This window comes from Brassica napus, chromosome C3 (assembly GCF_020379485.1).
Source record: "Brassica napus cultivar Da-Ae chromosome C3, Da-Ae, whole genome shotgun sequence".
NCBI classification, from domain to species: domain Eukaryota; kingdom Viridiplantae; phylum Streptophyta; class Magnoliopsida; order Brassicales; family Brassicaceae; genus Brassica; species Brassica napus.
In genome coordinates, this window is record NC_063446.1 from 28,073,004 (window position 1) to 28,145,092 (window position 72,089).

General features: G+C 35.8%; 4 protein-coding genes and 1 non-coding gene across 5 annotated transcripts; 4 read left to right on the top strand and 1 right to left on the bottom strand.

The window, feature by feature from the left end:
• The first annotated feature begins 8,357 nt into the window (after positions 1-8,357).
• On the top strand, positions 8,358-12,516 carry LOC106405733 (probable sulfate transporter 3.4). The gene is made up of 13 exons (XM_013846270.3): positions 8,358-8,833; positions 9,418-9,466; positions 9,558-9,765; positions 10,163-10,334; positions 10,429-10,494; positions 10,581-10,694; positions 10,778-10,894; positions 10,980-11,106; positions 11,184-11,470; positions 11,558-11,748; positions 11,836-11,921; positions 12,008-12,084; positions 12,171-12,516. The coding sequence occupies exons 1-13, from the start codon at positions 8,516-8,518 to the stop codon at positions 12,318-12,320; spliced, it is 1,962 nt and encodes a 653-aa protein (XP_013701724.2). The 5' UTR covers positions 8,358-8,515; the 3' UTR covers positions 12,321-12,516.
• LOC106405732 (MAR-binding filament-like protein 1) lies at positions 12,436-15,146 on the bottom strand. The gene is made up of 4 exons (XM_013846268.3): positions 14,837-15,146; positions 14,714-14,760; positions 14,468-14,614; positions 12,436-14,353 (listed from the first exon to the last, which is right to left on the bottom strand). Exons 1-4 carry the CDS (start codon positions 15,072-15,074, stop codon positions 12,644-12,646), a joined length of 2,142 nt encoding a protein of 713 aa, XP_013701722.1. The 5' UTR covers positions 15,075-15,146; the 3' UTR covers positions 12,436-12,643.
• A 2,534-nt stretch (positions 15,147-17,680) lies between these two features.
• Positions 17,681-19,979, top strand: LOC106402659 (pentatricopeptide repeat-containing protein At3g16010). The gene is made up of 2 exons (XM_013843435.3): positions 17,681-17,942; positions 18,048-19,979. Exons 1-2 carry the CDS (start codon positions 17,858-17,860, stop codon positions 19,880-19,882), a joined length of 1,920 nt encoding a protein of 639 aa, XP_013698889.1. The 5' UTR covers positions 17,681-17,857; the 3' UTR covers positions 19,883-19,979.
• A 19,507-nt stretch (positions 19,980-39,486) lies between these two features.
• LOC125584646 lies at positions 39,487-39,593 on the top strand. Its single transcript, XR_007321556.1, has one exon. It is a non-coding gene; the product is annotated as a small nucleolar RNA R71 (small nucleolar RNA).
• A 16,565-nt stretch (positions 39,594-56,158) lies between these two features.
• LOC106355208 lies at positions 56,159-58,442 on the top strand. The gene is made up of 2 exons (XM_013795194.1): positions 56,159-56,778; positions 57,647-58,442. Exons 1-2 carry the CDS (start codon positions 56,159-56,161, stop codon positions 58,440-58,442), a joined length of 1,416 nt encoding a protein of 471 aa, XP_013650648.1.
• The last annotated feature ends 13,647 nt before the right edge of the window (positions 58,443-72,089 follow it).

The following is a 72,089-nucleotide window of genomic DNA, read 5'->3' on the forward strand; positions in this document are numbered from 1 at the left end:
TCTCTCATCCTCCATGACCCCATGTTTCACCCCTGTCCCACATGTGCTTTACGGTTACTTCGAGCATCACTATCTCCAGATCTGAGCATGACGTTCACAAAACTTGACAAATCTCTGGATATGAAACCGCTGAAGCTGATTCTAACTCATCTGGCCCTAGTCTCTTCAATCCATCGTTATGAGCTCATGAGATCTAGAAGCGGGCCTTCCATCGGTTGAAAACCGGATCTACAAAGAACAACTTCCTAGTACTCAAAAATCTCAGATTTAAATGGGAAGTCTCCTCAGCCACCGATATGTCCTTCTCAGAAGATGCCGCTGGAGCCCTTTAAAAAGCTGCAAGTCACAGTTATGCAGGCTCCTCCTCATCACCAAGCTGTTCCGGCGAGGAACACCCAGAATGAACGTTTGCCAAACCCAGCCTTAAGGGCTTTGATTCTCCATGTACAAGATGTGTATGTTGATGCGAGGGTCTTGGTGGAAAAAAGAATCGTCTCCAAGCTTGCCTCTCTCCAATACGCAACAAACTGAAGTCTCGTGGACTGGCTTTTGATTGTTAAAATATTGGTGGTGATTGGCTCTGTGGATGGTATCCATTTCTCACCTTTGTGCTTTCACTGTTCTTATCGACCGGATCTGGTACCATGTGATTGTGCTCTTAGTTTTCGACCAGATTGGGATTCACAAAGCTCGACCATCATCTCCATGCCGTTAACATCTTGCGTTGGTGGCTGTCTCTGCTATTCCGGGGAAGAACCCGCTCTTCCTGTCTCAGTCGTTGGATTTATTCTAAAAATGTCTAGTCAAGTTCATCATCAGAGGTCAACCCCGACAAGAGTAATTATCATGCCAATATCAACATCGTCCATCAATCAACCACCGAAGGCCAACAAAATCACAAGCTCAAGCGCTACATTGTTTCACAATCCGAAAAGACAAAATCTTACTCCTACTAGCCCAGTAACTTTAACCATTATGGTTAAGTTTACTCAAACTTCCTCTCGTCAGGGCTGAGAGAGATCGTCATCCACTTCCTCCTTTCAGGAGATAATCATTTCACCACAGTCCCTCTTTGTAAGAGGTAATTCTCACCAGGTATCCAAAACGTGGACCATCGATGATGCTGGAACATCCACAGCTCACTCAACGACAGCTTCTTTTGTGGCGTCGCTCCTAATTGCGGAAACTTTGATAATGCAAAACGCCATGATCTCTGCTCACAATTGTGGGATAAAATCTCTCAGCTTAGAAACTCTTTTTAAGAAGCTTCCGGTTTTACCTATGATTCAAACCGTTTAACCTATGCTCTTAATGCTTTAGTTTCTTTTAATGTAACAAGTGAGTTTCACTCTCTGGCACTGAACTCTCTAATTGTAATCTTCGATTAAGCTTAATATAATCCTCTACTTCACAAAAAAAAGGTAAAAAGAACAACCCGATCATTATTTTATTTAGAAAGATTTCAGACTATAATTGTTTTTTGTGAAAAACTTCATAAATTTTTGAAACATCAACAATAATTAAGAAGACTATAGTATAACTGAAACGATGATGCAATGAAAGTTATGATTCAAACATCTAATAAAGGCATTTATAATTTTGTAGGATTTTAAAATAGAAAAACGTAGGAAATTCATTAAAAATTCTGTATGTATGTTTATAAAAGAAATCAACAGTTAGAGTGTTACCAAAACACAGGGTGAGAGAGATGGGGGTTGTAAACTATAGCTATGATTTCAATTGCTAATAATATGTTCTACAATCTATTTGCGCCACCTTTTTAACTTTTTGTTACATCTACACACAGATTAGTAAACGAGGAAGCAGTTTTACCAAGACTTTGTCATTAGGGGATAAATTAATTATCGTTATAAATCAATTGGTGGATGTCCATAACCGGTCCGGTCCATAACCGGCCCGGTCCATAACCGGCCCGGTCCATAACCGGCCCGGTCCATAACCGGTTCATACACTTAGAGAGAGAGACGACCCAACCCTAGAGAGACAGAGGCGGCCGCGAAACTTGGAGAGGAGAGAGAAACGGCTACAACTTGCCTATTTCATAATTCGTTTATGTTTATGATTTGTAATCTTTCCTATTATTGTATTTCCATTTATCTCTCTTGTAACCTCTATATAAAGGGAACACTTATTCATTAATAATATACAGAAACTTACAGTTCTAAATCCTTAAGTTTACAACACGTTATCAGCACGATAGCCTCTAACACCCTAAGCCTAAAACCAAATCGCTAAAACACTAAAACCCTAAATGAAAAGGAATCTGCCTTGGAACTTCGAAGAGGCCATTCTCCCAAACCGTGAGGACCCAGAAAACGATCAAGATATCAAATCGAAGCCCTGGCCAAGACGAATCAGTCAGTGCAAACCGCTTGTCGATCTGACCACCGACGCGCTCTCACGCACATATACACTCGCGTCCAAGACAGCTCGTGTCCAGCTCGCGTCCCAGCCAGCTCGCGTCCCGATCGTGTCTAAGCTCAAGGTTCATTCTTGGTGTTCTGGTTTCTACAAACAACTAAACTAAAGGTATTTCGAATTCTAAGAACATAATGAATCAAATTCGGTTGATTGTAAATAATGAAACCCTAAAATATAATCTCTAAGATGAAAGCCATAGGATAATAGATCAATCCCTAAGCGAGTAAATCGAAGCTCTATAAGTTCGATATCCAAACCCTAAAAATTGAGATTGATCCATTGATTAATTAAAATCAGAACCTTAAAGGTTTTGAATCTCAAATCAAATCTCTTTGATCTAAGATCAAATTTTCGAAATCCTTAAACCCTAATTCGAAAAATATTGATTAATTAAACTGATTGATTGATTGATTGAGATTGAATTTGATCATCCTGAAATTGAAATTGCTTGTTAATAAAATCGAAACCCTAAAACCCTAATTCTGAAAATCGATTTTGATTGTTTGAAATTGATTGTTTGAAATTGATCACCTAGAACTATTGTTAGGATTGTTCAAACTCGAATCTGATTGTTTGGCTTGTTTAAACTAAAATCCTAAAGACCTAGTTTAGATTATTTTAAAATCGAAATCTGAAACTACATATTAGGTTAAACTGTTCTAGACTTGATCATACTCGTGGCCGTATGGCCTTGTTGCATTCATACCATAACTTAATCACATTGATTGATTGCAATTACACTTAGAACTTATTCTAGGAATGGTGTTGAATTGAATCAAATAGCCGTGTGGCCTGATCTTTGTTTGGCCGATATGTTTGCTTGTTTTGATTGCATCATGAACTGATAGAAACAAACCATGTTAGGATTGCAATTACACGACACACTAAATGCATAAAAACGAACTAGTTTGCATCCATGGCCGTGCGGCTTGCTCATTGGCCGTGAGGCATAGATCTTGGCTGTGAAGGCTTGTTTGATTGTTTAAACATAAAATCCTAATCGTTTAAATATTAAAAACTATTCCTAAAAGATAAAAAAATATTAATCTATAACTTCAGATGTCGAAAATCAACAACCTTGATTTCACTGCCCTAAATCTATCTGGAGACAATTACCTTCAGTGGGCGCTCGATGCTAAGATCATCCTGAAATCCAAGGGACTCGGTGAGTGTATCACCGAGAACAATAATGCCAATGAAAAGGATCGTTACAGAGCCATCTTGATCATTCGTTATCATCTAGCTGAGAGTCTCAAGGATCAATACCTAACCATTGAGAATCCACTAGATATTTGGAATGAATTGAAATCGAGATATGATCACCAGAGAATGGTGATCTTACCAAAAGCTTGGTTTGATTGGACGAATCTGAGGATCCAAGACTATAAGTCTGTGGACGAATATAACTCTGCACTATTTAAGATTGTTTCTAAAATGAACTGTGTGGTGAAAGTATTACGGAACATGATATGCTTGAGAAAACCTTTTCCACTTTCCATGCAAGCAATATGCTGTTACAACAACAATACCGAGAGAAAGGTTTCAAAACCTATGCTAATCGTATTTCTTGTCTCTTGCTCGCTGAGCAGAACAATGAATTACTAATGAGAAACAGTCAGATGAGACCACTTGGATCAGCTCCACTACCTGATGCACACGCTACAAAGGACAATAAAGAGTCCAACCACGTCCAAGGAAACGGCCAGCATGGCCGTGGTCAAGACAAATCGAACGGACGTGGCCGCGGTCGAAGATCCTCTGGCCGCGGGCGAGGAAATGGTCGAGACCATGGACGGGACCGTGGCTCATTTGGACTAGGCCATGGTCGTGGCCGTGGATCTTCTTTCAAACCCCAACACTAGACTAAATCAGAGAAATACGTGTGCCATAGATGTGGATTGAGCAATCATTGGGCTAAGACTTGTAGGACTCCCAAGCATCTAGTTGACCTCTATCAAGAGAGCTTGAAACAGAAGAATCCTGAAGCCCATATGACTTACCAAGATGATGAAAACGACTTCAATCATGAGAAGGACGATCTTATGGATTATGAAACTTCAGATTGTCTAAATAAAAAAAAAACTGAAGATTGATTTCGACATTTGTAATCTAAATTCTGTGTTCTCTGTTTTGATGTTTTTCATTTCTATGTTTTTCATTTCTATGAACTTGTTTTATTAAAACTTAATGAAAGGAATGAATGATTCTTGAAAACGCCAATATGATTTGCGGGTATGGTACACATTAAGGGCTATGGCCAGATATGTATAAGGGCAAGCATTTAAATGCTTTATATTCACTCAGAAAAACCCATTGAGATTATATAGAGATATAAGAATGAATGGTTTCCATATTGAAACAATGGGCGAAGGAAACAAAGAGTTCTTTCAGATATATGTATAAAATCGCTCAAGGCCATAATGAGTCCTAAAAAACTATACATGCATTCTCTATTGATCTAGACTATGTCAAGATCAGTATGATAGAGGCAATAGTCATCGTAACCAGAATGGTTTACCCACAAAATTATACACTTTATGGTATGACCGGATTGGCCATCCTGGTCCAAAACATGATGCAAAATTGATATTGGAAAGGGCAAAAAGAGTTATCCCATAGAATCTCACGTGTGTAGCATGAACACAAGGGAAACTCATTAGGCCATGATGTCCCAAAGCACTTAAAGATTATAGTATGTCCATGAGGGGGCAGTGAGGACAAATCCGCACATGTCCATACTATATATAGCTTGGCTGAATCCTTTTATAAATCTGTATTAACTCACGAGCTTCGGAAACCGGTGAGATCCAGGTCGTCTAAGTACGATCCAGTGACAATTCAGCTGACCTATTTACCAAGGCACTTCCTACCTTCACGTTCAGGAAGCTCACGCATCAGATTGGGATGCGTAGGTTGAAAGACCTCCACTAAGGTTCACATCAGGGGGAGTAGTACGTGTTGTACTCTTTTTCCTTCATCATGGTTTTGTCCCACTGGCTTTTCCTAATAAGGTTTTAATGAGACAACATTAAGCGTATTACAATCCCTGTATGGTTATGGCATCCAAGGAGGAGTGTTATAAATCAATTGGTGGATGTCCATAACCGGCCCGGTCCATAACCGGCCCATACATTTAGAGAGAGAGACGGCCCAATCCTAGAGAGAGAGAGGCGGTTGCGAGACTTGGAGAGGAGAGAGATGCGGCTACAACTTGCCTATTTCCTAATTCGTTTATGTTTATGATTTGTAATCTTTCCTATTATTGTATTTCCATTTATCTCTCTTGTAACCTCTATATAAAGGGAACACTTATTCATTAATAATATACAGAAACTTACACTTCTAAATCCTTAAGTTTACAACAATTATAAATTAATTTTCTCTTCTTGAGTATTCGCATAGTCGTTGAAGAACCGTAGCCTACTGGTTAAGGTTTAAAGGGTTCTACACCCATGTCTAGGATTCGAATCCCAGACTATGCAATTTCTTGCAGATTATAGGAAATCCATGTTTCAAATCCCAGAGAGAGCGATTTATTAATGAAGACTACAGACGAAAGGCTTACAAGAGATCTTCAACATGGTGCAAGTAAATCTAATTAGGAGTGGATCTTCATAGGACATCTCATATGTTGCAGTTATGCGTAGATCTTCATAAGGCAGATATTATTGTCGGAGTTATTCTTGGGTTCACTAACCAATAGGATTTCATTATATAAAATTCGATATCTTTTAAAAATGGAAACTAAATATTTTCAAGTTATATTATGTTTTTTTTTCTAAAAGTAAAAGAAAAATAGTAGTTACAGAAAAAATAATTTTAAAAAAAATATTTTTAACGTCGTCAGCAAAACACAAAACCCTAAATCTTAATCCCTAAACCCAAAATCCTAAACCCTAAACCCTTGTGTAAACCCTAAACCCTTGGGTAAACCCTAAACCCTTGGATAAATCATAAACTTTAAATAAAAAACACTAAACATTAAAACCCTAAACCCTAAACCCTAAACCCTAAACCCTCGAGTGTTTTAAAGTGTTTAGTGATTTTGATTTAGAGTTTATGATTTATCTTAGAGTTCAAGGTTTATCCAAGGGTTTAGAGTTTAGGGTTTATGATTTATGGTTTAATGTTTTATTGACGACGTTAAAAATATATTTTTTTTGTAATTACTACTATTTTTTATTTTTTTATTTTTACCTTTTGATTTAAAAAACATATATAATATAATTTGACAATACTTTGTTTCCTAATTTAAAATTTATCGAATATGAAATAAGACAATTCTATTGGTTGGTGAACCTTCACCCTAGAGAGTGAACCCTTGAATAAGTTTTATTGTCGGTTAAATCGTTTATGTAATATTTTTCTTGAATGTAGTGTCATAATAAATCAGTGTTATAAAAAAAAAAAAGTATATGCATAGTTTGAGAGGCTTAGGTAGTGAGTGACCAAATTCACATATTGCTAAACACCAAAACATTTGCTATTTTCTGGTCAATAATAGATCCCACAGATATTTGTATGAATCTGTATGTATTTTAAAATTATTGCGACAATTAATCTTCAGATAATTTTGAATCAACGTGGAGCCTTTTTAACCATTTTTTTCTTTGTATAATATTTTATGTTTGATATTATTTAAATTGAAGCCATTAAAAGTGGAAGCCCCACCAGTCTTCCCAAATTCAACTGTCCTCATCATCCCAAAAAAATTCAACGTTCAGGAGTCTAACTTGACACTGAATCCTATAAGACTCGAAATTTTTTCCTTTTCCCAAATCACGAATTCGAAAACAATTGCTTATTTTTTTTTCAAAACAGAGAAATAATAAAATAATAGTAACCTCTAAAATTCTACTCCATCTGTTTCCAAAAAAAACCGAAAGAAAAATATTTTAGAATATTCATACATATTAAAAATATAATAAATATTTATAATTAAATTTATTCTTTATTTTACTATAGAGTTTTTAATATATATCAACCAGTAATATTTAACCAATTCAAATATTTCCAGTTAATGTTTTTTAATGTATACAATTTTTCAATATTAACTACCAAAAATATTAATTCTTTTAAAAAATTTATTATTTTGAAACAAAAAATAAATCTAAAAAATTCTATTTTAGAAGAACGGATGAAGTATTTTCTAGCAAAAAATTTATTAATACAAAATGCCGAAACCAAGAGTGAGCATTTACGAACATAAGTTGACCAAAATACACATGTATTAACTACAATGAATTACTCTGGTTATTTGACATGCATATACACACTTGCCGAAAAAGTTATAAGAAAAATTGACATCACATATATACACATTAACTATCATAAAATGCGTTTTAATTTAACTATCATAAAATGCGTTTTAATTAATTTGACCTATACAATTTGGAGCATTTTCATCTCCACTTCATATTTTATTTTAAAGAATGAAAATTGAATAATGAATAAAAAATAAAAACATCCCTCTTTAAATGGAATAGTATTTTATTTTTTGTTCATCGTTTTATTCTTCATTATATTTTGAAGTAAAATATGAAGTGGGGTATGCTTTGAAAATATTATGACTTTAGATATATATATAATTTGTATATACAAGGAATGCTTTTTAATAGATTAGATATACTACTATATTAAAAAAAAAACTAGTAATTTTCGTTGTGTATTAAGTTTTATATGATTTTCATTGTGTATATGTATCTGATATCCCATTGATTCCTCTGTTCTGCGATCTTATCATATATTTGTTCATATGCCATTGTCTACAGAAAATTTGATTTCCTTAGATTTTATTTCCTTTTCACGAACTTGATTATGGGAGATGACGCATTTGCCCCTATAAACTCAACCATGAAACCGCTTTTCAGTTTCCTTTTTTGTTTTGTAAAACAAAAAAACATGTCATTACCCATAATACCAGCCAAATGTCTATAAATACAAAGCACAATTATACCATCTTTCCTCACAAAATCCTACAAACATAATCTCACATATTCACATCCGAATCACACTATTGAATTCTGCATCTCTATTATTTCAAGAACGGTTCATTTAAAGTCCCTTAAAAACCATGGGTCATGGCACGAACAGAGTAGAAGACATGACATCTCCCAACACTGCAACCGCTAGAGAAACGATCGTGGAGATACACAGCGTTTGTCTACCCCCCAAGAAAACAACGTTTCAGAAACTCAAGAAGCGCTTTGCTGATGTTTTCTTTCCTGATGATCCGTTAGAGAGGTTTAGGAACCAAACATGGAGAAACAAAGTGATTCTTGGTCTTCAAAGCTTGTTTCCGATATTCACATGGGGTTCTCAGTATGATCTCAAGCTTTTTAGGTCTGATGTTATCTCTGGTCTCACCATTGCCAGTCTGGCCATCCCTCAGGTTCACCACTTAACAATCCTTTTTATTAGAAAAGTTGTTTTTTGTTGTTTTCTGGTTTTGTTGTGACTATTTTTATTTCCTTTTCGAAATTGGTTTATCATTCTTAAGCTGTATATTTAAAGAAAAAATTGAAAATTAATGGAAATAATTGATCTGTTTTTTTAAATAAATTATTATCCTATCAAATCGAAATTGTTTTACAGTTTTTCTAATTTGGTTATCATATTCTTTTCAGTTTTGGCCAAAAAAAAGAATTTGTTTTTTTTTTGTTTATATGTTGGTAGGATAATTAAAGTCCTAGTTATGTTGGTAGGATAATAAAAGGCGTAACAAAGAGGTTTTGTCATTTACATTGTTGATTAGCGTTGGGATTACTGGTTGGACTCGGAAGGTTAAAAGCAAACACATAACATGTTTGCCTTTGTTTGGACTATTTAATGTTATTCAATGTATTATTAAATTTGAATAAAAATACTTTAATCTTGTTAATTTCATAGTGGGTTCGCTTAGAATTATCCAAAAACTTATTTAATTAAAGTTCTTTCTTACAAATTTTTGTTTTTGTTTTGAAATTTAAATTGCAGGGAATCAGCTATGCCAAGCTAGCAAACTTACCACCTATAGTTGGTCTTTGTAAGTATCGACCATCATCACATGATTACAGACTAATCAGTGTAATCAGCTATATCAGGTTCTAATTAATCAGTTTTGTGGCTGCATGCAGATTCAAGTTTTGTGCCACCACTTATCTACTCAGTTCTTGGGAGTTCAAAACATCTTGCAGTTGGTCCTGTCTCAATTGCATCACTTGTAATGGGCTCCATGTTAAGTGAGAGTGTTTCTCCAACACAAGACCCAGTTCTATATCTCAAATTGGCCTTCACTTCAACTTTCTTTGCTGGTCTCTTCCAAGCCTCCCTCGGCCTTCTTAGGTATGAATATTACCTAGAAAATTTAGATTTACCAATCAAAAACTCAAACTAATAAGGGGAATCTGCAATCGTCATGTGAAAAGAATATGTAGTAAAGCTTATTATTGCAGTTTAGTAATTCTTTGAGTAGAATATATTCAGAGTTTTGCTTAAGTCTCTTTTGTTGAATTATCACTGAATATGAAAGGGACATTAATCATGATGAATAGAGAGATAACTAACATTTTTCTATGGAAAAAGACTAAGATTCTATATAACTTGATTTGATGGTGACATGTACTAATGTCTACCTCCCAAGATGCTTCCTTCTACTTAGTGGTTTTACACTTTAATTTTCATGGTCAGCAACTTTGGATTAGTATTATACATTTACATAAATTTAATTTAAAATTTTCAGGCTGGGATTTTTGATTGACTTTTTGTCAAAGCCAACTTTGGTTGGTTTCACTGCTGGTGCTGCTGTGATTGTGTCACTTCAACAGCTTAAGGGCCTTCTTGGAATTGTTCATTTCACTGGCAAAATGCAATTTATTCCTGTCATGTTCTCTGTTTTCAACCATAGATCCGAAGTAAGTCGATCATTACTTTCCTCTTTATTTATTTATTTCTTTTGATTAAAAAAATCCTTATCTAATAGTGTTACGTTACTTACTACAATTTCAGTGGTCATGGGAAACTATTGTGATGGGGCTTGGCTTCTTGATCATTCTCTTAACCACAAGACACATTGTAAGTACTTGCAAAAACTTCAGGCATTATACCAAAAGAGACTGTGCTGTGATCGAATATTTAACATTTTTTTGGCGAATTTACAGAGCATGAGGAAGCCAAAACTTTTCTGGATATCAGCTGCATCACCTTTGGCATCAGTTGTTATCTCAACTCTTCTTGTATTCCTCATCAGGAACAAGACTCATGCCATCTCTTTTGTAAGAACATTTTTAACCAGACTTGACTTATGTTACTTTGAAAACTGAAATGAGAAATTCTAACAGTTCAATTTTTAATGCAGATTGGACATCTACCAAAGGGTTTGAATCCACCTTCATCAAACATGTTGTACTTCAGTGGTACTCATCTTGCTCTTGCCATCAAGACCGGTATCATCACAGGGGTTCTCTCTCTTACAGTAAGCTTTCCAAAATCTTTACCTGCTTTGTAAATTGTAGAGTTAAGTGCCAAAGTGCAACACTTTGACTTGATTGTTTTTTCAGGAAGGGATTGCTGTTGGGAGAACCTTTGCATCTCTAAAGAACTATCAAGTTAATGGGAACAAAGAAATGATGGCTATAGGTTTCATGAACATGGTTGGCTCTTGCACCTCTTGCTATGTTACAACAGGTTAGAAACCAATCTCATTCACCTTGTGGCCCAAGGAACAATTTTTTTGACGACTTACATTTTATTGTTTCCTTCAGGTTCTTTCTCTAGATCTGCTGTAAACTACAACGCTGGAGCCAAAACAGCTGCTTCCAACATTGTGTTGGCCTCTACAGTTCTTGTGACCCTCTTGTTCTTGATGCCACTCTTCTACTACACTCCTAATTTGATCCTAGCCGCCATCATCTTAACCGCTGTGATAGGCCTCATTGATTATCAAGCTGCTTACAAGCTCTATAAAGTTGACAAATTCGATTTCTTCACTTGCATGTGTGCCTTCTTCGGTGTCCTCTTAGTCTCTGTACCTCTTGGCCTAGCAATAGCAGTGAGTATACAGATATTCTTTATGGTTTATGGTTTTTACTAATCCTCAGATTGTTTGTTATCTAAGTTTGATACCTTCTTGTTGCAGGTGGTTGTTTCGGTTATCAAGATCTTGTTGCATGTAACACGGCCAAACACTTTAGAGTTTGGAAACATCCAAGGGACTCAGATATACCAGAGTCTTAAGAGATACAGAGAAGCTTCAAGAATCCATGGTTTCTTGATTCTTGCCGTTGAATCTCCAATATACTTTGCCAATAGCACTTACCTGCAAGAACGGTCAGTCAAAAACAACTGTCTTCATAGTAAATAACTTTCTTCTTGATATGGTTTTGTGTTTGTTCTTATGGAAATGAGTTTATGTAGGATCTTGAGATGGACCAGGGAAGAGGAAACTCGGATAAAGGAAAACAATGGCAGTACCTTAAAATGCATAGTTCTTGATATGACAGGTAACTTCTGTTCTTATCTGAGGTATGCTCATAAGCTTTTGGCTCATCTTGTTTACTTATGCCTTCTCTTTTTTGAACTGTTTTAGCTGTATCTTCCATTGACACAAGTGGGATTGAGGCGGTATTTGAACTTAGAAGGAGGCTAGAGAAGCAATCACTTCAGGTTAGACCTCTATCTCTAAACAAAGATCTTACTTATGTAAGTAGTAAAACGCAAGCTAACTTTATGTTTTCACTTGTTTTAAAAAGCTTGTGCTGGTGAACCCTGTGGGGAGTGTGATGGAAAAGCTACACAAGTCCAAGATCATTGAGTCACTGGGGCTGAGTGGACTTTATCTAACGGTTGCTGAAGCTGTAGCTGATCTCTCATCAACATGGAAAGCTCATGGCCAGCCATGAATTTGAGAGACTTTGAACTTCTAGTAGAGAACTTGTAAAGGATGGTTGTTTCTGAAGACTAAACCAGCCTCTTGAGAAACAATTTTTGGTGCTTACCCTTAAATCCTTGAGGGTGTTTTGGTTTTAATTGTATTATAATAATAAATGTAATTTCAATCTTTAACATATAGTTTATATGAAATCATAATTTTAGACATGAATAGCCTGATACAATCTTCTCACTCTATACTTCCTATCATCATTGATGAAATGGTCAAAATTTACACAGATTAGAGTTAAATGATAAGAAGCAAGTTTTGGTCATTATACAACCTTTGTCTCTTTCAAGAACTGGTGCTGCTCTTTCTCCTCCTGACAACTTTCTTCACAGCAACCTTATCATCATCGCTCTTCTCTTCATCACCCGTACTATTCACAGCCTTTACAGAAGAATCCTGTTGCTGGCTCCTCATGCGCAGTATCTCTCCCTTTGCAGACCCCAAGTCTTCCTCCAGCTTCTTCACTTTCTTCTCCAGCACTTCCCTCTCTTTTCCTAGACTCATCACGACGATATGCGCGTCTTCCACGTTCTCCTTAGCTTCCTTTGACGCGTTCCTCGCCTCTTCTAGAGATCTTTGAAGCACTTCTTTCTCGTCTTCCAAGCTCGAGATATGAGTGTTCACCTTCTCGAGCTCTCGCGAAAGCGTCGCTGTGTTCTTGTTCATCTCATCTAAAGACTTAACTGCTTCTTCCAGGTCTGTCTCAAGGGCCTTCATTGCTTCCCTGTCCATCAACATCTGCTTCTCCATTGCTTTAACCTCTTTCTCCAACGCCGAAACAGTCTCTTTCTCCTCTTTCAATTCTTTGTTAGTGGCTTCACCTTTCTTGTAAACCTCCACTAGCTCCTTTTGCAGGCTCTGGTTCTTGACAGAAGCTTCTTCGACCTCACGCCTCAGCTCCTCAATCTCGTCTCTAGCTTTCTTCACATGATCCTTCTCCACTGCAATCTCCCTAGCCAAAACCTCACCGTTTCGTCTCTCATCAGCGAGATTCTCTTCGTATCTTTTCTTGGCTTTATCAAACTCTTCGCTAACTTTTGAGACCTCTGATTCAAACTTCGAGCACAAAGCTCTCGACTCATCAAGCATCTTCTCCAGGTCAGAGACACGTTCTCTCGACGCCTGGAGTGTTCTCTTTGTTCCTTCGAGCTCGTGTCTCAAGTTTTGTACACTAGCGAGTTCTATCTCCAGCATCCTCTTTGCGTCTTCGTACTTCTCAGTAAGGTCAGCGACTTTGTCTTTACTCTCGTTAGCATCCTTCACCGCATGATCCAGCTTTTCATTAATCTTCTGAATCTCCTCCTCTCTACTTCTTATGACGTCAGCATCAGCAGCTTCCCGCGCCTCAGAAGTTAGTTTCAAGGCACTGTAGTCTTTTGTAACATCGTCAAGCTTCTTGATGTAACCTTCTTTCTCAGCGACTAAAGTGGTGATTCTGGTGTTTAGTTCCTCAATGGTAGAGTTTTTGGAGTCTATTTCAGACTGAAGTCTCGCGACTTCATCCTTAAGCTGTTTGATTTCTACCTTCGCTTCAGCGAGATATCTGCTAGTTTGAGTGTAAGCAGAGTTGAGTTTCTTCAGTTCCGCTTCTTTCTCAGCTAGCGATGCGCTAATACTTTGAACTTCTTCTTTTTTATCTTTCAGCTCCAAACTAAGCAAGTTGATCCGGTCTTGTATCCCTTCAATCAGATCAAGCTTTTCTCTGAGCTCAGACTCGAGTGCCTTTTTGTCTTCACCAGCCTTTGACAGATTACTTTGCAGGTTTTCAACCTGAGCTCTAAGCTCCTCAGATAGCTTCTTCTCGCTGCTTAGCTCCTTGCCTAACCCCGTCGCCACTTCCTTTGCAGAATTCAATTGGTTGATCAATGAGAATCTTTCCTCTTCTGCCTTTTTTCTTTCCTTATTCCACTCTTCCTGTGTGAGCAGGATTCTTGCTTCAAAGTCTTTCTCCATCAAAACCAATGCTCTTTCTCTCTCTTTCAACTGGTTCTTTAGCTGTATGTAAGTACGTAAGGATCAAATCCAGCAGCGAGATATTCACAACCTTATAGAAGTGCTATGAGTAATCAAGCAAAAAAAGTTTAACAAGTTGTAGAAGAGGAAGCTTACAGATTCGATGGTTTCTTCAGCAGCTTTGGTGTCTTTACGAGCAAGTGCATAGAGAGCGCCAAGAACACCAGAACTAAAAATCCCAAGACCATTTAGGAGAGAGAGAAATGTGTTTGGTGATGATGTTGTTCCTTCACTAACTGCAACCTAAATCCACAACATAAAAAAAAAGAAGCAAACAAACAAAGTCTCTCAATCACTTGTAAAACACTATTGAAACCCAAATGGTGGAGTTTATATAAAAACCTCAGAATCTTGATTAAGCTTTGATGTCTTAATCTCATTGTCGTCTCCTGTTATAATAACAAACTTATTAAAACAATGAAAGATAACATTTTTTTTACATCAATGCAGAAGAAAGGAACTCACTTTCATCGGCCAAAGCAGGGGACTGAAGCTGGAAGAAGGGAAGAACGGAGATACCAACGAGAACGAAAGCTCTTCTTTTGACGTCTTGGCGGCGTAGAGAAGCCGATGGTGGTCGGCGACGCTTGGAATTGGTGGAGGAGAGAAGCAGGAACTGAGAAGGAGGAGGAGATGGGAGGAGTCTAGAATGGAGAGGAGGAGAAGGGGCGGAGCAAGTGCCTCCAATGAGGAAACCACCCATCTTCTCTGGGAAGAAAGAAGTAAAAGTTTATTTGGAGATTGGGAATGTGTGGCAAACACTGGGAACCCAAACCAAAAAAAAAAATGAAGAAGAGCTTCCTATGGCTGGGCATTCGACTGGAACCGAAGCAAACCGAACCGAAACGTTCATTTTTCGGTTTTACATTTAGCTGAAGCTACGAAGACAAGTTTTAAAAATTCAATCGGTTTTTGGTTTGGTTTGGTTCAGCAGAAACCAAACAATTTGATATTCCCTCCTTTTTGAATAATCGACGATTTATAAAAAATAATATTTTCACATCTTTTTTTTTAAATAATAATGATAAATTGTAACTTTGGAAAATAATAACTGTTTTTATCAAATTTTGAAAATAATAACTGTGTTTATTAATACTAGGTCCTTGTCCGCGCTACGCGCGGATAGTATTTTGATTTTTTTTCATATTTTTGTACTATTATATCAATTGTTTAGTTTTATAAAATGTTATGTTTTTACTGTAAATTTGGAATTAAATATCTAATTTTTCCTTACTGTAAAGTAAGTTAATTTTTTTGAATCTTACCACAACACATTATACACGAAGAGAATATAGTTGGTCTTTATATTCTTATTTGGTGTAATATTGAAAATTTTGATGGTTTGTTTAAATATTTTTTTTAAATTATATATTTTAGGATTGATTTTCGTGACTATATTCTATAATTGTCTAAAAAAATTGTTTGTCCCATATAGACATCCACATAAATATGGACTTCTGATAAATTTGTTCATTGGGATATTTAGTTTCACTTTCAACTTTATTCTCTTTTTTGGCACCCTCACGCTAGCTTGTGGGGCTAGCCAACTTGGTGCAAAAGGGTTTACAAAAGATGATCGAGATGCGCGTGATCGGACACCTTTTGCTAGGCTATTCGTACGGAATTTTAAAGATCTAGGAATATAGGCAATAGAAAGTTCAGAAAATTCTTTGGATACAGCCTGTATTTCGTCGAGCTCTGAGTCCAATGCAGGCTAATCTTCCTCCTTTTGAATGAGTATAACCAGTTGTTCACAGTCGATTGAAAGACCATCTCTTTGTGTCCAAACTTCAGTATCACTTGCATTGCTCATAGTAAACCTTCAGCTTTTGCAGTGGTGATTTGGTGCGTGTATATTGGCCCTTGCTCCAAACAGCATTGGAAAGTCACCATCCATTAACACAAAGCCAAGTCAAGATATGTCTCTTTCATTTATCCAGGATGTCTAGCAGGAGCGTTTCTTTACGGAGGAACAGTTGTGTCCGTTACCTCAACTCCCATATCAATCTCCATAATCTCGTCTATACGTTGAGCTATCCTCCAACACTCTGCTTCAATTTTATTCGCTAATGGGAAAGATATAATTCCTACGACACTATTAATGATTTTTTTTTGTAACACCGATACACAAACTTATGTTTTATTTAACAAAACTCTTATTTTAATTTTGTATTAAAGAATCAATCATATTTTATATTATCCATAATTTTAGTAAATTTGCTTATTTGTCATGTTTTTATTAGGCTTTAGCTAAATTATTGATTTATTATTTATTTTTAGCTAAGTCACTAATTTATTAATTTAAAAATACCCTTAATTAATATATATATATATATTAAAAATGAATTTTATTTTAATACTATTAAATTTCTATTTTATATTAAAATTTAGTTAGTTTTTCTTATTTGTCATATTTTATTAGGTTTTAGACTTTTAGATAGGTTATTGATTTATTATTAATTTCTAACTGATTCGCTAATGTGTTAATTAAAACAATACCCTTAATGAATTTTATATATAATTAAAAATGAATTTTATTTTAATCATATAAAATTTATATGTTATATTAATTTTAAATATTTGATTCTAAAATAATATATTAAAATTATTAAAAAAATTTAAAAATAAGATAATTCTTATATATATTTTGTTGCTATCTGAAAATAATATTTTTATTATAAAATTTAAAAAAGATACAAAAAATTATAATTAAATATTATTCAAGAAAAAATATTTATATAAATATATTTTCTAAACTATTTCTAAGATATGAGTATTTTAAAAAATTTAACACGGGATGTTTAGAATACGGGATTATGCTTATAAGAGAGTGGCTCGGGAGTGGGCTAGGAGATGGGTCTAATGGGGTGCGAGTTGTTGAATTTTTTTTTTAATTGCAAGCCCACTTCGTGATGACCTGGCATATTGATTGGTCCTGAATATTTGTGCACATGTGGATAGGCTTAGGAAGCAATGATTTAGCTTCTTTTATATAGTAGGATTAAAACTTATGAAAAATAATCAGAGAAAATAATATATTTATAATTAAAATTATATATATTTTTTAATATTTGTGAAAACTATAAAACATACATTTTTTGGAAATGGAAGGAATATGTAACAACTAAATAAATCGAGCATAACAAATTTTGTTTTTTACTAAGCTAACCGAATAAAACGGTATATAAACAGATTTTGGTTCAATTCAGAATAGATAACAGCACCCAGAACCGAAATAGTTTGGTTCAAAAGAAACCAAAAAAAATCCGAAAACCGAAAAACCGTATAAAATCCGTGAGGCTCACGTGCGTCTTCTTCAGCTGTCTGATCCTTAACCTCTCTTAATTATTTTTCCGCCGCTCTGATTGCTAAAACCACCGACGACGACGGCGACTCCAAACATACCGATCTGTAACGCCGGAATCTTTCGCCACCGGAATAGTACAACTCTTCGAAACTCCTTACACTTAAAACCCCTTTATAAAAATGGCGTACATATCGTCTCGATCAATTCTCGTGAAGCGAAGCGTCTCAACACTAGCTCACCTCTCTCAGAGATTTAAACAAACAGGTTATCTGCACTCTACCTCCTCTTACACATCGAAAGTTTAGATTTTATAGTAGAAAAGGTTTCACCTTTAATGGTTTTTGACTCTCAGAACAATTTGTTTCGCAGAAAGCCAGATTGTTCAGATGTTCAGTCTTCCAAACTCAGAGTACTCAGAGAACCCACAAGAGAAGTGGAAACTCTCTAGAAAAGACCCATCAGTACGGATGCTAGACGAGAGATTCATAAGAATCCTCAAAATCTTCAAATGGGGACCCGACGCCGAGAAAGCCTTAGAGGTCCTCAAACTCAAAGTGGACCACCGTCTAGTCCGTTCAGTCCTCGAGATAGACGTCGAGATCAACGTCAAGACCCAGTTCTTCAAATGGGCTGGTAAAAGAAGAAACTTTCAGCACGATTCCTCCACTTACATGGCATTGATACGCTGCCTCGAAGAAGCTAGGCTTTACGGTGAGATGTACAGAACGATACAAGAAGTGGTTCGTAACGTGTACGTTAGCGTCAGCCCTGGGATTCTCTCGGAGCTTGTGAAGGCCTTAGGGAGAGCTAAGATGGTTAGCAAGGCTTTGTCAGTGTTTTATCAGGCGAAAGGACGCAAGTGCAAACCTAATTCGAGCACTTACAACTCGGTGATTACGATGCTGGTCCAAGAAGGACAGCACGAGAGAGTTCATGAGGTTTATAGTGAGATGTGTAACGAAGGTGATTGTTATCCAGATACGGTTACTTACTCTGCGGTTATATCTTCCTATGATAAGTTAGGTCGTAATGATTCTGCTATAAGGTTGTTTGATGAGATGAGGGAGAACGGTTTGGAGCCAACGGAGAAGATATACACTACTCTGCTGGGGGTGTACTTTAAGGTTGGTGAAGTTGAGAAAGCTTTGGATCTTTTCGAGGAGATGAAACGAGCAGGTTGCTTGCCTAGTGTTTATACATACACGGAGCTTGTAAAGGGGCTTGGTAAAGCAGGGAGAGTGGAAGAAGCATATGGTTTGTATAAGAACATGGTTAGAGACGGATTGAGTCCTGATGTTGTGTTTTTAAACAATCTGATGAACATTTTAGGCAAAGTGGGTAGAGTTGAGGAGTTGACGAATGTCTTCAATGAGATGGGGAGGTGGAGATGTACTCCCACTGTTGTTTCGTACAACACTGTTATTAAGTCTCTGTTTGAGTCTAAAGCTCCGGTTGCAGAAGTGAGTTCTTGGTTTGATAAGATGAAGGCGGAAGGTGTTTCCCCTAGCGAGTTCACTTACTCCATCCTTATAGATGGTTATTGCAAGACCAATAGAGTGGAGAAAGCTCTGTTGCTGCTTGAGGAGATGGACGAGAGAGGCTTTCCGCCTTGCCCTGCGGCGTACTGCAGCCTTATTAACGCTCTTGGGAAGGCGAAAAGATACGAAGCTGCCAACGAGCTGTTTAAGGAGCTAAAGGAGAATTATGGGAATGTGAGTTCTAGAGTGTATGCAGTGATGATCAAACATTTTGGGAAATGCGGGAAGCTAAGTGAAGCGGTGGATCTGTTCAATGAGATGAAGAACCAAGGGAGTGGTCCTGATGTGTATGCTTACAACGCGCTTATGTCGGGAATGGTTAAGGCTGGTATGATAAATGAAGCTCATTCGTTGCTTAGGAAGATGGAAGAGAACGGTTGCAGCGCCGATGTGAATTCGCATAACATTATACTCAATGGATTTGCTAGAACGGGTGTGCCGAAACGAGCTATAGAAATGTTTGAAGCTATGAAGCGTTCTGGTGTTGTGAAGCCTGATGGTGTTACTTATAATACACTTCTGGGATGTTTTGCACATGCCGGAATGTTTGAGGAGGCTGCAAGAATGATGGGTGAGATGAAAGATAAAGGCTTTGTGTATGATGCAATCACTTACTCATCAATACTTGACGCTGTGGGCAATGTGGATCATGTACAAGATGTTTAGTCTTCGTAAGAAGTGAATGTGTTACTATTTTGTACTCCCACAGTATTTTGACTATTTTCCTTTCAGTCAAATAGAAAAAGAAAAGCTTTTGGAACTTTTTCTCAGATGATGGAAGGTATGGAAAATGCACCAAATCTACTTACATTTAATATCAGCATACGTTACAATATGGAAAACACAACAATAACTTCTTTTTGAAGTTTAAGTTGTTCGAAAAACCAGCTTACAAACACATAAGACAAATCGAAATCGGTCAAGTGTGTTTATCAACACGTTCTTTTTTTATTTGTTGGACGACACATAAAGGTAAAAAGGATACAAACATAATGACTACAATGAACATAAGAGTAGATCAGACTGATAAAGACTTGGAACATAGTTTCACCCGGTCGCTTACGTAAGCAAAGGCGGACGACCGTAAAACACACAATGGAACCAGACGCACGTCATTGTCTCTTGCTCCGCTTTGATGCTTAGTGTAACGTTATATAACATCTAAAGTATTTCAATAAGAAAAAATAGCGGTCTTGTTAGGACATTAGAAAACCCAACAAAATGGAGATCTGAAATGCAACGATTATATTGTAAAGAAAAACTTACCTGTTTAGTACTTTCATATTGAATGCGTTAGGTAAAGAGCAAATTCAAAGGGGCCAGGTCCAATAGGGCACGCCACTAGATCACAGATGGTGTAGTTTTTAATTAAGGCAGGTGGTAACTTTTGCCTAGGAGGTGAAGGTATCCAAAAGCGCAGTTCTACAGTTGATCCATCAGGGATGTCTATGTCTGTTCATACCAATACTTCTTTTATCAAGAAAACAATAGTTTTTTTTTTTTTTCAAGAAAACAATAGTTAACTTGAAAACAATATAAAAAAAAAACAAAAAGGAATTATTTACTTGTAGATCCGGTATCGTAAAGTTTGAATTAGCGCTACGCTTAACTGGGTGTGGGCCGATCATCACAGTCGAAACAACAACGCGAGAGTTCAGAGTTTCTACCAAAAGGAGAAAAAAAATGCTAACATTTGCCTTTCTTATCAAAAACGAAAAAAAAATTAACATTAACCAAAATGATAACATCTTACTACTTCTATTGCAGGGTCTGAGATGACGGGGTTGGCCCAAAGCAGCAGGCAAGAAAAGGAGTGATACAAGGAGAGGAAGAAGCAAAGGCTGGGCGTGTGATATCGCCATATTTGAATTAGCTTTCGATCCTCACTAGATAGACTTTATATTTTTGTGTTTGTGTCTATGACTACATGCCTGCCTCTATCTTATAGTCGATGGATTATTTGATTTTTCGACTCAAAATGACATCCCTACATTACAATAATCTCCTACGTTATACGCAAGGACCTTAAATTATTTTTGTTAAACTATAGTATATATATTTGACCAAAAAATATATTTTTTTTTATATATATATATATATATATATATATATATTTCCTTCAATGTTTCCTCGTGGTTACATGCATGCAACAATTGGTGGATTATAAAATTGTATTTTGTGTAGTTGTTAGAAAACCATTAGATTAAATTAACATTCAATAAATAATTAAAGCATTTTAATTATTAAAAATAATAAATATAAATAATAAATATAAAAAGAGATAATACATTAAAAATTTAACTAATGAAAAAATAATATATATACTATTATTTGCAAAATAATTTTTCTCATTCGAGTTCTTACGTTAAAAAGTTAAAGCGATTAATATCTTTTATACCCTTAATGAATAATAATAATTAAATTTTATTAGATATTTTTTTATGAATTTATATATATAATTGAAAAAACCTAATATATATATATATATATATATATATATTTAAATGATAATTCCTACATATATTCAATTATTATCCAAATTTTTAAAAGTACAATTAAGAAATAAAAAGATGTGTAAACAATAATTAGGTTAAAAATGAAATTTTTTATAATTTAATAATAAAGTTAATAATAATATTTGTAACATGATTATGCTCGCATGAGTGGGTAAAACATCCGGTTAAAAAAGTTAATGAAAGATTTGTAAAAGAAAAAACTGAAAAGATTACGTGATTAAACTAGACTATTGTAAAACCAATTGAGTGAAGAAAGCTCTTCTTGAGGAGATGGATGAGAAAGGTTTTCCACCTTGTACTGCAGCGTATTATAAACGCTCTTGAAAAGGTGAGAAGATACGAAGCAGTGAACGAGTTGTTTAAGGAACTAAAAAGAGAATTTCGGTAATGTAAGTTCTCGAGTGTATGCTGTGATGATCAAACATTTTGGGAAATGCGAGAAGCTAAGCGAAGCTGCAAATCTCTTCAATGAGATGAAGAATCAAGGAAGTGGTCCTCATGTTTATACTTACAACGCGCTTAGGTCAGGAATGGTGAACGCTGGTATAATAAATGAAGCTCATTCGTTGTTTACTTAGAAGAAGAGAACGGTTGCAGCCCGGATGTATATTCGCATAACATCATCCTTAATGGATTTGCTAGAACAGGTGCGCCAAAAAGAGCTATAGAAATGTTTGAAGCCGTGACGGGTTCTGGTGTTTAGCCTGATGGTTTCACTTATAGTACTCTACTTGGATGTTTTGCACATGCTGGAATGTTTGAGGAGGCTGCAAGAATGATGGGAGAGATGCAAGATAAAGGCTTTGTGTATATTCATCAATACTTGACGCTGTAGGCAATGTGGATCATGTAAAAGATGTTTCGTCTCTGTTATAACATGAAAAAGGCTACTATTTTATTTCATTTCTTTCACAAATTGCATAGACTTAAACAGTCTATTTTTATAATTTAAGGTGCTTGAAAACAAGATCACGTACATAGACAAATTGAAATAGGTTAAGTGTGTTTATTAACACGCTTATTTTTATTTGTTGGACTACACATAAAGGTAAAAAGGATACAAAACATTAGGATAACCATGCATACATGAGGGGACCGTTTCACTCAGTAACTTCCCTAAGCAGGGAACGTTTCAGCTGTAACAAAACAATCGAATTCGATGCACATAATTGGGTCTTTCTGGTGCTCCGCCGTTATCTTTAGTGTAGCCAAATAATTATAATATCTCTTCTGGAAGTATTTAAAAAAAAAGGGGCCTCGTTAGGTCACTAGAAAACCCAATAAAATGGAGATCTGAAATGCAGCGATTATAGAATTAGTCTCAGACTAGTTGTTGATGTAAAGAAAAACTTACTACTCTGTTTAGTTCTTCCTCAGTGAATACGTTAGGTAAAGTAAACCCAATGGGGCCAGGTGCAACAGGGCACGCCACTAGATCACATAAGGAGTCTATCTGCTGAGATATAGCCCCAAATGCTGAATGTTACAGTTGCTCCATCAGAGATGTTTGTGTCTGTTCACACCAAGAAAAAAAAAATACTGGAAGAGTTAACTTGAAAATCATCAAGAAAAAAAAAATATAATTATGAAAACCAGAAATTGAATTATTTACATGTCTGAGCGGATAGCGTAATGTTTGCATTAGTGCTACTCTTAATCCAGTCATCGTCTGGGGAGAAAAGTACACCGCTTGCAGCAATGGGATAGCTACGACGGGTTAGAAAAGGAACAAAAAATGATACCAACATCTTACTACAATTACAATAAAAAACGCTCTACAATTTTTTTTTTTTTGAAGTTCACGAAACAAGATAACTTTATTTATCTTCTTCTATCAAAAATTACAAAATGAATTATAACATCAACTGCTACTTACGATCACATTTTGAGAATCTGGCTGCGTTCAAAGCAGCAGGTAAGAAAAAGAGGGATACAAGGAGAGGAAGAAGCAAAGGCCAGACATGGGATATCGCCATTTATATTAACTCTCTCTCGATATCCACAGTAGACAGAGTTTATATTTTTGTGTTTTCAGTAAGTATTATGTCTAAATTATGCATGACTGCCTTCATATATAGTCGGCAGATTATCAGATTTTCCTACTCAAAAGTATCCTATATATATTACAATAATCTTCCACGTTATACGCGAGAACCTTAAAACGTGGTTGTTCAAAAATAATACTATATATTTCCTTTTCTGTTTGGTTTGACAAGATGTTTGTAATAGTGTACCATGTGTTTTTTATATATATCAAAAAACATTTGGCATCTTTTTCGAGTTTCAATTTTAGATCATGCAGAAGTATTTTAAAATATGATAGGAAGCTCCATTCCCTTTGTCACAGATCCCGTAATATATGGACATTACAATCAAAATCTTAAAGATATGATAAATGATAACATATATCTTTAGTATCCTAGAAATGTTATAAATTATTTACTGGTTTGTTTTGGAATGGGGAAGCAGTATCATTTGAAAATAGCAAATTTCAAATAGCAATGTTAAAAAATCGTTAGGTGGTAATTAAACGGCTCGTAGATGACTCATGTGTAGAATAGATGAACGAGTAGGCGTCATCCAGGTTAATTTTTTTTTCAAACATTTTTTTTTTAAAACGTTTCACTGATTTACCGTCTAAACTGATTATTTTAAAAGCTGGAAATTAGAGTTGTTGGTCAGGTTCATTGTATAATAGATGCAAGAGAATCAACTTTTAACGTAATTCACTAATTATATATCGACTATGTTATGGATACATTGATATATTAATAAAAGTATAGGAATATATATTAATCTATGAATATTTCATAGATTAGAGATAACAAAATCAATATTTATAGAGAAAACCTGCATTAACCATTTCAATTAAAAAAAAAAACCTTCATTAACATTGATCCATTTATGCTTACTCGTTTAGGTTCAAACAGAGTTTAAACTTGAAAGTTCAAAAAATTGGGATGTTACTTATAATTTTTTGATAAAACAAAATGATCATTCTTAAAAAATAGTAATTATGTGATTCGCATGTGTCATTCTCACAAATCGCATAAAGTCTATTAAAGATATATCAATAACTTCAGTCATGTTTCCAACTAGTATATATGGATGTAAAAATCGTTTCCTAACATGTTTAGGTTATATGAATGTTGAACCCTAGTGGTATTGTGCTTACGGAATAATTCCGTTATAAAGGAGGAAAATGTAAAACAAAAAAAATGAATGTGGTAATTTATAATTTGAATTTGTTTTAAAATATTTTGAATCACACATAATTTCTTTTTAATCATTCAGAGAATATCAGGTGGATTTATAAATGAAAAGTTCGATTCCGCCTGTGTAATTGATGACGAGATCCATGGATATTACAATCGGGATCGCATCCAGGAGTGATATATATTTGGATCAAAGAATATTTTAATCTTATTCTAAAAAACAAGTTTCATTTAGTTACCAATCTAGTGGTGATGGATGAGAAAGGTTTCCACCTAGTCTTGCAGAGTATTGCAGCCTTATAAACGCTCTTGCAAAGGCAAAAAGATACGAAGCAGGGAATGAGTTGTTTAAGAAACTAAAAGAAAATTTTGGGAATGTACGTTATAGAGTATGGCCCTGTTTGTTTCTTCATTTAGATGAATCCATTCAGCTGATCCATTTATGTGCTCCATCTAAATGATCCATTCAAATTTTTGATCATGTTTGTTTCTCCATTTGGATGAGTCATTTGAATGAACCATTTGAATGAATTTTATTTTTGTTTCTCCATTTAGATGAATCATTCAAATGAGTTTAATAACCAAATTACATATATACCCATGTTTTGATTTAATCATATATTTGATATCAATTTTGGCGAGAAAACATGTTTTTGCGGTTTTGGAGGGAACCACGTTTTTGCGATTTTGGCGGGAAAACGCATTTTTTGCGATTTTGTAGGGAAAACACGTTTTTGGCGGGAAAACGCATTTGGAGGAAAACACATTTTTGCGATTTTGGCGGGAAAACATGCTTTTGCGGTTTTGGCGGGAAAACGTGTTTTTGCAGTTTTGGCAGGAAAACGCGTTTTTGGTTTTGGCGGGAAAACGCGTTTTTGCGGGAAAACGCGTTTTTGCGGGAAAACGTGTTTTTACGGTTTTGGCGGGAAAACGCGTTTTTGCGGTTTTGGCGAGAAAACGCGTTTTTGCAGTTTTGGCGAGAAAACGCGTTTTTACGGTTTTGGCGGGAAAACGCGTTTTTGCGGTTTTGACGGGAAAACGCGTTTTGCGGTTTTGGCGGGAAAACACATTTTTGGCGGGAACACATTTTTACGGTTTTCGCGGGAAAACGAGATTTTTCGGTTTTGGCGGGAAAATACAAATTTTCGGTTTTGGCGAGAAAACACGTTTTTTGGTTTTGGCGGGAAAACACGTTTTTGCAATTTTGGCGGAAAAACACGGTTTGCGGCTTTGGCGGGAAAACGTGTTTTTTTATGTTTTGACAGAAAAATGTATTTTAGGGTGTTGGCGTGAAAACATTTTTTTTTGTGATTTTGGCATGAAAACATGTTTTCGGTTTTTGCGGAAAAACACGTTTTTGCAATTTTGACTGGAAAACATTTTTTTGCAATTTTAGCGAGAAAATGCGTTTTGGGGTTTTGAAGTGAAAAAGTAGTTTTTAGCAAGGGAAAAAGTGTTTTTGTAGTTTTGTCAGTTTTCGTTTGTGACAAAAATGATATTATGTTTAGGTTTGTAATTTGTGAATTACATTAGGGGTATAATAGACATTATACCATTTTGAATGAACCATCTCCATTCAAATGATCCAAATTGGTTCAGCTGAATGGACTTTAAAATTAAGCCTAAATTTCCAAAAGTCATCCGGATGATCCATCTGAATGAGTTGCACTTTTAGTGCCTAAACAAACAAAACTCTCATCTTCATCTAGATGGCCCATCCAGATGGAGAAACAAACATGCCCTATATATACGCGCTGATGATCAAACATTTTGGGAAATTTGGGAAGCTAAGTGAAGTTGTAGATCTCTTCAATGAGATGAAGAACCAAGGAAGCGGTCCTGATGTCCTATGCTTACGACGCGCTTATGTCAGGGATGGCGAAGGCTGGGATGATAAATGAAGCTGATTCGTTGCTTAGAACGATAGATTATGTTTATGTTTCTTTTAGTTGCAACAAACAAAAAGAGGTGAATCTTCTACTTGCTTTGTATCAATTGATATATTAGGCTGATTTTTGTTTTTTGTATCTCAATTATATATTAGTTAATCTTAATTTAGTTAATTCTTCGACATAAGTGTTGGGATGATAACTAAAACAAACATATTGTATATAAATAATTTAAAAGATAAAACTATATAAAATATATTTGTTTATGCTCTTTCGTTTTTCCATAATTTTTATCGTTTCGTTTTTAAATAAACAATTTATAATATAATACATATTATGTACAGAAAATTCTATGATTTTTTTTTTTAAGTCTCGTTATAAAATGACATTCATACCATGGAAATCACATATCATATGTCTAATGTTAGAAAGTGGAGATTGATATGGATTTTTCAAGGTCCAAGACTCAAATCAAAGTAGTATTTTAAATGTCAATCCATTTTTAAGTGTTTCAATTCAAAGAGAATTAAGGTTCATACTTAAGCTAAATGCAATCAATGTAATGAGGTGATTTGATTAAGCTAACAAAGTTCTAACACAATTAACTAGCAACTTTCAAGCAAATGGATAAGACATGAGTCATGGGTGTAGGAATTTGATTTCAGATGACTAAGATTTAATCTAAAATGGCAAAGATTCAATCAACACAATTCCCTAAGTCTAGATAACAATTCTAAGCAAGTTCTTTGTCAAGACAAAAGCTCATTTACTCTCATTAATCAAATATCAAATTCCTTTGGTTTGTGTCAATCAAACAATCATTAAGAACATATCATTCAACTTTCTAAACTCCCCTAACATCAAATGCCTTTGGTAGGGTAAGCTAAGAGCATGTTGAGTTGGCTCAGACATTTCATCGAACACCTTCCGGGCAATGAAATGTCTAGATTTCTAATCTAAAATGGCCAACTCTAGATTAGCATTAAGATCACTCAATCAAGCAAGGAAACATATTAATCTACTCTAAACATTCTAGATCATCACTTAATAATCCTAATCATCCTAACCCATGAATCCAAAAAGAGTCTACTCACTAATATTCATGATTAACCTAAAACCCATAATAGATTCAAGAGAAATCATGTTAAGAAGATGAGATAGACTCAAATTACTCAAGAAAGAAAGATTATATTACTAAAGATTCAAACTTTCTCCAAAATATCAATGTATTTTTAAGAGAAAACAAGATATGATCTAAAATTAGGTCTAAAATGTATTTATAATAGCTTAAAACTCGAACCGGGTCGACCCGACAAACCCGGGTTTGACCCGAAAGGCAAATGGGTAAGCTGGTCTTGGCATCGACCGCAGACGGCTCCAACCCGCAGCCGTGGTCCGCGGTCTGTCCCATCAAAACTCGACCTCTCGGGCGAGAATCCGCGGACTTCCTTCGTCCGCAGTACACGCCCGCGGCCGACCACACCAACCTCGAGCTCTCTGGTCCGATTCCGCGTACTGGTGTTGTCCGCGGATTCCATCCGCGGGATGGTCTGTCTCGGCTGATCTCTCGGGAGCGACTCCGCGGCCTGGTCCAGTCCGACCTGGTTGTCCGCGGCTTGGTCCATCTTCTTGCCTTTGCCCCTTTTCTTCATGCTTACCCATCAAACTCTCCAAACTTCAACTCGAGCTCTTCCAAACCTAACATACTACACATGCATATGCTATGTACCTAATTAGACTCTAAATGCATCTTAAATGATCTAAATGAGTATGAAAATCATGCTTAAAACTATGTAAAATCTCAAGACATCAACTCCCCCAAACTTGTCATTTGCTTGTCCACAAGTAAAATTTCAAGAGCTAAAGGGAGAGATGTTTCAAAATGGGAACTCATAACCAAAAAAACACTTTCTAGCCTTCAACCTAACATCCCAAGGAAAATATAGAAAATAGCATGAGCAGCCCTCTTAGTACACTCTACCTTCTCAAGGCCTATCATGACTCTTTTATCTTTACACAAGTTGCATTGTCATTCAACCAACAAGTTCCTTAGCCAACCCTCACATTTATTCACACACACACACAAGGTGAATTCTTGCAAATGGATATTTGATCTCAATCATTTGGTTTGGTGAGAGAAGATGGTCTAATGTGAAGAAAAATGAGTTTCAAATGCATTATTTGTAGTGACTCACACTCAAGAATAGGAGCAAGATCATTATGCAAAATTTATCTAAGAAAATGAGCAATTCATGCATACAATGCTTTGTTCTCATCATTCTACCATTTTTCTAAGTAGTTTCAAGTTCTACCCATCTTTTTCTTCATTCTCAAATCCAAAATACACTCACTTTCATCTCTCACCAAGTGAGCACTCTTTTCTCTCCTTTGATTTAAACCAACTAGGGACTCTCTTTTTTTATTTAATTTTAGACTTTAGATCTTTTTGGCTCAACTCTTTCCTTTTCTTTTTTTTTTCCCCACTCACTTATTGTTTCTTTGATTCTCTCTTTCTTTTTTTTTTATTTTTATTTGGAAGGGAGTTCTATTTATACTCTTGAGCTTCGCTTTTCTAACTTTCTTTGTCCCTAGGGGTTTCTTTACTTTAAGCACTCTTTTTGGTTCATTTTTCTCACTCAATCTCTCTAGTTCCCAAGATCAAATGAATTTTAAGCTCACAAACCCAACAACCATCCTAGAGGCTAGCTCAAATGAGGTCCTAAAGCTAGCCTAAGAACAACTCATTATCGCTCCTAATACTCTCAAGATTTTGCACATGGCATGCTATCAATAAAAGGCCTCACTCAAGCAAATTAATGTTGGCTTCAAAGAATGGTGAGGGTTAAAGGGTATGAGAGTGCCATTTGGTTAACAAAGATTGGTACAAAGAGAGAAAGATAACCCAAATGTGTATAATATTCATGATCAAGTATGCAAATGCCTTATGCAAGAGAGATTAAGTTCATTAAGCCTTAGTTCATTTGGAGTTGGTTTCAAGAACAATGTCAATCATCAAGCAAGCAACATGTTTCAATAAGAGTTTTCAAGGCTCGAAGCTTACAAGATTTCTTAAGAGATGCTTAAGCTATTTGATATGCTTACCTAGGATGTCAAATTGAGATACAAAACTCTCATCTTCATCTAGATGATCCATCTGAATGAGTTGCACTTTTAGTGCCTAAACAAACAAAACTCTCATCTTCATCTAGATGGCCCATCCAGATGGAGAAACAAACATGCCCTATATATACGCGCTGATGATCAAACATTTTGGGAAATTTGGGAAGCTAAGTGAAGTTGTAGATCTCTTCAATGAGATGAAGAACCAAGGAAGCGGTCCTGATGTCCTATGCTTACGACGCGCTTATGTCAGGGATGGCGAAGGCTGGGATGATAAATGAAGCTGATTCGTTGCTTAGAACGATAGATTATGTTTATGTTTCTTTTAGTTGCAACAAACAAAAAGAGGTGAATCTTCTACTTGCTTTGTATCAATTGATATATTAGGCTGATTTTTGTTTTTTGTATCTCAATTATATATTAGTTAATCTTAATTTAGTTAATTCTTCGACATAAGTGTTGGGATGATAACTAAAACAAACATATTGTATATAAATAATTTAAAAGATAAAACTATATAAAATATATTTGTTTATGCTCTTTCGTTTTTCCATAATTTTTATCGTTTCGTTTTTAAATAAACAATTTATAATATAATACATATTATGTACAGAAAATTCTATGATTTTTTTTTTTAAGTCTCGTTATAAAATGACATTCATACCATGGAAATCACATATCATATGTCTAATGTTAGAAAGTGGAGATTGATATGGATTTTTCAAGGTCCAAGACTCAAATCAAAGTAGTATTTTAAATGTCAATCCATTTTTAAGTGTTTCAATTCAAAGAGAATTAAGGTTCATACTTAAGCTAAATGCAATCAATGTAATGAGGTGATTTGATTAAGCTAACAAAGTTCTAACACAATTAACTAGCAACTTTCAAGCAAATGGATAAGACATGAGTCATGGGTGTAGGAATTTGATTTCAGATGACTAAGATTTAATCTAAAATGGCAAAGATTCAATCAACACAATTCCCTAAGTCTAGATAACAATTCTAAGCAAGTTCTTTGTCAAGACAAAAGCTCATTTACTCTCATTAATCAAATATCAAATTCCTTTGGTTTGTGTCAATCAAACAATCATTAAGAACATATCATTCAACTTTCTAAACTCCCCTAACATCAAATGCCTTTGGTAGGGTAAGCTAAGAGCATGTTGAGTTGGCTCAGACATTTCATCGAACACCTTCCGGGCAATGAAATGTCTAGATTTCTAATCTAAAATGGCCAACTCTAGATTAGCATTAAGATCACTCAATCAAGCAAGGAAACATATTAATCTACTCTAAACATTCTAGATCATCACTTAATAATCCTAATCATCCTAACCCATGAATCCAAAAAGAGTCTACTCACTAATATTCATGATTAACCTAAAACCCATAATAGATTCAAGAGAAATCATGTTAAGAAGATGAGATAGACTCAAATTACTCAAGAAAGAAAGATTATATTACTAAAGATTCAAACTTTCTCCAAAATATCAATGTATTTTTAAGAGAAAACAAGATATGATCTAAAATTAGGTCTAAAATGTATTTATAATAGCTTAAAACTCGAACCGGGTCGACCCGACAAACCCGGGTTTGACCCGAAAGGCAAATGGGTAAGCTGGTCTTGGCATCGACCGCAGACGGCTCCAACCCGCAGCCGTGGTCCGCGGTCTGTCCCATCAAAACTCGACCTCTCGGGCGAGAATCCGCGGACTTCCTTCGTCCGCAGTACACGCCCGCGGCCGACCACACCAACCTCGAGCTCTCTGGTCCGATTCCGCGTACTGGTGTTGTCCGCGGATTCCATCCGCGGGATGGTCTGTCTCGGCTGATCTCTCGGGAGCGACTCCGCGGCCTGGTCCAGTCCGACCTGGTTGTCCGCGGCTTGGTCCATCTTCTTGCCTTTGCCCCTTTTCTTCATGCTTACCCATCAAACTCTCCAAACTTCAACTCGAGCTCTTCCAAACCTAACATACTACACATGCATATGCTATGTACCTAATTAGACTCTAAATGCATCTTAAATGATCTAAATGAGTATGAAAATCATGCTTAAAACTATGTAAAATCTCAAGACATCAACTCCCCCAAACTTGTCATTTGCTTGTCCACAAGTAAAATTTCAAGAGCTAAAGGGAGAGATGTTTCAAAATGGGAACTCATAACCAAAAAAACACTTTCTAGCCTTCAACCTAACATCCCAAGGAAAATATAGAAAATAGCATGAGCAGCCCTCTTAGTACACTCTACCTTCTCAAGGCCTATCATGACTCTTTTATCTTTACACAAGTTGCATTGTCATTCAACCAACAAGTTCCTTAGCCAACCCTCACATTTATTCACACACACACACAAGGTGAATTCTTGCAAATGGATATTTGATCTCAATCATTTGGTTTGGTGAGAGAAAATGGTCTAATGTGAAGAAAAATGAGTTTCAAATGCATTATTTGTAGTGACTCACACTCAAGAATAGGAGCAAGATCATTATGCAAAATTTATCTAAGAAAATGAGCAATTCATGCATACAATGCTTTGTTCTCATCATTCTACCATTTTTCTAAGTAGTTTCAAGTTCTACCCATCTTTTTCTTCATTCTCAAATCCAAAATACACTCACTTTCATCTCTCACCAAGTGAGCACTCTTTTCTCTCCTTTGATTTAAACCAACTAGGGACTCTCTTTTTTTATTTAATTTTAGACTTTAGATCTTTTTGGCTCAACTCTTTCCTTTTCTTTTTTTTTTCCCCACTCACTTATTGTTTCTTTGATTCTCTCTTTCTTTTTTTTTTATTTTTATTTGGAAGGGAGTTCTATTTATACTCTTGAGCTTCGCTTTTCTAACTTTCTTTGTCCCTAGGGGTTTCTTTACTTTAAGCACTCTTTTTGGTTCATTTTTCTCACTCAATCTCTCTAGTTCCCAAGATCAAATGAATTTTAAGCTCACAAACCCAACAACCATCCTAGAGGCTAGCTCAAATGAGGTCCTAAAGCTAGCCTAAGAACAACTCATTATCGCTCCTAATACTCTCAAGATTTTGCACATGGCATGCTATCAATAAAAGGCCTCACTCAAGCAAATTAATGTTGGCTTCAAAGAATGGTGAGGGTTAAAGGGTATGAGAGTGCCATTTGGTTAACAAAGATTGGTACAAAGAGAGAAAGATAACCCAAATGTGTATAATATTCATGATCAAGTATGCAAATGCCTTATGCAAGAGAGATTAAGTTCATTAAGCCTTAGTTCATTTGGAGTTGGTTTCAAGAACAATGTCAATCATCAAGCAAGCAACATGTTTCAATAAGAGTTTTCAAGGCTCGAAGCTTACAAGATTTCTTAAGAGATGCTTAAGCTATTTGATATGCTTACCTAGGATGTCAAATTGAGATACAAAACTCTCATCTTCATCTAGATGATCCATCTGAATGAGTTGCACTTTTAGTGCCTAAACAAACAAAACTCTCATCTTCATCTAGATGGCCCATCCAGATGGAGAAACAAACATGCCCTATATATACGCGCTGATGATCAAACATTTTGGGAAATTTGGGAAGCTAAGTGAAGTTGTAGATCTCTTCAATGAGATGAAGAACCAAGGAAGCGGTCCTGATGTCCTATGCTTACGACGAGCTTATGTCAGGGATGGCGAAGGCTGGGATGATAAATGAAGCTGATTCGTTGCTTAGAACGATAGATTATGTTTATGTTTCTTTTAGTTGCAACAAACAAAAAGAGGTGAGTCTTCTACTTGCTTTGTATCAATTGATATATTAGGCTGATTTTTGTTTTTTGTATCTCAATTATATATTAGTTAATCTTAATTTAGTTAATTCTTCGACATAAGTGTTGGGATGATAACTAAAACAAACATATTGTATATAAATAATTTAAAAGATAAAACTATATAAAATATATTTGTTTATGCTCTTTCGTTTTTCCATAATTTTTATCGTTTCTTTTTTAAATAAACAATTTATAATATAATACATATTATGTACAGAAAATTCTATGATTTTTTTTTTAAGTCTCGTTATAAAATGACATTCATACCATGGAAATCACATATCATATGTCTAATGTTAGAAAGTGGAGATTGATATGGATTTTTCAAGGTCCAAGACTCAAATCAAAGTAGTATTTTAAATGTCAATCCATTTTTAAGTGTTTCAATTCAAAGAGAATTAAGGTTCATACTTAAGCTAAATGCAATCAATGTAATGAGGTGATTTGATTAAGCTAACAAAGTTCTAACACAATTAACTAGCAACTTTCAAGCAAATGGATAAGACATGAGTCATGGGTGTAGGAATTTGATTTCAGATGACTAAGATTTAATCTAAAATGGCAAAGATTCAATCAACACAATTCCCTAAGTCTAGATAACAATTCTAAGCAAGTTCTTTGTCAAGACAAAAGCTCATTTACTCTCATTAATCAAATATCAAATTCCTTTGGTTTGTGTCAATCAAACAATCATTAAGAACATATCATTCAACTTTCTAAACTCCCCTAACATCAAATGCCTTTGGTAGGGTAAGCTAAGAGCATGTTGAGTTGGCTCAGACATTTCATCGAACACCTTCCGGGCAATGAAATGTCTAGATTTCTAATCTAAAATGGCCAACTCTAGATTAGCATTAAGATCACTCAATCAAGCAAGGAAACATATTAATCTACTCTAAACATTCTAGATCATCACTTAATAATCCTAATCATCCTAACCCATGAATCCAAAAAGAGTCTACTCACTAATATTCATGATTAACCTAAAACCCATAATAGATTCAAGAGAAATCATGTTAAGAAGATGAGATAGACTCAAATTACTCAAGAAAGAAAGATTATATTACTAAAGATTCAAACTTTCTCCAAAATATCAATGTATTTTTAAGAGAAAACAAGATATGATCTAAAATTAGGTCTAAAATGTATTTATAATAGCTTAAAACTCGAACCGGGTCGACCCGACAAACCCGGGTTTGACCCGAAAGGCAAATGGGTAAGCTGGTCTTGGCATCGACCGCAGACGGCTCCAACCCGCAGCCGTGGTCCGCGGTCTGTCCCATCAAAACTCGACCTCTCGGGCGAGAATCCGCGGACTTCCTTCGTCCGCAGTACACGCCCGCGGCCGACCACACCAACCTCGAGCTCTCTGGTCCGATTCCGCGTACTGGTGTTGTCCGCGGATTCCATCCGCGGGATGGTCTGTCTCGGCTGATCTCTCGGGAGCGACTCCGCGGCCTGGTCCAGTCCGACCTGGTTGTCCGCGGCTTGGTCCATCTTCTTGCCTTTGCCCCTTTTCTTCATGCTTACCCATCAAACTCTCCAAACTTCAACTCGAGCTCTTCCAAACCTAACATACTACACATGCATATGCTATGTACCTAATTAGACTCTAAATGCATCTTAAATGATCTAAATGAGTATGAAAATCATGCTTAAAACTATGTAAAATCTCAAGACATCAACTCCCCCAAACTTGTCATTTGCTTGTCCACAAGTAAAATTTCAAGAGCTAAAGGGAGAGATGTTTCACAATGGGAACTCATTACCAAAAAAACACTTTCTAGCCTTCAACCTAACATCCCAAGGAAAATATAGCAAATAGCATGAGCAGCCCTCTTTGTACACTCTACCTTCTCAAGGCCTATCATGACTCTTTTATCTTTACACAAGTTGCATTGTCATTCAACCAACAAGTTCCTTAGCCAACCCTCACATTTATTCACACACACACACAAGGTGAATTCTTGCAAATGGATATTTGATCTCAATCATTTGGTTTGGTGAGAGAAGATGGTCTAATGTGAAGAAAAATGAGTTTCAAATGCATTATTTGTAGTGACTCACACTCAAGAATAGGAGCAAGATCATTATGCAAAATTTATCTAAGAAAATGAGCAATTCATGCATACAATGCTTTGTTCTCATCATTCTACCATTTTTCTAAGTAGTTTCAAGTTCTACCCATCTTTTTCTTCATTCTCAAATCCAAAATACACTCACTTTCATCTCTCACCCAGTGAGCACTCTTTTCTCTCCTTTGATTTAAACCAACTAGGGACTCTCTTTTTTTATTTTATTTTAGACTTTAGATCTTTTTGGCTCAACTCTTTCCTTTTCTTTTCTTTTTCCCACTCACTTATTGTTTCTTTGATTCTCTCTTTCTTTTTTTTTATTTTTATTTGGAAGGGAGTTCTATTTATACTCTTGAGCTTCGCTTTTCTAACTTTCTTTGTCCCTAGGGGTTTCTTTACTTTAAGCACTCTTTTTGGTTCATTTTTCTCACTCAATCTCTCTAGTTCCCAAGATCAAATGAATTTTAAGCTCACAAACCCAACAACCATCCTAGAGGCTAGCTCAAATGAGGTCCTAAAGCTAGCCTAAGAACAACTCATTATCGCTCCTAATACTCTCAAGATTTTGCACATGGCATGCTATCAATAAAAGGCCTCACTCAAGCAAATTAATGTTGGCTTCAAAGAATGGTGAGGGTTAAAGGGTATGAGAGTGCCATTTGGTTAACAAAGATTGGTACAAAGAGAGAAAGATAACCCAAATGTGTATAATATTCATGATCAAGTATGCAAATGCCTTATGCAAGAGAGATTAAGTTCATTAAGCCTTAGTTCATTTGGAGTTGGTTTCAAGAACAATGTCAATCATCAAGCAAGCAACATGTTTCAATAAGAGTTTTCAAGGCTCGAAGCTTACAAGATTTCTTAAGAGATGCTTAAGCTATTTGATATGCTTACCTAGGATGTCAAATTGAGTTCTAGACATGTGTTCTTTACAAGGTTTCTCCCTATGCATGAATGCAATCTAAATGCTTCTAGACTCAATCTTAAAGATGCAAATGATGCAACTAAATGCTTATTTTTGTGATTTTTGAAATTTTTCAATTTTTGTGGATTTTACATGCAAACAATTATTCACAATGCAATGCATGAGACTTAATGAAAAGTAGACAAAACAAAACACAATGTGAGATAGTAGACTCTCCCCCAAACTTAGTTCTCACAGTCCTTTGTGTGAGAATAAGCTCAAAGGAGAGATCTAAGGGAAATACATAAACATGATAACTAAGTATTTACAAAGGTAGAATGCAATTACTTGAAGTTGGCTGTCATGAGAGAAGGGAAATGAGGAGGGATGGCTTGTTGTCACCTTGGAATTTTTGACATGATCTTTGGGAATTTTTGAGAATTCTTCCAAACTTGTCCGTAAGCTTATTCAAACACACTAAATCAAGAAAAAGATGTATACAAATATATACAAAGAATACCATGAGACTTCCTCTCAAGTGAGCTTGTTTTAAGTCTCTAGCTTGACTTTCCTTCCAATTGGCTAGTGAAGAGGAGGATCTTTCCCACTTTCAAAAGTGATGGTGAGGACTTGAGAGAGAAGCTCTTGAAGCTTAATTGGATCATCTTGGAGCTGTGGAGTGATGATGGCCTTTGCACTTGAGAATGGTGTAGACTTTCCCTTGCATTTGATCTTGTACTCAATAGCTCCATCTTTGAACTTTATTGGGTGAAGAGTGAGAGTGTGTGGCATCATATCAAGAGGTGGAGGGTGAGGTTCTTTCATCATCTTCTTCTTGTCATGAGCAGCCTTTGTGGCTCTACTCACCTCCTTCTTTGTAGCACTTTCCAAGTGCTCATCACACATCTCTTTAGAGGACTCTCCATCAAGATCTTCTTTTCCACTAACAACCATTTCATCCTTGATCTTTTCAATGGAAGGTTCTCCACAAGTGATGGTTCCACAATACTCAACATTCATCATTGAAGACTTGATTGGGTAGGAGACAACTTTGTTCACATTGAGGAGTGTGACCTTCTTGTTGGCAAAGTCAATGCAAGCTCCTACTGTTGTGAGAAATGGTGTGCCAAGGATCAATGAGACTCTCTTCTCAGTTGCCATCTTCAAAACAGTGAGGTTAATAGGAATGGTGCAAGCTCCAATCTTCAAAGGAAAGTCCTTGATGAGACCAATTGGAGTTGTAGAAGAGGAGTCCCCAAACATTAGTAAGGATGTGTTTGGCTCCATGTTTTCAATCCCAAGACTCTTCACCATCTCCATTGAGATCACATTCACACTTGCACCAGAATCAACAAGAGCATCATCAAGTGTGAACTTACCAAGGGAGCAAGACAAGGTGAACTTCCCTTGGGTTTTTAGTTTGGGAAGGGACTTTGGTGTGATTGGTGGATCAAGCTGCATAGTAGAGATGTCTAGGAGCTCTTCTACTTCTTCTTTGTGAGCTAGAATGTCCTTGATGAGCATCGTTTGGACATGAGCATCATGCATATTTGAGATCTCTGGAAGCTTGACTCCTACAGCACTCATGTCTTTTCTGAACTTGGAGATCATCTTCTTTTGAGCTTTGGTGAGGACTCTTTGTGGAAATGGGAGCTTATCATAAGGTGACTGCTCAACCTTAGTGGTTCCTTACAACCTAACTTCTTTTAGCCTCTGCACAGCCTCTCGTTCAACTTATTTCTCATACTTGTGCTCATCTCTTTTCAGAATCTCTGTTGCAACATTCAGTTCAGCTTGTGCCTTAACCCTCTCCATAGCCTTGTGTTTAGTCTTATCCACAAGCTGTGCTGCAGCCTGGGAAACAGATTCTGTTACATACAAGAAGCTTTCAGTCTGATCCACCTATTTCTCATGATCACTCAACTCAATCTCAGAAGAAGTAGTAGAGAGGATAACGTTGCAATACTCTTTGGGATTCTGCTCTGATTTCTCTGGTAGAGATCCCATTGGGCACTTGGAGGTTGAAGGCATAGAGGCAAACTAATTCTCCAAAGCCTTGAAGTGAGAGGCAAGGTTTAAGAATTTGTTGTTAAGATCATTGTAGCTTCCATCAACTTTGATGTGAAGGTTCTTCAACTCATATCCAATGTGCTTCTCACTTCTAGTTTGAGACTCCAAGATCTGTTTCAATATTGCATCAGTGCTACTTTCTTGTGGACCAGAAATAGAAGATCCGGCTTGGCCTTGTGTAGACTGATTTCCTTTGGAGGAGAAACCTTGAGAGTAGTTTTGGCTAGCTTGGTAACTTCCTTGCTGGTTGTTGTAGAAGGGCTTTTGCTGGTAGTTGTTTTGGTATTGAAAGTGAGGCTCCTTTTTGTACCATGTCCCATTAGCATTAACGAAACATAGCTCTTCTTGACCTTCTAGACCATCAACTTCATTAACCACAACTATCTCCTCTTGCTTATGTTACCAACAAAGTTTACTTTCTCTTGTTTGGCTCTATCTGAAAGAAGTAAATCCATCTTATCTTGTAGAGCCTTCAACTCTCTCCTTGTGTTCTGATCATCTCCTCCACGGTCTTTATTGCTCATGTCATGGTCATCACTGTAGACTGACTCACTCTGAACCATATTCTCTACAAGCTCCTCAACATCTACTTCATTCCTCCCTAAGAAGAAACGATTGCTAGCAGTATCCAGCTGGCTTCTGAACTTAGGTAAAACTCCTCTATAGAAGGTACCGAGCATACTCTCCTTGGTGAAACCATGATGTGGGCATTGAGACCAGTAGATTCTGAACCTTTCCCATGCTTCACTAAAACCTTCAAGATTCCTCTGTTGAAATCCAGAGATCTCATTCCTAAGCTTGGCAGTCCTTGAGGTTGAGAAGAACTTGTTGAGGAAGGCTTTCTTGCATTCATTCTAAGTGGTGATATAGTCAATTGGAAGGTTCTTCTCCCATGTGTGAGCCTTGTCTCCCAAAAGAGAATGAAAATAATCTCAGCTTGAAGGCATCTTCAGAGACACCATTTGTTTTTGACAAGCCACAGTACTTATCAAATTGATCCAGGTGATCAAGTGGATCCTCCAAAACAAGACCATGATACTTGTTGTTCTCTATCATGTTGATCAAGATGGATTTGATCTCAAAGTTGTTGTTCTCCACATCTGGTGCCCTGATACCCAGCCTACTCCCATGGATATTGGGCTGATCATAGGTGCCAATAGCTCTAGCTTGGCGCTGATTCCCGTCTATCTCAAGCTAAACTCTATCCAAATGAGCTTTCCTTTCTTATTCTCTTCTCTTCTTTGCAATCTCCCTTTCAAAAGCTCTAATATCTTCAACTTCTCAAGTTCATGCACCTAACATTCAAAAGACCTAGGAGAGAGAATCAATAACTAGATACAAGAAAATAAGACTTAGTCTCAAGCAATCACCAAATCTCAATGTCAAAATCAACTTAGAATTGGTAACAGCGCCAAATTTGAAATGGACTTTTCAAGGGTCCAAGATTCAAATCAAAGTAGTATTTTAGATGTCAATCCATTTCTAAGTGTTTCAATTCAAAGAGAATTCATGTTCATACTTAAGCTAAATGCAATCAATGTAATGAGGTGATTTGATTAAGCTAACAAAGTTCTAACACAATTAACTAGCAACTTTCAAGCAAATGGATAAGGGAGGACTCATAGGTGTAGGAATTTGATTTCAGATGATTAAGATTTAATCTAAAATGGCAAAGATTCAATCAACACAATTCCCTAAGTCTGGATAACAATTCTAAGCAAGTTCTTTGTCAAGACAAAAGCTCATTTACTCTCATTGATCAAACATCAAATTCCTTGGTTTGTGTCAATCAAGCAATCATTAAGAACAGATCATTCAACTTTCTAAACTCCCCTAACATCAAATGCCTCTGGTAGGGTAAGCTAAGAGCATGTTGTGTTGGCTCAGACATTTCATCGAACACCTCCCGGGCAATGAAATGTCTAGATTTCTAATCTAAAATGGCCAACTCTAGATTAGCATTAAGATCACTCAATCAAGCAAGGAAACATATTAATCTACTCTAAACATTCTAGATCATCACTTAATAATCCTAATCATCCTAACCCATGAATCCAAAAAGAGTCTACTCACTAATTTTCATGATTAACCTTAAACCCATAATAGATTCAAGAGAAATCATGTTAAGAAAGAAGAGATAGACTCAAACTACTAAAGAAAGAAATATTATATTACTAAAGATTCAAACTTTCTCCAAAATATCAATGTATTTTTAAGAGAAAACATGATATGATCTAAAATTAGGTCTAAAATGTATTTATCTAATCTATTAAAAGAGAAGTACAAAATAAAAATAACCTTTAATTTTCAAAGTTATTGTATTTCAAAGTTATTTACGATTCCATGTCATTGAAGTATTAAAGTAACTTTTATGTTTCCTTTCTGTTTTACTGATTAATAAATATATTGTCCTAAATCAAGTTTAAACTGAAAAAAAACGTCCACGCATTCAAAGTCGACGTCTCCATTATAGATGTTCCCTTTTTATATATAGTTTTTCTATTGCTTTATCCATCCTTTTTTTCTAATGGAACCTATATACAGAGCAAAGGTGGTGTAAATATTTAGTTATTTTTGCATACAAATCGAATTTTATGAAATCTATAAACACACATATCTCCGTATACACCAAATGTACAATGTTCTTCATATATATTAGTTTTTCTATTAAGTTCATACTAGCAATACATTTAGCTATTTTCACTTTAAACATCTATATTATTTAATGTTTATTATAATTTATACACAATGATATTTCCTTAACAACTATCAAGAATTGCAGATTAATCAAGCTTAAATTTCATAATTTAATTTATAAATTATTTGAAAATAACATGATCCTACTTGCAAGCGATATTAGATCCAAAAATATTATATATTATTTATTTAACATACATTACACATAAATCGATTTTTCCATAATCATTCCTTAACTTGCGGGTCAATCAAGCTTAGATTTCAAACTATAACTATAAAATCTTTCAAAATCGACAACTACTACTTAATTGCGATATGTGATCCTTAAATCTTTCTACGTCAAATATGTTTAATATAACCATGACCAAAAGATCAGGAAAGCAAATATATATGCAAACCAAAACACACCAAAGCAATAATTATATTACCTACTATACGTTTAGTATAAACATGTGCTTTTGAAATTATGAGCCTTGCCTAAATCAAAATGAGACAAATAATTATACTTTTTAACAAAAACTGAAGCCCATATTAATTTGTAAATATTATAAATATTATTCATACTTTTATCTTTTTATAAAAATTTTAGTCATGATTTTTTATATGTTATATTTCCATAGAAGCTGAATAAATAATATTTCTTAAAAGAGTTATAACTTATCTACCTATTTTGTATATCATACTAACTCATAGTTCTCTATTTCGTCATATTCAAAATTCTCAAAATTGTTTTCTATATATCTTATGTAAATATATACGCATCTTTATATATAATTTTTCGCTTTGTTTATTTGATACCAAATATCGGTGATACAATAAATTATTAATATGAACATAATACTCAATGTAATACAACTAATTATTACAAATGCACTATTTAGTATTAACAAAAGACTAAAAAATAAAAATCATATTCGCGCGGTCGCGCGGATAAATGTCTAGTAGTAGCTTAAAACTCGAACCGGTCGACCCAACAAACCCGGGTTTGACCCGAAAAGCAAATGGGTGAGCTGGTCTTTGCATCGACCGCAGACGGCTCCAACCCGCGGCCGTGGTCCTCGGTCTGTCCCATCAAAACTCGACCTCTTGGGCGAGAATCCGCGGACTGCCTTCGTCCGCAGTACACGCCCGCGGCCGACCACACCAACCTCGAGCTCTCTGGTCCGATTCCGCGGACTAGTGTTGTCCGCAGATTCCGTCCGCGGGATTGTCCGTCTTGGCTGATCTCTCGGGAGCGATCCGCGGCCTGGTCCAGTCCGACCCTGGTTGTCCGCGGCTTGGTCCATCTTCTTGCCTTTGCCTCTTTTCTTCATGCTTACCCATCAAACTCTCCAAACTTCAACTCGAACTCTTCCAAACCTAACATACTACACATGAATATGCTATGTACCTAATTAGACTCTAAATGCATTGTAAATGATCTAAATGAGTATGGAAATCATGCTTAAAACTATGTAAAATCTCAAGACATCAGAGATCCACGGGTTGGCCTGCAAAACCACTTAGTCATGCGAAGCGGGTTTGGACATATATATACAAACTACATCTCACAACAAACCAGCCCACACAATTCATACAAAAATGAATCTATTACATACAGATTTGACTATTTAGATGCAGGTTGGGCATCGTACATCTGTAACTTCAACCATATGATAAGATTTCAATATCCTCAAACTCAAATTTTTAATCTTGTTGTATCTTGAGGGTCAAAAGCATGCTTGTATCAAGGACAAAGCTGTATGGATTTGCTAACAGTAACAATATACAACCAAAATACTGTTTTCTTTTATTTAGTAATCTTTCAGTTTATATATAAGTTGTTTTAGAAGATTTTTATAGCTTCACTTATTTTAAAATCCAATACAAAAGTTAATTAGTTAAATAAAATTTAATTAAAAGGTTAAAAGAAAATCTAAAATAGAATTTTCATTGCTCATTCTCTTATCCCCTAGACTATATCTGCGAAGTGATTTTGCCACATGTCCTCTTTACAATCAATTTCACAAAACAAATATGACATGGTTACTGAAATTGATGACATGGCTTTCGGAAAAATATGACATGGATAATTTCATTTAATGTTGATTTATATTTTTGGCAAACTCATTAGAATAAGGTAATAATTCATATATTACATTTAATATTGATATTTCTTTTTGGTAAACTTTTCTTAAATATGGTAATAGCTCATACATCATCTATAAAATAAATATATTCATATATAACGTTTCAAATTTGGAAATATTATTATTTTTGTATAATTATACAATTTGTATTACTAAAGCTTTCAAAAATTTATACAATTTTGTAAAAATTTAAATATCTAATCGTAAGATCATTAGTTTTTTATATACCTACAAATTTTATAAATATTGTTTAGACTAAAATTTTGATAATTATACAATTTTATATCATTTTTATTAGTTTTATACAAATTGATTTAATATATATCAAATATATATTAAATATTAGTAAGAAAATAGTAAAATATATAATATTTAATAAAATTTATTTTTAAATATAAGTTAGATTTAAAAAATTTATTACTGCACATGGTGCAGGAAAACACCTAGTTTTAGTTAAATGTTAAGGAAAAGTGAAGTTAGCTTAAAAATTGTGATTTCAGGTAAAAGTGTTTATAAATTGAAACCGAGGGACTACTAAAATAATGTAATTGGAGTTATGTTTATTCCGCAAGAAATCTAGTTAAATTCCTTCTATTATGGTTCTTTTATGTTTTGAATTTCTTGTAGGGGGTGTATTCAATATAACATTTGAGGTGATTTGATTTTAATGGAGTTTTAGATGATTTTAATAATTTGCAGAGATTTAGGTGATCTTTGTTAAACCACTCTAGAATATAACCTAAAACCATGAGATTTGGGTTTAATTTTTTTAACTAAGAAACTGCACCCAAACACCCTAAAGTCACTTGAAAGCTTTAAAACTCCACAACTTAAAATATATTCAATAACAGTGGATTTTAGAGTACTCTACGAAATGTTAAGTTCAATAACAGTGGATTTTAAATGAGTTTTTAAAATTCATGTTTGAATAACAGTTGATTTGTCATTTTAATACAAATCACCTAAAACTCTCGGTTGAATAATTTAAATTAAATTAAATATGCTAAATAAGGAAAAAAAAACGTTTAACCAACCAATTTAAGTTTATTTACAGGTCCAACCACCTAATCTAATCTCTACCCACGTGGGTGCAAACCATCCCACCTGAAACCCAACCTAACTTTTAAGACATTTCCAATAGTGCATAAAAATGAGGAAAAATATTTGAAAATGAAGAAAATGTCTCTCCAAAAATAAATCATTTTGGAGGAAAAAAGAGAAAGTTACTATTACTTTAAAACTTTTATTTAATATGCATATATTGATTCAACTTTTAAAATTTAATTTTTAATAAAAAATAAGTGCATAGTTAAATATAAAACTTATAATGAAATATTTTTAATAAATTAACATTAAATAATATTAAATATACATAACTAATGAAAAATTAAAAAAGCCAAATACAAACTTAACACTGCATAAACATATTCTAATTGATTATTTGTGGGGGAAGTCATAGTAATAGTAACATTTAAGTAAAATTCTACTATTGTTTTATATATGGACAAGCAATTTTATTAATGTAATAATTTTTTTATTTTAACAAAGTCAAATTTTAGTTAATATTTAAAAATAAGTGAATATAGTTTTAAATTTTATCAAATAAAAGTGTTATTAGCAATAAATAAGAACTTGAGAAAATGAATTAAGAATTAAGGGGAAATTAAAAAAAAATCCATTGAAGCAAATAACAAACTCATTTTAAGTTAATTTCATTTTGAGAAAACAAAAACAATGGAAACCATTGGAGATGGTTTTAACCCTAAAGACCCAAATCACCTTCTTCCTCGATCAACAAATGGTTTCTGGAAACCAAAGTCATCGACTGAAAACCAATCACGATGCATCGTCCTTCATCTTCAATCATCCGTCTACTTAGTTGGGGGAATTTTAACATTAAAAAAAACTTAGTAAAAGGTTTTAACGATAAAACAAAACGTAGCGGATTTAGGAAATGGATGAGGAAGAATAAACTAGTTTTTGGAAGTACACTGGAGACGCATATAAATAATGGGAAGGCTGCGTCAATCATTAGTAGAGTCTTCCCTGGATGGTCGTTTGAATGTAATTATGAATTCTCGGATCTAGGCAAGGTATGGGTTATATGGCATCCGTCCGTCAGTGTTACTGTTTTACACAAATCGCTTCAGTCAATTTCTTGCCGGGTTCAGATGCCTTTCTCTCCTACCGTGTTCGTAGCCACTTTTGTCTACGGTTCAAATTTCAGAAAAATTAGGCGTGAGCTATGGTCAGACTTACGCTTCCTATCTACTTCACCTTATGTCCTAAACACTCCTTGGACAGTTCTAGGTGATTTTAATCAAACGTTAGCAGCAAGTGAACACTCCTCATCTGATGCTTTCTCTTCTACTCGTGGTATGAGAGACTTTATCAACTGTACTCATGATACAAATCTGGCCGATCTAAAGTACTATGGGAACTCTTTCACTTGGTCTAATAACCAGGGAGCCTCTGTTATTTCAAAGAAACTTGATAGGATCTTGGTAAATCACGACTGGCTCCACAAAATTTCCTAACTCTCTTGGAGTCTTTGGGGATTCGGGGATCTCGGACCACAGTCCGTGCTGTGTTTTTCTTGATGTGGAAAAGCCTAAGACTAAACAACCCTTCAAGTTTTTCTCGATGCTAAATGATCATCCTGATTTTGAAGTGGTGGTTAAGGAATGTTGGAATTCTCTGCCATTTGATGGCACTAAAATGCTGAAGGTTTCAAGGAAATTAAAGGCTCTCAAGAGCATCATCAGATCTTTCGGTAGAGAAAATTACTCAGGTATTGAGAAGAGGGTTTCTGAAGCGTTTGACGACCTCACTCGCTGCCAGCGAATTGTCCTCTCCTCTCCGTCTCCTCAGGCTGGTATAAATGAAAGATCTGCGTACGACAAATGGATTACTTTGGCCAAAGCTGAGGAGTCTTTCTTCTACCAACGCTTTCGAGTTAACTGGTTAGATAAGGGAGATAGCAACACTGGATTCTATCACAGGCAGATGAGGACTCGTAACTACTTGAATCAGATTCTTTATCTGAAGGATGAGGCAGGCAACTTGATTGATAACAAAGAGGAAATTATGGCCCATGCTGTCTCTTTTTATCAGGACCTTCTTGGAGGAGAACCTGTTTCTTCAACCTCATCTCTTGTGGATATTGAACAGCTTCTCTCTTATAGGTGCTCTCCATCAGTCTCGGATTCTCTCTCTGCTGCCTACACTAGCCAAGATGTCAAGAATGCTTTCTTTGCTTTACCAAAGAATAAAGCACCAGGACCAGACGGTTATCCTTCAGAATTCTTCACGGCGCATTGGAACACAGTGGGTCAAGAGGTTACTGATGCTATCCAGGAATTCTTTACCACATGCCGCCTCCTTCAACAATGGAACGCTACGATCTTAACGCTGATACCCAAGAAGAAGAATGCTGATAAGATCTCTGATTTTAGACCAATCTCTTGTTGTAATACAGTCTACAAGGTGATTACGAAACTTCTCGCGAACAGGCTGAAGCAAGTCCTTCCTTCTGTTATTTCCATCACTCAGTCGGCTTTCATTCCAGGGAGACTCTTAGTTGAAAATGTGCTCATGGCGACGGAGTTGGTCCAGGGATATAATTGGAAGAATATCACAAAGCGATCCATCTTGAAGGTTGATTTGAAAAAGGCCTTCGATTCTATTAATTGGAGCTTCATTTTTCTGATTTTGAGAGCACTTTGCTTCCCGGATTCCTACATAAATCTTATATCTCAGTGTATCACTACCACCCGCTTCTCTGTTGCTGTGAACGGTGAGCTTGGTGGCTACTTCAAGGGAGCAAGGGGACTTCGCCAAGGAGACCCGTTATCGCCATATCTCTTTGTTCTGGCTATGGAAGTCTTGGGTCAAATGCTTAACAAAAACTACAGCACCGGCTCAATTGGATCCGCTAGCGTCTGATCCAGTTGTCACACACTTGGCTTTTGCGGATGACATTATGATCTCCTTTGACGGGGCTCAAGGATCTCTTCAGCAAATTGTGTGCACTCTAGACAGATTTTCTTCTTGGTCTGGTCTTCACATGAACAGATCCAAAACTGAGCTCTTTGTTGCGGGAATGAGCCAAATGGAAGCCACTGATTTATGCAATCTTGGCTTATCTCTCGGCTCGCTTCCGGTCAGGTACCTTGGGCTGCTTCTTATGCATAGAAAGCTGCGAATCTGTGACTATAGGCCCCTCATTGACCAACTCAAGAGTCGCTTCACATCCTGGTCTTCTCGTGCTCTAACCTTTGCGGGTCGTAAGCAGCTGCTCTCCTCCGTCATCTTCGGCACAATTAATTTCTGGTTTTCAACCTTCATTCTACCTAAGGGTTGTATCAGGACTATTGAATCTCTATGTTCGTGGTTTTTATGGAATGGAAACATCACCAACAGAGACGCTGCAAAGATATCATGGTCGCAGGTTTGTTTACCAAAATCTGAAGGAGGGCTTGGCTTGCGTGAGCTCGCTTCTTGGAACAAGACCCTCTGTTTGAAGCTCTTGTGGCTTCTACACACGGAATCTGAGTCCCTCTGGGCTTCATGGACTAAAAAACACCGTATTAAACATCTTCCCCTTTGGAGCATAGACAATCAAAGCAATCCTCATGGATTTGGAAATCGATTCTAAAGCTGAGAGCCTTGGCTGAACGCTTCATAAAATGTGAGGTGGGAAACAGCCACTTAGCTAGCTTCTGGCATGAATCGTGGAACCATCTAGGACCCTTGATCAAAATATTTGGAGTTGATGGTCCAAGGCATATTGGTATAGCCATAAACGCAAAGATCTGTCAGGCTTGTACCGATACAGGTTGGATCCTACGACCTGCTAGGTCTCCACTGGCAGAGGAGCTCCATATCTTACTCTGCTCCATCCCAGTTCCCAGTCTCTCGGACAGAACAGACATCTACTACTGGGAAGTCGATGGTAAATCTCTTACTACTTTTTCTGCTGCTAAAACTTGGAACTCTATAAGAAATCATGGAGATACAAAGGAGTGGGAGGAAGCAATCTGGTTTAGTGGCCACATACCCAGGCAAGCCTTTCACATGTGGGTGGCCCAATGGGACAGACTTCCTACCCGGAACCGCCTCGCCAGGTGGTCACCGGTATTAGACAAGTCTTGCCTTCTGTGTGGAACCCATGATGAAGACAGAGACCACTTATTCCTAAGATGCTCTTTCAGTGAACAGATTTGGAAACAAGTAACAAGGTGCCTTGGCTACAGACCATTCCTCTTTCACACTTGGACTTCTCTCGTGGACTGGCTCCACCTTAAAGACAGGACCTCCTCTCTTACTCTTCGCCGGCTTTCTGTACACACCACTGTTTCAAAGCTGTGGTTTGAGCGTAATAACAGACTCCATAACAGCAGGTCCTCAACTCCGCTCATCATCTTCAAAGACATTGACAGGACTATTCGCAACTCAATCCACGCTCGGAAGAGGAGACGGAAATTTAGGAATCTAATGAGCCATTGGCTTAGATTCTCTTAGCTTGTTGGAATAACTTTTATCCCAGCACTTAAGCTCTTTGTTGTCTTTTACCTTTTTTTGGCAACAAATTGCTTCCTCTATTTCCTTTTTGTACATGTACAAACTTGCCTCATTTTTAATGATAATTCACATACTTATCAAAAAAAAAACTTAGTGTAACATTACAAACCTTATTTATTAGGGAATTTTAATCATCCATCCTCCATCTTCAATCATCCATCTCCAAATGGAAGGTATGGAAAATACACCAAACCTTACTTATATTTATCAGTATAAAAGGTACAGCAGATCAATCTTACATTTAATATAGCATCATAGGCTATAATATGGAAAATACAATTTCTTTTGAAATGTAAAGTGCTTGAAAACCAGATTAAATACATAGGCAAATCGAAATCGGTTAAGCATGTTTAATAACACGCTTATTTTATTTGCTGGACGACACAAACACAAAGGAAAAAACGATACAAACAATAGGATTACCATGCGTACAAGAGTAGAACAGATTCATAAAAGGCTTGAAACATAGTTTTAATCGGTAGCTTACGTAAGCTGAGGCCTACGACCGAGAACATAAAGAGAGAACACGACGCACATAATTGGCTCTTGCTCCACCTTGATGCTTAGTGTAACGGTATTTTTCACCTAAAGTATTTCAATAAAAAAAAAGCAGTCTCGTTAATTAGGTCATTATAAAACCCAACAAAAAGGAGATCTGAAATCAAAGGATTATAGAATGTGTTGTTAATGTGTAGAAAAACTTACTGAATTTAGTTATTTCGGAATGAATGCGTTACGTACATTCATAGAAAATTTTAAGCCGCGATAGTCAAAGGAGCCAGGTCTAACAGGGCACGCCATTGTATCACAGATGGGGAAGGTTTTAATAGATACATATGGACGTATCGATCTAGGTGCCGAGACGTTGATTACTACAGTTGCTTCATCAGGGATTACGCCTGTTCATGCCAATATATATTTTTTAATATCTGGAAGAGTTAACTTGACAAGAAAACAATAATCAAGAAAATCTATTTACCTGTATAACCGGTTACCCAAATTTCTCCATTACCGCTACGTTTAATCGGGTGTGGGTAGATTTCCACAGTTTCGACATAAACGGGATAGTTTTGAGTTTCTATAACAAAAAATATAGAAAAAATGATACTAGCATCTTACTACGACTATTTTCTTCTTTTAACTTTCACGAATCAAAGTAACTTTATTTACTTTTATTATCAAAGGAAAAAAAGAATACAAAAATTAACATTAACCGCTACTTATGATTGCAAGGCGTGAATAAACGGGAGCCCAAAGCAGCAGGGAAGAAAAAGAGTGATACAAGGAGAAGAAGAAACAAAGGTTGGGAGTGGGGCATCTCCATGTATATTAATTAGCTCTCGATCTAAAGTATACAGACTTTATACTTTTGTGTTTGTGTCTTTGGCTACATGCCTGCCTTCTATTTTGTAGTCAGTAGATTGTTTGAGTTTGCTTCTCAAAATAACATCCCTACATTATAATAATCTCCTATACGTTATACGCGAGGACATTTTAGTATGATTGCCCAAACTAGTATATAGTTGACCTATATATAAATCTATACCATGTGATTCTCCCATGCTCATGCACGAATATAAATATTTATAATAATTAATTAATATTTTATTTATAATTTAAATGATTTTATAATTATTATGTATAATTTATATTAATTATATTATGTTCTTTTAATTAGATATATGGTTTTGTATAAGTAACATCTAGTCGATTTAGTCATCGTATATTACTTTGCATTTACTTATTTAAATTCAAACATGATAATTTTTTGTTCTAAATAGATTAAAATTTTGATTAAAATTGATAAAATTTATTAAGATTATGTAAAACATATTTTCTTAGAAACAAATAGATAAAATAAACTAAAGTGTTAATCAATTAAAATTACATAAAAATAACATTTTGAAATCTCATGCATATGTAAAGAAACAAATCGTAAAAATTATTTAATTTTTTTATTTTTATTTAGTAATATGTTTTGAGATATCCCGTAATTTATATGTATAAAATAAATAAATATTTTTGTAAAAGAATATGTTTTATTTTAGTAAGAACTTTGATTTTGGATATAAAAAATGGATTAGTCCATTACTTATTTCGTGAGAATATTCAGTATATTTTCATATAAAAAAATTAATATTAAGATTATTTTTTTAACAAAATATTTAATTAAATATTTGATTTTGGATAAAAGAAATTGGATTACATCATGTACTATGTATATTAAATCTTTGATTTTATGAACCAAACCAAATTGATTTTAATTATTGTATTAGCTCAGCTTTTCATCTTAGATGTATAAGTATATTTTAATTATATATTTTTAATATTGATTATTTTTGTTAGTTTTCCTTTTTATAAATCTCATTATATATATATATATATATATATATATTTTAAATCGTTTTAACCATATTAATATTTCCTTTTTATTATATATGTTAATTGATTTTTTAAAGGAAACTAAATTAAAATCTAATTAATAGAAACAAATAAATAAAAGGGAATATTTTAATAAAGGTAATTAGATTAGATTGTAATATTTTTAAATCATTAAGGGTACCTCCGTAATCAACCATCGTAAGAATTGATGTGAGCACGACACGTAGTAAACTGACTTCTCAAATAATATGATAGAAATTATTTCAGTTACTAATTTTGAGCTACATATATTCCATCAAATTAAGTACAATTATTTTTGATTTTATGAACCAAACCAAATTGATTTTATCTCAGCTTTTCATCTTAGATGTATAAGTATATTTTAATAATATATTTTTAATATTAAGATTATTTTTTGTTACTTTCCCTTTTTATAAATCTCATTATACATATATATATAACCATATTAATATTTCCTTTTTATTATAAAAGTTAACTGCTTTTTTTAAAGGAAACTAAATTAAAATCAAATTAACAGAAACAAATAAAATAAAAAAATTTGATAAAGGTAATTAGATTAGATGTAATATTTTTAATTCATTAAAGGTACCTCCGTAATCAACCATCGTAAGAATTAATGTGAGCGCGACACGTAGAAAACTGACTTCTCAAATAATATTATAGGGATTTACTTTGATGTTTCATTGTGCTTACGCATGCATGCAATAATTGGTGGATTGTAAAATTTTGCTGTTAGAAAAATGTTTTCAATTATTATGCATTCAATTACTTAGTTTCAACCAAAAAAAATGTTTTTGATTTAACATGCATTCAATACTTTCGACCAAAAAATGTTTTCAATTATTATAATATATTTATTTGAACTCAGAAGTTTTAAAAACAATTAAAGTAAATATAAAAAATGCAATTCAAATCTAATTGAAAATATCATAAATGTATACACAACAATGATTTTTTATAGTTAGAAAACCATCAAATAAAGATAACACAATCCGTTAATTATGTTTGCTCGTTTAGGTTCAAACATAGGTTCTGAATGGTAACATGCAGAACAACTATGAAACAACCGCAATGAGGTTCTAATAAAAATATATAGATACATAGTTATATGAAAAGATTTTTGTTATTATTAATAGCAGTGCGGACGGTGCAGTCCGTCACCATTTGAAGTTGAAACTTAGGTTCAAAAGCTGGCCAGTACCGGCTCAATACTAAGGGTGAACAGTGCAATTGTCTTAGGCCCACCGAGAATCTAGAAAACTTTGATATTATTAGGGCCTTAAATTTTTAATACCATGAAAATATTGATTAAACTGTAAACTATATTATAAAATAATTATATTAGTTATTTTTATGTACAAATCAAATAAAATAAATAAATTGAGTTATTTTGCTTTTAGAAATTAATTTTAATTTTAATAATATATTTAATTAATTATAAGATTTAGAAGAAATGTTTTTGTCATAGGGCCCCTATTGATAGTTAGCCGACCCTGAGGCTGGCAGTGAGGTATCAACATTGATATTAATTAGTTTTCTATCTAGAGTTTGTGGGTGAATTGTTGAATTGTTGTTGTAGAAATTTAGTTTTAAAATTTGTGTTGTATATGTTTTGGTTGCACTTATAAATTTATTGATGTAGATATTTTTTCCAGAGATTTTAATATTGTTATGGCATTGTAGCCGTAAATTATTGGCTGTAGTTGTAGCTATTTCAAAATAAAACATGACTGACAATATATAAGATGAGTTGTTGTAAATTTTTGGCCATAGTTATTTTAATATAATATATAAAAAACATTTATGTGTTGTAAAAAAGTAAATAAATTAATTTATAAGTTCAAATAAAAGGAAAACAAATCATTTTAAGAAATCTACTTTAATTTAAAACCAATATCTAATATTGCTAATCATTCGTTATTTTATTAATTTAAAACCAATATCTAATGTTTAAATATCAATGTTTGATGTCGTACGTTTATGTCTGTTTAGATGATTGTTACGACCAGCAGGAAGAGGGGTGATTGGCATTTGGGGTTGGATATGGATGATCATCACTTGTTCATTCACCATGTTAGGTAATGATCCATCTACATCTTCATTTTGAGAAGTTATCCCGGCATTGAATCCTATCTCAGTATGACAGTATCATATACATTCTGGAGACGATATAAATTCAGACCATTCCAGCTGACAATTCATCTTTAACTTCTATATGAGATCCATTAAACATTTTTTTCCAGTAATTCTCGGTTAGTTAAATGTTTCTACGAAATCTTCTAGCTACCGCATTTTTCTAAAAAATCAATAAAATAATTAATGATATGTCAAATATAAACATTTCTTTTTTACTTAATTAGTACTTTTTTAAGCTTTTGTAGATTGTAGTTTTTTACTGGGATGGGGTTCTTTTTTTGGTCAAATCCAGATGTTGTAGATTGTATCTTTTTTACTTAACATCTAATGAATCACATGATGGAAGTTTAATCTATGATTTGTAATTTATAAACACGTGAATCCAAAATTGATTACAACAAAGAAACTCAAGTATAACTAACGCTGAGAAAATCAGGAGGACCTGCGAGGCCAGAGGGCTCCTTTGTAGACCTAAGATCCTTCTTCTCCGAAGGAGATTTGTTTGAACTGAGACACTCCGGTGATCCCCTCTCTTGGCAAGGACAGCTTGGTGACCATCTGGTTAGATGTCGCCTTGATAGAGCTGTAGCAAATAGCTTGTGGGCCGAGAACTACCCGACAGCTCGGTGCCAGTATTTAGATTATGAGGGATCGGACCACAAACCACTCTTATCCTTCTTTGAACCAGCAGCCAAGAGAAGAAAGGGTCTCTTCAGATATGATCGTAGATTGAACGACAATGGAGAGGTCAAGGATATCTTTCTGGATGCGTGGCAAAATTCAGGGACGATCCCCATCAAGGATAAGATTGCCAACGCTCGGGTAGCGATCACAGAGTGGAACAAGACCCAACACCGAAATAGCAGGCATCTTATCGAAGAGAAAAAAACAGAACTTGAAGCAGCCCTTTGTTCCCCAGTGAACAATATAACTCTCATCCATGATATCAACTCACAGCTGAACAATGCTTATCTCGCAGAAGAAGCCTACTGGAAAAAGCGGAGTCGCTTACTTTGGCTAAAGCTTGGGGATCGTAATACGGGCTTCTTCCATGCAACCACTAAAGGACGTAAAAGGGCAAACAGCTTCTCGGTATTGGAAGATGCAGAAGGGACAGTATGCTATAAGGAGGAGGAAATCTCCAAAATTATTGTGTAATACTTTAAAGACATGTTTACCTCCATGGGAGCTTCGAGCAATAAGGCAGAAACAGTGCGCAGAGCGCTACAACCAATGGTCTCGGATGAGGAGAACAACTCGCTGATAGCTCTCCCGACAGCCCAGGAAATCCAAGACGCGCTCTTTTCAATTCATGCAGATAAGGCCCCAGGCCCGGACGGTTTCTCGGCGGGATTCTATCAAACTCATTGGCAAGATATTGGGCCAGACATCGTCGCTGAAGTGCAGAGCTTTTTTGCCGAGGATAGGCTGCCAGAAAAAATCAATGACACCCACATAAGGCTCATCCCTAAGATAAAAAGCCCGCAGAGAGTTGCTGATTACCGGCCCATAGCGCTCTTCAATGTGTACTACAAAATCTACTCAAAGATCCTCACTAGATGTCTCCAGCCGATCCTCTCGTCTATCATCTCCGAGAACCAGTCAGCATTCGTTCCCGACCGAGCCATTTCTGATAATGTGCTGATCACACATGAGGTACTTCACTACCTAAAGACAACCAAGGCGGAGAAGCGATGCTCGATGGCGGTTAAAAGCGATATGAGTAAAGCATATGATAGATTTGAATGGGACTTCATCGCTCTTGTGCTGCAACAGCTCGGCTTTCATCCTCGCTGGATTGAAATGACGATGCAATGCATCTCGACTGTTACATACTCCTTCCTCATTAACGGTTCACCTAGAGGAAATGTTTCACCGAGCCGGGGTATCCGTCAAGGAGACCCCCTCTCACCGTACATTTTCATTTTGTGCAGTGAAGTACTCTCGGGCCTTTGTAATAGAGCACAAGAAGAGGGAAACCTCAAAGGAATCAAAGTGGCGAGGGGGTGTCCCCGAGTTAACCACATTTTGTTCGCGGACGACACAATGTTTTTTATCCAAGTGTCTAAGGAATCGGCGATATCACTCAACGCCATTATTCACAGCCATTATTCACAGATATGGGGACGCTTCGGGGCAAGCAATCAACGTCGACAAATCTAGCATAACTTTCTCCAAAAGAACCCCGCCTGAGCTTAAAACTAAGATCAAAGAAGTGTTGAGCATACAAAAGGAAGGAGGTGTCAGAAAATACTTAGGACTCCCGGAACATTTTGGTAGAAGTAAGCGAGACCTCTTCTCCTCCATAGTGGACCGGATTCGACAGAAAGCTAGCTCCTGGTCCACGAGATATCTGTCTACGGCAGGGAAGGTAGTCCTCATTCAGAGGCGTCTTGTCAGCTGCACCTTCTCACGCGATGACATGCTTCGAACTTCCTGTTTCCTTGTGTAAGCGCATCCAATCTGCAATCACCCGGTTCTGGTGGGATGATAGTTCCGCGAAAAAGAATATGGCTTGGATTGCGTGGTCGGACTTGACCAAACCGAAGGCTTTCGGGGGATTAGGATTTTGTGACTTCCAGCGTTTCAATGAAGCTTCACTAGAAAAACTCAGTTGGAGAATGATGGAGAAACCTGAAACACTGCTGGGCCGAATTCTAAAAGGAAAATACCTCCCCAATGGAGATATTTTCACTTGTGAGATGACCTCAGCAGGGTCTCATGGCTGGAGAAGCGTCCCTGTTGGCCGGGATTTATTGAGGAAAAATCTGGGATGGCTCATAGGCAACGGAAAGGAAATCAATATCTGGAATGATCCTTGGCTTGATCTCTCAAAAAAAAAACGACCCTATGGACCCGCCCCGGAAGCTTTCATCAACCTCACTGTCGCGGACCTGAGAACAAGGCAAGGAGGAGAGTGGGATTTAGAAAAGATCAGACTTGTTCTTCCCCAGTATGAGGAAGATATATTATCCCTCAAACCAAGCTTATCTAACGCCGAGGATAAACTAGTGTGGCTGGGCAATCGATCAGGAAGGTATCCCACCAAGTCGGTTATTACTTTGCGACAGCCATGGAAGAAGAGAGTTTTGACACAGGCCCTACTGCACAAAATCGATGGTACAAAAATGTTTGGAACCTAAAAGTGACACCAAAAGTTAAAACCTTTGCTTGGAAAGTGCTAAAGAGAGCCTTACCTGTAGGAGCTCGATTAGTCGAGCGTCACATTGATTAGGGCTGGGCAAAAAACCCGGATCCGAAAAACCGAACCGAACCCGATCCGAAAAAGTAGTATCGAACCCGAACCGAAATTGATTAAATATCCGAATGGGTTCAAAATTTTGGTATTTAGAGAACCGAAACCGAACCCGATCCGTACAGAAGTATTTCGATTATATCCGAAATTGATTTATATATCTATATATATTAATTATTTTTAGATTTAATATATATTAAGAACATCAAAATATATAAGATACTTTTAACTTATCCAAAATACTTATAAATATATACAAATAGTCAAAAGTAACATGTCTAAAATAGCTAAAATATACTCAAAACACCAACAATACTTATTGATTCTCAATCCAAATATTCAAACCAAACCAATTTATATGTTAATTTTAGGTACTTTGACATATGCTATTCAAATTTATATGTAATATATTGTTTTGTTTATAGATTTTGAGAAATTTAAAGTATATAATGAATTTTAAAATAATTTAAATGGGTTATCCGAACCCGAACCGAACCCGCAAAGATCCGAACCGAACCCGAACCAAAATTTAGAAATACCTGAATGAGACTGAAATCTTTGAACCCGAAAACCCGAAATCCGAATAGATCCGAACCGAATCCGAATGGGTATCTGAACGCCCCCCCCCTAACATTGATGTTGATCCCAGATGTAAGCGCTGTGGAGAATCTGAATCTATTACTCATCTGCTCTTTCATTGCCCTTATGCTCAACAAGTCTGGCGTGATGCCCCTCTGAGTATAAGCTTTGATCCTAGAGGAATAGTAGAATTAGAAGTAGGGGACAGGTGGACGGAGCTTTGTTCTAAACCGAGCCTCCCACCAACAGGCATTGTTTCAAGCTCTTTGGTCCCTTGGATTCTCTGGACGTTGTGGAAGGAACGCAACAAATTTGTTTTTGATGGAACCTCTGTGTCCCCGGCCGAAGCGCTCACGATAGCAATCAAAGCAGCTAAGGAATGGGACCAGACGCAAGATATAAAGAAGGACCAAGCTCCTCCCTCTGCCCTGGATTCGGAGCTTCTCGAACCAGCCTTGGTGGTGATCCGATCGAATGCGGCTTGGCGTAAGGAGGATAAAAAGGCGGGTATCGGATGGACAGTACAGACTCGAGCTGTACTCCAACGGAGGAAAAAGACCCTGATGTTTGTTTCCTCTCCTCTAATGGCGGAAGACCTGGCCGTAAGAGAAGCTCTAATGCACTGCAAATCTCAAGGACTGGATTCTATCAGATTGGAGTCAGATTCAGCCGAACTGATCAAGGCTATAAAGAGGAAAGAACCGATCTCGGAGCTTCATGGCATTCTATCGGACATCGCAAGTCTCTGCTCTTCTCCTCCGATATCAATCTCCTTTTCTTGGATTCCAAGATTGCAAAATGTTGTGGCTGACTCTGTAGCCAAAGAAGCTCTTTGTATGGTTGATGCCATTATGGCTCCCACCTAACTCTTGGTTATGAAGTTTAATGAAAGTTGTGTTCAAAAAAACTAACGCTGGAAACTTTGGAAGAAACACAAAAAACGAGCAGAAAAAGACTTGGCCGATACATGCGATGGTTCCATCGATTCTCGAAGTTTTGGGAATAAATGAAAGGATCATCTCGAAAACGATGAGTAAGAACTGATATTTCTTCTTTTGCTTCATCACCAATATCTCTCTCCACTCCAGTTTCCATCTAGAGATGATCTGCAACTTCTAATCCTCCAACGTGAAGCAATGAAGCATAGTATTATTTTAGTTAATCGAATTGGCAAAAATAATATTTTATTAATCGTACAAAGAATAAAATATTTCTCATAAGTAAGTTGACAAATAAGTTTTTTTTGTATAAGAAGATTGGGCTTCCAGACTCAAAATCACATGTAATATTTGTTTTTCATAATTCCATCTTATGATTTCCATGCTTTGCTTATAATAGTTTCAGACATAAAATATTTATGTTTAGAAATGGTTTGATGCCTAATGCCAAATTTTTTAATACTATGACTATGAACTAAAATAAATTTTATAGGCTCTTATTCTATTCCATCTTATGACTATGACCTAAAATCTAAAAATCAACTGTAAAAAAACAATACGCGTTTTTAATAAATTTATAGTTCCATCATTCTCGACGTTTTGGGAATAATAGAAAGGATCATATCGAATACGGTGATCAGAACTGATCTTTCTTCTTTTGCTTCAACACCTTTATCTTTCTCCAATCTCCACACCAGTTTCCATCTAGAGATCTTCAACTGCTAATCCTGCATCGTGAAGCATATGATATTTCGGGTTAATCGTATAATGAAGAATACAAATATTTCTCTTATAAAATACTTATATAAAGTACTAATTACTAGAGGTTTGCATTTAATGGCTATCCGTGGTACAGCTAGGCCGATGAGTAAGTTGGCATATTGTTTTTTTTAGATTATTAAGTACATGACTCCAGGGCCGGTTCAATGGTGTCATGGACCATAGGACAAAAACAAATTTAATTTCCAAACTATTATTTTTGTATAAAAAATCTGATAGATACATGTTTTTTTTAAATACTAAAAGTATTTTTAAAAATAAATCTATAGAAATAAAAAATATACTTTCATATAAAAAAAATCTGGACCCCTTTTCTTATTTTTAATATAAAAATACATGTATTTTTTTTTTTAAAATCGGGTCCTTATCTATTAAGAAATAGGAGGAAAACGGATTGGGCCCGGGGCTCGCACCGCTCGCCCCCCTATCTAAGCCGGCCCTACATGACTGATTTCTTCGCTACTACCCACAAACGCAGATTTTACTATTTTTTTTTAATAAATCCTATCGTCTGATCTGGTCAGCCCCGTGAGAAACGCACTTAATGCTACAGAGTAGACTGCCTATCACACTGCCCGATCCGAGTTTGGGATATCTTTCGACTAATGCCAGAGAGTGAACCGATCATTTGTTATGATCTACTATGTAAACCACTTGGGCCGAAACCCAATCCCAAACTAGCCAAATAGTGATAATTTAATTCTCAGGGAGAATCGAATCTCGGATTGATGTGGGTACACACCAAATCCCAAAAGATTGCTACTAGGGTACTACCACTTGATTAATTACTACATACTATCGCACTTGACGATGGCATGGGAACCGCCCAAAGCAGAACGTAAGAAAATGAGTGATACAAAGGGAGGAAGAAACAAAGGCTGGGCTTGGGATATCACCATGTATATTAAGTAGCTCTATATCCTCAGTAGATAGAGTTGTATCTACTGTCTACAGTAAGTGTTATGACTACATTAACATGCTTGCATGCCTTCTATTTATAGTCTCTAGGTTATCAGATTTTGCTACTCAACATACTAGCCCCACATTACAAATAATATCCCACGATAGACTCGGGAACCTTAAAATATGGCCGTTAAAGTTAGCCTATATTCTTAAGAAAAATAGTATGTATATGTTTGGTTTGTCAAATGAGTCGCATGTGACAGCGTATTGTGACCATACTAATCGCGGTACTGTCTTGTTTTGTTTTGAGTTGAAGACGTCGTTTAATTATATTTTTGTTGATCGTACAGCAACGAAAAATAATTTTCTAGAAAATACTAATATAACCAGAGGTTTGCACATAATAGCTATCCATGGTATTGGTACAGCTAAGCCGACGAGTAAGTTGGCATATAGGAGTTTTTTTTTTGGATTATTAAGAAGTCTAGACTCAAAATCACATGTAATATTAGTTTATTCATAAATATTAGAGAGAATTTGCGAGATAGCCAAAAACAGAAATGTAATTAAGAAACTGACTATGATTTTGACGTAATTGAATCAGTGACATTTAACCCTCGTATGATCTGGTTGTCCTTTATTGCAACAAGTAGAAGTTGTCGGTAAAACAGGAGAAATAGATGACGCCGACTATGATTTATATAGTCCAAAAAGAGGTGAATTGGTGGTAACTTACGAAATTAGACAACGTCACTTAAATATTTACCACATCCAGAGTTATTGTGCACAGTAAATGTGTGGACTAAAATAGAACTCTTTTCAATATATCTTGTATTCTATTCCAATTTATAGCAGAAATACAAAGAAGTCTAATTTTTATTCTACATGAACAATATATAATTGAATCAAGATATGTACTTTAACAAAATAACCACAGTAAACTTACGACGAGATAACCCAACACAGAGTATAAACTAAACCCTATCACCTAATCACTAAACTCTACACGTAAATATAAATCCTAATCCAATGTCAATCCCAATTTTCCAAAAATTAAATCCAAATTTTGAAATGTAAGTAAGATGCACTACCATTCTACAATGAGGCATATAGAATAGAAAATGTGAAATGTAGTTGCAATCTAAAGATCATCTTAACATATTTCTCAAATGTTGATATGACTATGCCTTCATGGAAGGTGGTAACGTTTGCCCAATGTCAACCTCAATCGTACATAAACTAAACTCTATCAATTAATCACTAAACCCTACACGGAAATATAAACTCTAATCCAATGTCAATCCCAATTTTTCATAAACTAAACCCTAACCACTAATTAATAAACCCTACATGGAAATATAAACATTAATCCAATGTCAACCCCAATCTTTCATAAACTAAACCCTAATTTCAAAATGCAAGTAAAATGCATTTCCATTCTACATGAGCATATAAAATAGAAAATGTAACAAGCGATATAAGTACAGTACATATATATTATTCAAATTTTAAAGTGTCTATGTTTACAGTGTAATGCTTACACCAAAATTCAGATTAATTGTAGCGAAAAGAAATGAAGATTGACGGCATTAGAAAAAAGAGGTGGAAGACACAATATCATATGAATATCATTCCCATTCAACACCACATTGTATTCTGTCTTGTTTGATGTCATAATAAATTTTATTCCATTTACGTTCGATATATTATTCCTCTTTACAAAATCATATACATACATAAAGCACATGTATACACCAATACAAAACTCAAATCAATAGAACATGAAACAACAATGAACAAGATTGAACCCTCTCTTTCAAGTATCAAATGAAATATAACTTACTAAATAGTACATTATATATTAATAAATATAGCAAATAAGAGAAGAGCCAAATTTGAAGGAAATACATTATGTTCCATTTCATAATATAGTATAGAAATATTGTTACCCTTCCAACTCAGCCATGACAAAGCTGAAAAAAACAAAATGAAAATGAAGACACACGTTAGTTTAAAAGTTGGAAGCAAATGACAGCATATAAGATTACTTTATGCTTACGTTAAATGTTTAGTTGTGTCAATCCCAAATAGCCTATGCGAGTAAAGAAGTAACATATGCAATTAGAATTGACCATCTGATATAATATAGAATTTATATATATGGAACGGAACAGATGGTCAGATGGAATGAAAAGCGAATAGTATATTAGTTCTGATACAATACTTCAACCCTAAATCAATTCGTTTATCTCAGCTTACCAGATCGGGCATGCAACAGAAACGATGGGTTAGATTTATCAACTTAGAATAGACTAGGGCCGAATCTATTCCAAATAGGGAAAATAACATTGAAATAATATAATTTATTCCACAAAACAGAGAACTTACAATATTTCAGCAGATCTCAACCTAATCGCCGATATGAAGGAGATGAGGCTCTGGTGGTCTTTCAGGCCGATCACACTTACGAACTCTTCTCGCAACCAATTCAACAAGCAGGGACGATTTCCCCTTTGCAATGCACTTCGAGGAGTCGAAGAAATGCAGAGGAGGCCGACAGTGGCGACTGTTGAGAGAAAATCGGTGGGTTGGAAGAAGGTGAAACCGTCGACGACAACCTTTCATTTTTTCAAAAGTTATCAAAACAAGTTAAAAGAGATAATGTGATGCTAATAGTGCCACGAGTTACTTTCCATAGTTAAACATTAAGAATTTTTTTAAAAATATTCATCAGGTTCCGCCGGTTGGGGTTAAAGACAAAACAACAATATTACATAAAATTGTATCGGCGTATAGAAAAGCTAGGGTAATTTTCTATCAACCTAATTGTGCATTATTGTGGCGTTATACAGCCCAATTTCCTTAAATATTATTCCATCTTACGTAATATTAGTTTTTCATATTACAGTTTTCAGACATAAAATATTGATGTTTAGAAATGGTTTAATATATATGCCAGTGAACAAGTCCATCTGACTATAACCTAAAATCTAAAAATCAACTGTAAGAAAACAATACATTTATCGAACGTAATGGACGTTTACTTTCCCTCAATTTTATTCCATTTTTTTGCTCAGATGATTAGGCATAGTTATGTTTGTTCTTTACCAACATGATTTGGGAGTTTGCCCAAAAAGAAGATTTGGAGTTTTATGAATCCTCCTTGTGTTGTATTGTCCCAGTAGGCATCAGGTGTTCGAGATAAAACAAAACTGATTGAATCTCGTCTAATGAGACTGGTGTGAAGTTAACTTCAGAGGATTTATATGTTAATTGTTCCCTATGCACTGGATTTGTAGTTGATAAGACTCATGGGAAGTTAAGTTTACAAGATTGATATGCTAAGTGTCTCCCAAACTTTTCGAGATCTTGATTATGTGATGTAGCGTGCATGCTTTGGTTTTATTTCCTTTTCCTACTTATGTTATTTTTTATGGATTTTTAACGTTAAAAACCCCCTTAACTAAATTTGTTTTGGGTAAAAACTCCTAAACTAAGTATTTAACGAAAAAACCCATAAATTAACTTTATTTAATAAATTAAACCTTAACAAGTCATAATTACCATTACTACCGGTAAATCTTTAGTTTAGAGGTTTCTATATTAAATAAACATAGTGGAAGAGTTTTAACATAAAAAAAAAATCAAAATTTTATAATATTATCTAAAAATTAGTAGCGTAAATTTTTAAAATTAGCATTTTTAATTTTTTTTTGTAAATATATGAGTTTTATGTGCTTTTACCATCAACATTATATATGTATAAATTAAAAATGTAAAAACCTAGAAAATGTAATAAAAATATATCTTATCTAATAAAAATGTAATAATAAATCTTTAGATAATTTTAAAAAATGTAAAAACAAGAAATTATCTAAAGATTTATCTGTAACAAAATTAATCAAATATTAAAAATGTAAAAAAACAATAAAATGTAATAAAAAATATAATAATAAATCATTAGATAAGTTTTATTATATTTTTGGTGTTTTTACATTTTTAATTTATACATCTATAATGTTGATGTTAACAAAAAATCAAACTCATATATTTACAAAAAAAAATTAAAATGCTAATTTTGAAATTTTAAGTGACTAATTTTTAGATAATATTATAAAATTGTGAATTTTGTTTTATTTTTATTGTTAATGGTAAAACCCTTCAACTATGTTTACTTAATGTAGAAACCCCTAAACTAAAGATTTACCGGTAGTAATGGTAATTATGACCTGCTAGGGTTTAATTCATTAAATAAAGTTAGTTTGGAGGTTTTTTCGTTAAATACTTAGTTTGAAGGTTTTTACCCAAAACAAACTTAGTTGAGGGGTTTTAACGTTAAAAATCCTTCTTTTATTTATGTTTGGGATAAGGATCTATTGATCCAATCTCTAACAGTTTTAGGACTTTTCTATATCTATATATAGTGATCTCTTGGATTTGTGAGAGACACACTTTTAATTATTGAAATATAAATTTAGGGTTTTGTTTTAAAACAACTCTTGAATCTTTACTTTTGGGCATTATCTAAGAATTCAACAGATTTAAGAAAGCTAAGATAGCGAGCATTCTCAGAATTCAACGATATCTTTGCATTATCGGTTACTACGGATACTTCTGCTCCGTCAATTGGTATCAGAGACCTTTTAATTACGTTTCAGTCGTGATTATCGATCTTCGGTTGCAATGGCACCTCGTCCAAACGAATGGACATAGATGCAACAATTCCTGGAAGATTTTCAGGAGAACTTTCAAGATAATATGAGATGGACGATGGCTGAAGCAATTCAAGCCGGAGTCCAGGCCGGAGTTCAAGCCGCTTTCGCTGCCAATGCCACAAATGCCGCCCCAGCAGCTCCACCGCAGCGTCAACACCGACGCCATAACCCTGTTTTCTAAGAACACAATGAAGATTCCGACGCTGAGAACCCATTCGGCGACGACGGCAATCAGCAACAAAATCTCAACCGAGTTCAACGACACAGGAATGATGATGATTCACGTTGGTTTTCAGGGATCAAGGTAGACATCCCCGAGTTCCATGGTGATTCACAACCGGAAGAAATTCTTGATTGGCTTGTAGCAGTCGATGAATTCCTTGAATTCAAAGAGGTCCCAGCAAACAAGCAAGTTCCCTACGTGACAACTCGATACCACCTGATGTAGTGCGCATCGTTACCCTTGTGCTTTGGTTTTATTTCCTTTTCCTACTTATGTTATTCTTTTATTTATGTTTGGGATAAGGATCGATTGATCCAATCTCTAATAGTTTTGTGAGAGACACACTTTTGATTATTGAAATATAAATTTAGGGTTTTGTTTTAAACAACTTTTGAATTCTTACTTCTGGACATTCTCTAAGAATTCAACAGAATTAACACTACAAGAAAACAGCAAGGATACTGAGGGAAAAAATCGTCGGAATTTCGTCGGAATAACGTTATTCCGACGACATACCGACGAAACAAATCCTTGGAAATAATTCCTCGGAATTTCTTCTTTCCTCGGAAATCCCTTGGAATTTTCCGACGGAATTCTGAGGAAACAAATTTCCGAGGATCACTAATTTGTCGGAAATCTCCTCGGAATATACCGAGGGAGAACTTCGTCGGGATATTTCCTCGGAAGTTCATCGATCGATGCGTTTTTGGACATATATCCATCAATCGATCCGTTTATAAAAAAACGTTCGGAATATACCGAGGAACATCTTCCTCGGAATATTCCGAGGAACGTGTGCCTCGGTATATTTCGAGGAACATGTCCCTCGGTATATTCCGAGGAAAGGTGTCCTTCGGTATATTCCGAGGAAGATGTCCCTCGGTATATTCCGAACGTTTTTTTATAAACGAATCGATCGATGGATATATGTCCAAAAACACATCGATCGATCGAGTTAAAAATATAATTAATTTCTTCGGAATGTAAAAAATATTAATTTTTTTAAAAAAATAAAATTTTTGAAATTTAAATTCGAAAATATAAAATTAAAATTAAAATTGAAATCATATTAATTAATATTCAAAGTTTCACAAATAAAAATAAAACATTCCGAGTTTTTGGAAAAAAAAAAACTACGGGGTCTGGCACGTCCGGGAACACCTCGTTCGGGTACATCCTCTGCATCATCTCCATCATTTGCTGGTTCAGCCTCCTCTGTGCCTCATAGCCCGCCTGTTGAGCCGCCATCTGGGTCTCCAACAAAGATATGCGATCATCCTTGTCCTTCAACTGAGCCGTAAGTACTTCTGGATCAACAAAGGGCGGTGGTGCAGAGGAAGGAGGAACCGACCGGGTGCGACGACCCAAACCGACCAAACGTCCCTTCTTCTTTGGAACCGACTGAATAGAAAATAGCCAAATTTACAAATTTAAACCTAGAAATAAATGAATTGAACTTTAAAAAAAAAAAACTTACGGATTCAACGATTTCGTTGATTCGAAACCGGGACAAGTTGGTCGAAGCCGTCGAAGCGTCATCCTCGGTTTGAAGCTGAGACACTTCGTCTACCACCTGAGTTTGGACCAGGTCGACCACGTCCCTCACAAGACCATCATCAATCTGGCCGGTCTTCTTGTTGGTATACGCCCTCCTCATTAGGGCGAGATCATCAACCGGCTCGCCATCATTTTCTTCCGCCTTGAAAAAAAACATAAATTAAAGAAACATTAGAAATTAGAAGAAATGGACAATAAATTAAAATTCTGAAACTCAAATAATTGAAGAAAAAACGGTTGAACTTACCATGCGATCTCCCAGAGTAGCAATAGATTGAGCACCCAAGTTATGCTTGTAGATGCCCTTCCCTTTACGGTCGCTCCTGCGGTTGGTGGAGTTAGTGGAAGAAGTTTCTTTCGTCTTTTCCTTATCCCAATACGCACACAACTCCTTCCAGACCGTGTCGTTCATCGACTTTGAGACCTTTTAATAAAAAAAAAAGAAAAAAGTTTATTAAATTAAAAAATTGTTTAATAAATTAAAAAATTGTTTAATAAATTAAATCGAACCTTATTGATTTCCCACTTCTTCTTTCACTCGTGGATCTGCTTCCCATAGTTGTCCATAACTTTATGGACGAAGTGGTGATAGATAAAGAGCGTCTCATCGGAATTCCAGTTGAACTCTTGCTGAAAAAATAACACAATTAGTAGAAAATTTATATTAAAGATTAAAAATATAAGTAAAAAATTAGAATACTTACCGCAAACTGACGAAACCACAGAACCTGCTTGTCGGTAGGGAAGTGAGTGAAAGTCGGATGTCCCCTGTCGAGGGCCGAGTACATCATACGGTTGATCCATGCGCTGATCCCGTTTCTGGATCGGTTGAACCTAATAAAAAGTACAAACGGTTAATAATGATTCCAAATTTAAAGAAAAAAATGTTTAATTACCATGTTTGACCCCGTCCATGTGGATACGGAGTGAGATACGGAAGATGATCACGACCGGGCTGTTGAACCAACTCCGCAACACTCATCACTCCCGGAGGACCCGGAGGAGCAGGAGCGGATGCAGCAGCGGGAGCGAGAGGAGCAGGAGCGGGTGCAGCAGAGGGAGATGTATGGTTGGAGCTGTGGGGCGAAGGGGAATCCTGAAAATGGCTGGAATCCCGAGACTGGCTCCCCGTACCACCACGACCACGACGGTGTCGAGGCCGGGTCTGATCATCATGAGACCTGTAAATTAAAAAAATATATTTAATAAATACAGAAATATATAAATTATTTTTTTTTTAAAGTCCCAAATAATTTAATCACAAAAAAAGATTTATAGATATTAAAAATATTTAATAAATATATAAAAATAGTTCTAATAAACAAAAAATAGTTTTAATAAATAAAAAATAGTTTAATAATTACAAAAAATAGTTTTAATAATATATATATATATTAAAAATATTTTTAAATCCCAAATAATAGTTTTTAATCACAAAAAAAAGTTTTATAGATATTAAAAAATGTTTTGTAAAATCCAAAAAATCGAATTTATATAGAAAAATCGTTTTGTAAAAAAAAAATCGATTTTATATACAAAAATCGATTTTATAAATACAAAAAAAATAAAAAAATTCTAAAAAAATTCTAAATCAATTCAACAAAACAAATTATTCAACCAAATCACAATTCTAAACCTATTATACAACCAAATCACAATCCTAACCAATCACCCTAATAAAAATCTATCAAAACTACACAAAAACCTAACAAATAGAACCTAAGAGAATGGGATAGGGTCCTTACATGATTTGTGTAAGAGAAGGGGGAAATCGCCGGAGATATCGTCGGATTTCAGGGGGAAATCGCCGGAGAGAAGAGAGGAGTCGCGCAGAGGAAGAAGAAAGAAATGGGGAAGAAGAAGGGGCTCGCGGTTATAAAACCTAGGGTCCGACGGACATTATCCGTCGGAATTCCGTCGGAATTCTAATTTCAATTGTCGCGAACTATTTGCCCGATAAAATGAAAATATTCCGAGGACATTCCCACGGATAGTAAAATATCCGTCGGAATTTCCTCGGAATATTCCGAGGAAATACTGAGGAACTAGTGTTTGGGGTTTCAAAACATCAATTTTTTTTGCCGTATTTCATTTCTTATACAATTGTAATGCATACCATTGAGGATTCTTTGTATAGATGAGCATAAACCAAGAAATAACAAATTTCAAAACTAATTGAAAGTATTCCCTTTACCGTTCATTAAAAGGTATAAGTGTTTCTCTTATGTTGTGGGATTTCGTTCATACAATCGGAAAAGTGTTAATTATACGGTAAGGAACAAATTTTTGACTTCATAATGAACGTAAGACACTTAATAAGGGTTATATAGGTGTTATTCAAACCGCAAAATGTTGTTTTCGGTTTTAAAACCCTATTTCCTCGGAATTTCCTCGGATTATTCCTAGGGAATTCCTAGGAAACCCTTTTCTTCCGAGGAAATTCCGAGGAACTAGTGTTTGGGGTTTCAATACATCAATTTTTTTTTCTAAACGGATCGATCGATGTATATATATCCAAAAACGCATCGATCGATGTATATATATCCAAAAACGCATCGATCGATCACTAAGATGGACCAAAGCGTAACAATGTGATCGATCGATTAGATTATCCCATCGATCGATCGAGAATCTCAAGCGTTCCTCGGAATGCCCTCGGAAAATCTCGTACGTTTTTTTATAAACGGATCGATCGATGTATATATATCCAAAAACGCATCGATCGATCACTAAGATGGACCAAAGCGTAACAATGTTATCGATCGATTAGATTATCCCATCGATCGATCGAACAAAATCTCAAGCGTTCCTCGGAATATCCTCGGAAAATATCGTACGTTTTCTTATAAACGGATCGATCGATTCGTATTTGTACAAAAATGCATCGATCGATGCGTGTGCGCGAAACATAATTATAAGGCAAAACCCGAACTTTTTAGATCAAAACCTCATAACTCTCATCCCCTCCGATTTCCCCTATAATTCGACCCCCCCCCCTTTTTCTCTCTCTATAATCATCCGATTTGAACAATTTTGGGCTCTATTCCCCTTGATTTTTTGAGCTCTACCTGATTCCTACACTCGTTTTCACCCTAAGACAGGCATACTCCGCGAATCTCCACATTCTCAAATCGTGTTCTTGAGCAATTTTTTGGGTTTTGTGAATTTCTTATTTCCGTGTTGATTCCTTGATCAAATATGCATGAAACAGATGTTTAAACATGGAATAGAACACAATTGTCTGTGATCAACGAGTTTGGAACAGGATTTGAGATGATTTAGGGATTGAGAATTTTTTTCAATTTGGTTTTTTTTATCACAACTCGCTTGTTTTTTATCAAAACATATACTGCATACTCACTTGTTTCAAAGATTCTATTTTGTAGAGAATGAAGCGCACGAAAACATCAGCAAAGAAGAACACACAAGAAGAGGGTTCGTCTCAGCGAGAGAAGCAAAGGCCAAAGAAGTGGGATAAGTCTGATACCACCCACTACAACAACATGAAGAAGGTAGCCGTTCCGGCTACACAACTAGCATGTCCTGAGACGATGACAATATTGGGAATCAAATCAGACATTGAAGGGCTGTTCCAGAACATGGGTCTAGGCCAACTATGCAACCTCAACGAACCCACTTATTCGGAGTTGGTACGCCAGTTCATAGCATCCGCATACGTCAGCCATCCCGATGATAGCCATCAGGAAGGTTTTCTGGCATTCGTAGTGCAGAAAGTATACTTTGAGGTATCTTTCACAGACCTCTGCGGACTATTTGGATTGAGTGCAGGGGAGAGGACATCTGGTCTTTATTGGACTTCAGAGCTGTTGAACTTCTGGGAAACGATTGGCACAGGGGTTTATAGATCTTCTCAGGCAAAGGAGTCACTTATCCGGAGCCCAGTACTGAGATATGCCACACGCCTCATTGGCTCATTGCTATACGGGACAACCACAGCCGCATCAGTCACGCAATGGGAGTTGTGCCTCCTGTACCAAGGTGTGAGGCATTTGCTACCGGCATTTGGAAACTCTACATTCCCACCTGCTACTGCCTTCAACATGGGAGCGGTGCTGGCCGCAAACTTAGCAGGATACAAGGGGAAAGTAACCAAATCCAAGAGCAGTGCATGTGGATTTGGTGCAGTGATTACTCGGATCCTTACACATGTGGGTGTAGACTGCGAACCATCAGGTAGCACTGGACAGATCGAACAACATTGCTTGGAACTACCTGGATGTCATTTCTCTAGTAAGTAAGGAGTTCATAGCTGGTCCCCACTTGAGGATCGATCGGGATGGTCCTTACGTCTACGTATTCCAGGACCGAGCGAAGAAAACACTCTACTGCCACCTGCCTCAGATCAGCCTGACTGCTCTACTTTCAGAGGCTGCAGTTGAGTTCATACCCCCTGCTACCGCACTAGTAGACAAGCCATCCTTCTTCACGCCAAAATATCAGAACAAAGGCAAGCCCGTGGATGATGAAGAAGGAGAAGATGAGGCTGCACAAGCCATTCCAGATGATTCACAACCTCATCAGCTACTCCTATCAGACTCCAGCCAGTACAAGCTGCAAGAGCTTCCACCGAACGCCACTTCGCGCCAGCAACAACATTGGAGAGATCAGAGCATAAAGACAAACAACGACATGCTACACAAGATCTGGGCTGCCATTTCACGTATCAAGCCGTGTCGTTGCCAAAAGGATGATGTAGTTCATCGGGACAACTCTCCATCCAGATCTGGTTCGGGTTCGAGTGGTACACACAGTGTAAGAAAGAGGTCTAAGAGACCCAAAGATGCAGGAACATCTGGAGCAGGAGACGAGGAGTAGGAGCTATGTTTTTTTTCGGTTAATTTTGAACTTAGTTTTTTTTTTTTTTTTTTTTCTTAATTATGAGTTCGTATTTCTTTTACATGGTTTCTTCGTTTTATTTGGTTGTGTTTTGAGTAGTTTTTAATTCGTATTCAGCTTTGCCTTGCTAGATAAACCAAATAACTAATATCCGAGGAAAGAGGTTATATCAAGTGTTCCTCGGAATTTCCTCGGTATTTCTTAAAAAAAAAAAAAAATCAATGGTAGTCTGTTTCCGAGTCATCATCACCAGATGAATCTGAATCTGGATCTTGGTGAAACTCTCCAATCACTGGTTCATCCTCTACGTGAACGACGGCTTCCTCTCCGAAGTCGGTTAAATCGACTACAAGGCCAACTCCAGCTAAATCTTCTGCTGCACTTAAGTTGCCGGATGTGCTTGGTTGTAGTGGGTCTTCCAGCTCAGAACTTCCCTGAACTCGGCCTCTCGGGTTGAGTCTTGTAACAGTAACCCATGGATCATCTCTGTTCCTTACCCGGGGGTACTTGATATAACAAACCTGTAACATTTAGAAAAAT

What these genes read in the sequence shown, in the direction of transcription:
- LOC106405733 (XM_013846270.3), top strand. Translation starts at nt 8,516, where the DNA reads ATGGGTCATGGCACGAACAGAGTAGAAGACATGACATCTCCCAACACT. An exon ending in TTTTCAACCATAGATCCGAA is followed by an intron (nt 10,335 to 10,428) that starts GTAAGTCGATCA and finishes CTACAATTTCAG; the next exon opens with TGGTCATGGGAAACTATTGT. An exon ending in AGACTCATGCCATCTCTTTT is followed by an intron (nt 10,695 to 10,777) that starts GTAAGAACATTT and finishes TTTTTAATGCAG; the next exon opens with ATTGGACATCTACCAAAGGG.
- LOC106405732 (XM_013846268.3), bottom strand. Translation starts at nt 15,074, where the DNA reads ATGGGTGGTTTCCTCATTGGAGGCACTTGCTCCGCCCCTTCTCCTCCT. An exon ending in CCCTGCTTTGGCCGATGAAA is followed by an intron (nt 14,761 to 14,836) that starts GTGAGTTCCTTT and finishes TTATTATAACAG; the next exon opens with GAGACGACAATGAGATTAAG. An exon ending in AGCTTAATCAAGATTCTGAG is followed by an intron (nt 14,615 to 14,713) that starts GTTTTTATATAA and finishes TTGTGGATTTAG; the next exon opens with GTTGCAGTTAGTGAAGGAAC.
- LOC106402659 (XM_013843435.3), top strand. Translation starts at nt 17,858, where the DNA reads ATGGCGTACATATCGTCTCGATCAATTCTCGTGAAGCGAAGCGTCTCA. An exon ending in TCAGAGATTTAAACAAACAG is followed by an intron (nt 17,943 to 18,047) that starts GTTATCTGCACT and finishes TTTGTTTCGCAG; the next exon opens with AAAGCCAGATTGTTCAGATG.
- LOC106355208 (XM_013795194.1), top strand. Translation starts at nt 56,159, where the DNA reads ATGACATGCTTCGAACTTCCTGTTTCCTTGTGTAAGCGCATCCAATCT. An exon ending in CTGGGCAATCGATCAGGAAG is followed by an intron (nt 56,779 to 57,646) that starts GTATCCCACCAA and finishes TGTTGATCCCAG; the next exon opens with ATGTAAGCGCTGTGGAGAAT.